Source organism: Chelonoidis abingdonii, chromosome 3 (assembly GCF_003597395.2).
Source record: "Chelonoidis abingdonii isolate Lonesome George chromosome 3, CheloAbing_2.0, whole genome shotgun sequence".
In the NCBI taxonomy this organism is placed as follows: Eukaryota; Metazoa; Chordata; order Testudines; family Testudinidae; genus Chelonoidis; species Chelonoidis abingdonii.
The window spans coordinates 26925342-26997430 of record NC_133771.1 but is presented as its reverse complement, the minus strand read 5'-3'; the positions used below and the strand labels follow the sequence as shown (position 1 = coordinate 26997430).

The window sequence follows — 72089 nt, the reverse complement described above, 5'->3', positions numbered from 1 at the left end:
TGTTCTGGATGGTTGACTCTCTACTCAGAACCCTATGCCACCAGCCACTCCCAGCTTATCTCGGTGACACCAACTGAATTCCTGAGGAACTACAGTGCATTGGTCAACCTCCCAGAAAACACCATCCAAGCCACCATGGATGTAGAGGCTCTCTAACACAACATCCCACAACACAGAGAAATACAAGCTGTCAGGAACAGTATTCCCTGATGGATGCCACAGCACCAACTGCTGCTGAGCCTCTGTCCTTTATACTGCACACACAACTATCAAGTTTGATGACAATATATATCCGTCACAGATCAGTGGCACTGCTACGTGCACCCCATGGCCCCACCAAATACGCCATATATTTTTAGGGCTGACCTGGAACAACCTTCCTCAGCTCTTGTCCCCCACCGCCGCTTCCTCTAACCTTAACGCTAGCATTGATGACTCTTCATCATTCTGACCCATGGGAAGGAGATCTGGAAAATTCACCACGATTTCAACAACTCCACCCCACGCCAATCAAACCTCAGCCTGGACCAAAATCTACACGGAGGTCCACTTTCTACGAACACTACGTGCAAAATAAGTGATGTCACATTAACACCACCCTATATCGAAAACCTACGACCGGCTATGCTACCTTCATGCTCCAGCTTCCACCCCCGGCGCACATCACAGACATCCTATTGTCGACAGCCAAGCACTGAGGACAACCGCATCATGCTCTAACCCCTCAGACAGAGACCAACACCTACAAATCTCCACCAAGCAATCTCAAAAACTAACAATACCCGCACAGGAAATAGGAAACAGATCAACAAGAACCAGAATGTATCCCAAAGCCTCCTAACTGCAAGCAAACCACAAGAAAGAAACAACAGGACTCCACCTGGCCATCTAACATACACCCCCAGCAAAACCGCCTCCAACGTCATCATCAGGATCTAAACAACCCATCCGGACAATGATCCCCACACTTTCACAGGTCTGGGTGGCAGCCAATCCTGCCCACAGACAACCTGCCAACCTGAAACGTATCTCACCAGCACACTGCAACACGCGTACCATAGTAACTCTACCTCAGGAACACCAATCCATGCAGACAAACCTCGATACCAACTCTGCCCACATATCAAGCTCTTGGAACCTAAACGAAAGACTGTGAATGGCTTGCCAATTACAGAACGCAGTTTCTCCTCCCCTTGGTTTTCACACCTCTACTGCTAGATACAGGGCCTCAATCCTCCCTGATGAACTAACCTCGTTCTCTGCTTGCTTGCTACATATATAAAACCTGCCTCTGAAATTTCCACTACCTGTGTCTGACGAAGTGGGTATTGCACCCAGAAAGCTCCACGCTCCAAAACGTCTGTTAGTCCTTATAAGGGTGCCACAGGATTCTCTGCTGCTCTTAAGGGTTAATGTCTCTTTTGCCTGTAAAGGTTAAGAAGCTCAGTGAACCTGGCTGACACCTGACTAGAGGACCAATGCGGGGACAAGATACTTTCAAATCTTGGTGGAGGGAAGTCTTTGTTTGTGCTGTTTTTTTTGTTCGTTGTTCGCTCTTGGGGCTAAGAGGGACTGGACGTACACCCAGGTTTTCTCCAATCTTTATGAATCAGTCTTTCATGTTTCAAAATTGTAAGCATAGCCAGGCAAGGCGGATTAGTCTTTGTTTGTTTTCTTTCAACTTGTGAATGTTTTTCCCTTTTGCTAGAAGGATTTTTACCTCTGTCTGCTGTAACTTTGAATCTAAGGCTGGGGTGGGGGAGGTCCCTCTAGTCTATATGAATCTGAATATCCTGTAAAGCATTTTACATCCTGATTTTACTGAAATAATTTTTACTTTTTCTTTCTTTTATTAAAATCTTTCTTTTTAAGAACCTGATTAATTTTTCCTTGTTTTAGAATTCAAGGGATTGGGTCTAAACTCACCAGGGATTGGTGGGGGGAAAAGGAAGGGGGAAGGGTTAATTCCTTGTTTGTTTAAGATCCAAGGAGTTTGAATCGATGTGAAGCGTCCCAAGGCAACCCAGGGAGGGGAAAGTCTAGGGGGGTGGGGAAAGGAGGGGAGATGGTTTATTTCTCCTTGTTTTAAGACCCAAGGAGTTTGGGTCTTGGGTTCCCCAGGGAAGGTTTTGGGGGAACAGGAAGTGTGCCAAACACTATATTTTTGGCTGGTGGCAGTGTTATCAGATCTAAGCTAGGAATTAAGCTTAGAAGGGTCCATGCAGGTCCTCACTCTTTGGACTCTAAAGTTCAAAATGGGAAAAAACCCTTGACAGTATGCATGTATCATTTTTTGTATCTGAAGTTATAAATACCAACTATGTATCTGTATTTCAAATGTAGTTACACCCACTAGACAAGATGCTTTCAATCTAGGTAGTTGATTGGGAAGGGCCTATTCAGGGTAATGAGCCATTAGGGAAAACAATAGGCCTTAGGAGAAGCTTATCTCCCCCCTGGTGAGCCTTCCTGAAAACACTCCAGACAGCCTATAAGTAACGGCTGCTATGACTTTACAAGGACGTGTGCCCAGGCCACATGATTCTGGACTCCATTTTGGGATGTCAGTATTTTTCCACAAAGCTGATCTGGGAACCTAGTTTTGAAACAAAGGGTTCCCGCCATATGCTAACTTTATATAAGGCAGGGAGTGACATCATCTCGGGTTTTTTACTCCCCACACAATAGGACTCCTGGAAACACCCGAGGAACAAAGACTGATCTGGGAGAAGTGCTGTACCCAGGCTCAAGGAATTTCTAGCATGTGTATGAAGATCTGAGAAACCTAAGCTCTAAAGCTAATGCAGCTTGTGCCTTAAGAATCTACAAGTCTGCCTGTACCATCAGTTAGGGTGAGAATCTGCTAACTCATATCCAATCTATCTAGTATATTAAGCTTAGTTTGCATTTTTATTTGCTAGGTAATCTACTTTAATCTGTCTGCCTCGGGAGCTGAGAGTTACCTTGGCATTAGCCTTTCTACTGTTGGTTCGTGCAGTGACTAGGCAGAGAGCCTGCATGTAACTGTATGTATGCTGTGTGTATGCTGGTGGAAGTGTAAGGCTGGTCTGCAGCTTGTCACAGCAGCACAATGTGAGAGGGAGTCCAGGCTGGTGAGTCAGATGGCTTAGTGGTACCCCAGTTCCAGGTGGCACCCTGGAGGGAACCCATCACGCAGTGATTTTTTGCTTTGTATTCCACTAGGCAGTATATTGTGGTTTATCTTTTGTGAAGCTTTTGTGATTATGGCAGACATAGTAGTTTTGTCTTTAGCAGTTCAAAGCATGAGTAAAAAAGAATGTTAATTTATTGTCTCTTTGCATTGTTTATCTTGATTTTTGCCACCACATAGCTTTAAATCTAAGTCCTGGGCCTGCAAAAGGTAGTGTCATAGAGCTTATTTAATTCTCACTGTACCCCAAAATAGGTAAGGGAGAGAATCATTTCAACTCTGAAATATAAGCCTCCTAAATAAAGACTAGGTTTTTGTTTCAATCTGTTTTAAGAGCTTGCAGATGTTCTGAACTGTAGAATCTGAAATGCTGGTCACTGTGAATATCAGAGCCTCCAAGCCCATCCGGAAGTCATTCTAATATGGAAATATTTATGAAAAAGACCATCTGGTGAATCCTTCACTTCTCTGACAGCACATTGATTTTTAGTTTATCTTTATTTATTTGACTTGATTATAGCTCATCACTTAATATCAGCCTGCAATTTCAATTGCAGCATTTTCCACTTTCTGTGCTAAACTGGCATATAGTTACTTTAAATGGCTTCTGAATTTCACCCCAGTAGCATTTTTCAAAATGGTTAGTGGTAAAATATATGTTTTACATCTCAAATTTAATGTTGTTTGATTATGTAAGGACAGATTGTGTCCTTGTTTTACACCAGAAGTGAAGAGAATTAAAGTTCCTAGACTCCCTTGCTCAGCCAGGTAAGACATACATAGATTTTGGGTCTACATCTGGTTTGGTGCAGAAGCCTAAGAAAACCCAGCAATAGGATTTGCGGGGAAAGACAGAAGGGGAAGTTGAAAAAGTCAAGGCCAGAAGAAAGCAGGGCCTGGACAAGAGCGTTAGAAGTGGGAATAGGGATAAATGAAAGTGCTAAAAAACTGCTAAAAATGTAAAATGTCAGGATATTGTAAGAAGCACTGATATGGAAGAAGAGTTTGGCTGGGAGCTAAAGATTCAAACTAGAAAAAAGATGTATATTTTTTAAAATTTGCTACTGGAATATCTTAGCTGGGATGTTGTGGGGTCGCCATCCCTTTACATCAAGACAGCGTTTTTCCAAAAGAAACAACTCAAGCCTGGGCTTGATGCAGAAATTATCAGGTAAGCCTGTGTTGTGCAGGAGAAGGTCTGGAAAGATGATCATAATAGTTCCTTCTGGCCTTAAACATTGATGAATTTATGAAGCAAAGAGAGAAAAAATTGCACCCAGGACATGTGAGTGTGGAGCAGAGACTATATAGATTTTTGAATCCAAGTGGAGAAAGAAGGAAGAGGAGGAGTCTTGGCATGGAAGATGAGCAGGTTCAGTTTTTATCATGTTGAGTTTGAACTGATGGTGGGATATCCAGGAACACATGTTGTAGAGGCATTCCAAGACCCCTGAGAGTTACAGGTCAGTGTGAAGCATAGTCTTTCCCTTAATCTACTTCATCAGGCAGTAGCAAACCCTTGCTCAATTGTTTGGAAGTTTTGCAGTCTCTCTTGAGACCCCTACCTGGATCAGGAAGCCAGGAAGTGGAGTCAAAATGAAACTTCCAAGCAGGGAATGGGAAAGGGTCTGCCTATTTATAACTATATGCATATGCATACATAAAAATGGTATAGATTTCATTTTATCCCTTTCACCAACGTTTTTCATCCCTTGTCTTAGAATACAAACTCTGCAGAACTGGAATAATGCCTCTTTCTGTGTTTGTGCAGTGCCCAGCGCAATGAGCTCCTGATCCTGACTGTTCTGAGAGCTAACACCATATCCATTATAATAGTGGGAGAGGGAAATCAGGAAATTCAGTCTCTGCTTTGGGCTACAGGCAATGAAGTAAGACAGGGAGTTACGGGTAGCACTCTGGCTGGTAGAGTGAGAGTATATTTGCAACTCTAGGGTTACTTGATGAGTCGTATTAACCCAACATATTGTCTTTATACCAATACACTGTGCATTTGTGATAATGTATGGATTTGTTAGGGAGAAGTTTATATGCAGAGTCAAGATGAAACCTACAACGACATCCTTCCCAGTATATTAGATGACATCAACTAAGAAAGAAGTGATTTCAAAACTGGATCTGTTTAGCAGGCATTCATTTTGGGGGAAAAAATTAGCATTGCAGATAGAGAAGGAAGAATAGTGACTTTTTTTCTTGTGCATTCATTGTCTTGAATCAGCCTATTGTGTGGATCTGTGATGTTCGAGTGTGTGGGAGTGCAGGTCACTGATGGTTGAATTCTACTTACAGTTCTTTCAGCTGTGTTTTGAGACTCCTATTGCTTATATTTTTGTCTGAAGTTCTAATAGTGGGGATATTTTAGGACGACATGTTCTGCATTTTCTGCATTGTTGAACTTTCAGCACATTCTTTTTGCATAATCCACATATAGTACCCATAGCTCATTGGTGGGCCAGAGCCACCACAGAGGCTCCTGGGAACATAGTTTACCCTTTCCTAATAAATATGCATATGACAAATAATCTGCATTCATACAGCACCCTATGTCTGAGGGACCTCAGTGTGTTTTATGAACTGTGACAGGGTTGGGTCAGATGGCTATAGTGCCTGCCCATTGCTAAAGGACCTCCCCCCAACCTAAGGAGAGGATCCACAGGACCTTGAAGCCAAGCAATACAAGAGAGTGATAGAAGGCAGATATATTAGCCTCAGATTAAGCAGGTCCCTTTAACCTGGGTAAGGTAACAGGGGCGGTTCCAGAACACTCAGGAACTTGCTGGAACCAATTGAGAGAGGCAGGCTAATCAGGGCACCTGGTTTAAAAAGGATCTCTCTTCAGTCAGTGAGGGGCGTGCAAGGAGCTGAGAGGCGAGAGGGTGTGTTGCTGGAGGGCTGAGGAGTACAAACACTATCTGGCATCAGGAGGAAGGTCCTGTGGTGAGGATACAGAAGATGTTGGGAGGAGACCATGGGGAAGTAGCCCAGGGAGTTGTAGCTTTCACACAGGTATTACATGAAACACGGTAGACAGCTATGATCCCAAAGTAGAGGATGGGCCTGGGTTCCACCCATCCTTCCAACTCCCTATTGGATACAGGAGGAGTTGACCTGGACTGTGTATCCCACCAGAGGAGAAGGTCCCTGGCCTGTCCCCCAACCTACTAGGTGGACCAGCAGAGACTGTGGGGGTTGTTCTCCTTCCTTTTCCCATGCTGGCCAGTGATGAGGTTAGCTGAGTGAACGGCAGGTTTGCGCCCCTAGCAAAAGTGACCAAACTAAGGGCTGCTATGAATCTCTGAGGTGAGCAAATCTGCCAAGAAGTGCAGGACCCAGCAAGGCAGAGAAGGAGCTTTGTCACAGAACATTAGATAAGCTTCCACTCTCTGAAGTGTTTAAATATCATTATGTCCATATTACAGATAGGTAACTGAGTTACAGGTAGTTTAACTGTAATGTCCATTGTCAACAGTGTGTCAGTAGCATCATGGAGAATGGAACACAAGAATCTTGAGAACACTGTCTCCATAGCTAAACACTTCTCTATTTCTGTTTATATTATCTTAAAGTCCCTTCTCTTTCCTCAAGTGATATATTCCATCTTCCATACAGCCAAACGGGTGCATTTTAGCAAAGCCCTACTGACTTAGCAAACCATCCTAAGTATATGCCCTGTCACAGGTGTATCTGGAAAAACTTGATCAATGGACTACAGGAGCACCAGCATTTGATGTGGGCAGATGGATTTCGTGTGACTATTGGTCTGCATAGAGATGCCATTGTAACACCAACAAACCCTAATCGTCAACAGGTAGGATCAAACCTGGGATCTCTGGAGCTAAAGGCATGAGCCTCTACTGCATGAGCTAAAAGCCACATGCCTCTTAGCTTAGGCTCTCACAGACTCATTAATCTCAAGTGGTCTAGGTGCCACTAGAGGGGGACAGAGCACCACACCTAGGAGGCATGGGTTACATCATGGGAAGGTTTTTACCAAGATTATTCATCATTCGTCATGCTACTTGCTGTACCCTTAGGCAGCTCTATATATTAATTAAAAAAAAGCAAAGATCAGCAGACATAAGTGCTCTGTTGGGAGTTCTGAGTCCATAGAGATTTCATTATACGCCAAGCAGTGCTAATGTATTTGAATGATGTTTCTTATTTTTAAGTATATGTACACAAATCACATTATTTCCTAATGAAATACATGCTTTAAGTGTTTACCTAAGAATGATTTATTAATTTATACAGTATGAAGGCATTTTTCCGAAAAAGAAGCATTCATAATAAGAATAACTCAAGAGTACTGAATTGAAACCAGGACTACAAAACCTGATTTCTATTAGTAAAATCACTGCTCCTACATTGTTTTCATTTCTTTTCTGCTCTGCTCATACATTAAATAACAGATTATGACTTTGCTTCATTTTAGCTCCATATAGGCACTGTTCTGGCTGATGATATTTTCACATTGCTGACTGATAACTGGATGAATGTGGCTAGCAGACTTGTTATTGCTGCTGTCGTAAACAGATAGTTAAGGGTTAATGCCTCTTTTACCTGTAAAGGGTTAAGAAGCTCAGTAAACCTGGCTGACACCTGACCAGAGGACCAATGGGGGGACAAGATACTTTCAAATCTGATGGAGGCGAAGTCTTTGTTGTGCCTTTGTTTTGGAGTGTGTTCGCCTCTTGGTGGCTAAAGCGGGCACACAAACGTCAGTGTAGGCTCCAAATCTTCTGGAATCAGTCTCATTATTCAAATATGTAAGAACAGCCAGGCAAGGCGATTAGTTTTATGTTTCTGTTTTCTCACTTGTTAATGTCCTTTTGTCTAGAGGAATTTTACCTTGTTTACTGTAACTTGAACCTAAGGTAAGAGGGGGTTCCTCGGCTATACGAATTTGATTACCCTGTAAAGTATTTTCCATCCTGATTTACAGAGATGATTTTAACCTTTCTTCTTTAACATTAAAGCTTCTTTTAAGAACCTGATTGATTTTTTCCTTGTTTTAAGAGTCCAAGGAATTGGGATCTGGACTCTCCAGGGATTGGTGGGAAAGGAGGAGTATGGTTAATTTCTCCTGTTTAAGATCCAAGGGTTTGGATCTGTGTTCTCCAGGAATTGGTGAAGTCCTCAAGGCCACACCAGGGAGGAGAGAGTTTTCGGGGGACAGGAAGTGCTCCAGACACTAAAATTTCTGGATGGTGGCAGAGTTACCAGATCTAAGCTAGTAAATAAGCTTAGAAGTGTCCATGCAGGTCCCCACATTTGTACCCTAACTTTCAGAGTGGGGAAGGAACCTTGACAGTTGCTTTGCATAGAGTATCAGAAACTAGAATGTTGAAGCTCTCGTCTCCTGAGAAAAAAATATAGCTGAGATCAATGCATTTAAGGATGGGGAAGATAGTGAGGACAAGACAGTGGGACTCAGGACTCCTGGATGATTAGGGGGCTGAGGCACAAAACTTACAAGGAGAGGCTGAGGGAACTGGGGTTATTTAGTCTGCAGAAGAGAAGAGTGTGGGGGGATTTGATAGCAGCCTTCAATTACCTGAAGGGGGGGTTCCAAAGAGGATGGAGCTAGGCTGTTCTTAGTGGTGGCAGATATCAGAACAAGGAGCAATGGTGTCAAGTTGCAGTAGGGGAGGTCTAGGTTGGATATTAGGAACCACTATTTCACTAAGAGGGTGGTGAAGCACTGGAATGAGTTACCTAGGGAGGTGGAATCTCCATCCTTAGAGATCTTTAAGGTCCGGCTTGACAAAGCCCTGGCTGGGATGATTTAGTTGGTGGTGGTCCTGCTTTGAGCAGGGGATTGGACTAGATGGCCTCCTGAGGTCTCTTCCAACCCTAATCTTCTATCATTCTGTGATTGATTTCTTGGCTCAGCTGCAGACATTTCTATGTGATTTTGGATAAATTACTAAACCTATCCTGCACTTCAATTCCCCATCTGTAAAATGGAGATGACCTCCCAGTGTCATAGGGGTCATGAGAAGATAGAGTCTCTTCATGATTGTGAGGCATGTGAAGAATTCTGAGGTCCATATCAGCTGAAAGAACCAACCCTGTTTTAAATGTACACAGCTATATTATTTAATTACAGGACAGAGATGGGAGGCAATTCAAAACAAAAAAATAAGACATTGGCCATTTTTTCAGAACTGACTACAGACTCCCTGACCTACACATGTGTTCCATTATGGAATGCCTTGCGTAAGTCAGGAACTAATACTCTACTATTATGCCAAAAAAAAAAGAAAAAGCCTACAGAACTTACAGAACTTTTTCTGTAAGTACGGATTTGAGCAAGTCAGGTTTGCATAATCCGGGGAGCGTCTGTAGTTACTTTGTATAGCTCAGTTTTGGGTTGCTCAACATCAGATAGTTTAAATGAGCTTGATTTTCATGGGGGTGGAGTTCTTAGCACTTTCTGAAAATAAGCCCCCTTAAGATGTTTCAAGATGGGCATAGAAAACTGAGACACCCAAACCCCCTAGTCACTTTTGGAAGTCTTCATCTATACTATGTACTTGTTTGTAGACAGACTGATTTATGCAAATTTATTTAGTGTTAAACTCATTCTGTGGCTGTTTTGTGCAAGCAAATGTCACCATATGTATTGCTTGCAAACTCTATAGTATGAGTATGTACTCTTCATGTGACTGACCCTCACATGATATTGTTTTTGTTCCCTTATTGAGTGATCTAACCTTTAAAATCTATTTTCACTTCTGCTTGAAATGAATGAATATAGTTTAATTGTACCAGAGCAAACTCCCACACTGAAATCCTGTCCGTATTGAAATCAATGGGACCACTCCCATTGATTTCAATAAGTCCAAGATTTCACTCCTAGCACACAGAAGGAAAATGATAACTTGCCTCCCCTTTACAAAGAGGGGTAAACTATATTTGTGCAAATAGTGTATTTCCTTGTCTATGTTAGCACAAATGCAGCTGTACCACTGGTTGCTAGCCATCTACTGCTGAAATCAGAGTTAATGTCCAATGTACCCTGCAAATTAAAAAGCCCTACAGTTGACAGAAACCCTTCATATAATTGAAGATCTATTGTCGTGCAAAATCCATCAATAACTGTAAATAAATAAATGCAATGGAACGTAAAAGGCACCATAGAATCATTTGTTATTACAGTGTTTACCATTGTCCTTGTTTTATAATTTATGTTGTACCGGTGTTGGTTGGCAATGCTTTGTTTTTTCATGCTTGGATTTTATGTAAGAAATGGTAACGACTGAGACTTTTTTATTAGGGGAATGACTGGGCAGATAATAAAGGTTATAGATCATTAGCAATGCTAAGGAGTCTCAAGCAGTCTTTAGTGGAACTGGAGTTTCATAACAGAATCTGAATGCATCTCAGATATTACATTAATGTTTGCCACTGATGAACTTCCCACTCTGTGGGAGTTTTGAATAATGGATTCATGCACCCATGTATGTAAATCCTGAAAGACAAATTCACTGCATTTTTGCATATTCTAAATACTCCAGATCCTTAGAATTCAGTTCTCAGACAGGCAAAGATGCAAATGGAAGGGGGAAAGAAATGAATGGCAATACAAACAAAACAGAGAATACTGCAAAGGTCAAAGTAACACAGCATCTTTATACATACCACTGAATATAGTAGGCATTCAAATCCCATTGTCTCATCGTAGAGAGGAAGACTTCTAAGAGATGCTATCAAGTACTATTTTATAATTTTGAATTCTTTGAATGGGGTTTTCTCTAGCTTTGCCAGGGAGACAGAGACAGAGGAGACAGAGAGTTGTCAATACTTAAGGGTACTTTCATATCCATGCTTGTTCCTGATTGTCAAAAATTTTTTTTGAAATATCTGTCTGGTAAGAAGATTGCTCCCTCCCTACTCAAATATTGACTTGGCTACAGTTATTCATGACTTAGTGACCTCTCACCTGGTGTATTACAATATAAAATATCTGGCGAAACCATTGAATCTGGCACAGAAACTACAAGTAGCACAGAATGCAGCTGTCTACCTGCTAGGCTGCATAATCCATATACTATTAATTATCTGAAGATTAGTAGTTTCTGAGTGTGATTCAAAGCATGCACAGCCTCTTAGCTCAGAGACTACCTCTCTCCTTATGTAATCTAGCAGCACCATAATCTGTTCTCTAAGGGTCATGTTAACAGGCCTCTACCCTTAATGCAGAATGTTCTCAGGCAACAGTAGAAAGTCTTTAAAAATTGCTCCCTACACTTGGCGTCTAACAGAACTTGAATTCGTTGACTAGAGTCACTGACAATTTTTATCAAAACATTTTTTTCAGTTAAAAATGGTTGTCTGACCAAAATACATTTTTGTGAATTATATTTATTTTTGTCAAAAATATTTTGATTTTTTGACAATCCCTGTTACACTCCCCCTAAAATTGCTTAATACAGGTTTTTTTGCTTTTTTCCCCTCTCTTTTTCCACCCTCCCACTCACCAGATTGCTTTTCTATTGTAAAAATGGTCAGGCGGAGTGAAGGTATAAAACGGGGAGAAAATGAAAAACCAAAATCTGAAAATTGGATTAGTTTTGAGAAAATCCCCTAAAAAGTCCATGGAAAAATTTCAGACAAATTAGAAGGCTTTTATTTATTTCGGGAAGAGACCTAGAGAGTCCAGCCACCCATATGCAGACGGGAAGAAGTAAACTTAGACCACCCCTGACAAATCTTTGTCCACCTATTTTTAAAAACCTCCAATGATGGGCATTCTACAAACTCTATTAGAAGCCTATTCCAGAGCTTAACTACACTTATAGTTAGAAAGCTTTTCCTAATATCTAACCTAAATCTCCCTTGTTACAGATTAAGCCCATTACTTCTTGTCCTATCTTCAGTGGACATGGAGAAAAATTGATCACGGTCTTCTTAACCTTAATATATTTGAAGACTGTTATCAGCTGCCCCCCTCCATCTTCTTTTCTCAAGACTAAACTTGCCGAGTTTTTTAATCTTTCCCCATAGGTCAGGTTTTCTAAAACTTATCATTTTTGTTGCTGTCCTCTAACTCTCTCCCACTTGTCCACATCTTTCCTAAAGTGTGGTGCCCAGAATTGGACAAAGTATTCCAGCTGAGACCTCACCAGTGATAAGTAGAGTTGGACAATTACCTCCCTTGTCTTACATATGACATTCCTGTTAATACATCCCAGAATAATACAAGCTTTTTTCACAACTGCATCACTTTGTTGTCATATTCCATTCATAATCTACTATAATTCCCAGATTCTATTCTGCACTACTACCACCTACCCAGTGACTGCTCATTTTGTAGGTATGTGTTTGATTTTTGCCTTCCTCAGTGAAGTACTTTGCACTTGTGTTTATTGAATTTCATCTTGTTGACTTCAGAACAATTATCCAATTTATCAAGGTCGTTTTGAATTCTTACCTTGCCCTCCAAAGTGCTTGCAACCCCTCTCAGCTTGATGTCATCCACAAATTTTATAAGCACACTCTCCACTCCATTATCCAAGTCATTAATGACAATATTAAATAGTACCAGGCCCAGGACAGACCCCTTTGGGAACCTACTAGATACACCTTCCCAGATTGACAGCGAACCATTGATCACTACTCTTTCAGTAAGGTCTTTCAACCAGCTGTGCACCCACCTTATAGTAATTTAATGGAAATCACATTTCCCTAGTTTGCTTATGAGAATGTCATGTGACAGAAATGTCAAAAGCTTCCCTCCTATCAACTCAGCTAGTATTTCTCTCAAAGAAGGAAACTAGATTGCTTTGGCATGATTTGTTCTTGACAAATCCATGTTGGCTATTCCTTATAACCCATTATCCTCAAGGTTCTTGCAAACTGATTATTTAATATTTTGTTCTGGTATCTTTCCAGGTATCGAAATTAGGATGGCTGGCCTATCACTCCATGGGTCCTCTTTGTTTCCCTTTTTAAAAATAGGTATTATGTTTGCCCTTCTCCAGTCCCCTGGTCCCTCACCCATCTCCTATGAGCTCTCAGAAATAATTGCTACCCCAGGAAGAAGAGACCAACCTAGGAACAGAACCCTGGACTCCTGATTCTCAGTCCTCTGCTCTAACCACTGGATAATGCTGTATCTGATAATTTACCATTTCATAAATAACCCCCCAAACATTGCAAAATAATTACAAAATTTTATCTAAAGTTAATATTAAGATATTTATTTTATATTTGAAATATCTTTTTGGATAAATGACATCTAGTTGGAAGATATTTTGGACTGCCAATGGGCTACTCAAGGAATATGTTAAAGAGGGATGCGCATAAGGAGGGCAAGCAGGGCCCCCTCATTAATCAGCAGCGGCATAGAACTCCTCCAGCCATAGGGGGAAAAGTGAGTTCTTCCAGCTCTGGGGCCACAGCGGGAGCTGACAGTTCCTCCAGCCCTGGGGCTGTGGTAGGGGCACAGATTGTGCCCCTCCAAAAGCCATCAAATTTAAATTTCTGCACATGCCCCTAAGTATGCATGAGCAGTAGGAGTTACACTAAAAACATCTATGAGACTAGATACAAACTACTAAATTTTGGCTTGGCCATAGAATGATGGAACTATTTGCTTTGAAATCCTTGATAATCAGAATACTAGATAAATCAAGTGCTGATAGTTGAATTAAATAAATATATTAAGTTAAACAGCTTCATAAAATCATTTTATGATGCTATAAATCTCTCCATATTATATATAATATTATAAAATAAAAAGTGGAACTCTTTCTGAATTTTTTTATAATTTCTGTTTTAACAAAGAATATAAATTACATTTTGAGATGTCATTTCACGAGCCATGAACAGCAGAAGTCTATTGAATATTCTACTCTACTAATTAAGGCTCTGATTCTGCAAAAGGACATGCACACCCTCACTCTTTTGTCCACACAGAGTCTTACTGAAGTCAATGAGACTCATGGGAGCAAAAGGTTCCAGGCTTGTGTATTTCTTTGTAGTATTGGGCCCACAATAAACCATGTAATATGGGGTCAGTTCTGTGATATGCTCAGTTCTCTTAACTATCTTACACTACTATATGTAATTATACAATACAATACTACATTAATTCCACTTGCAAGACATATTCTTGCAGTAACTTTGGGCTGGATCCTGAACTGTTGAAGTTGGTGAGGAATTTTGCCAATGATTTTGATGGGATTGGGCCAGTGGTTCCCAAACTTTAACAACCTGTGAACCCTTTTCACTAAAATGTCAAGTCTTGCGAACCCCCTCCTAAAAATGAATATTTCCAGGGATTGTCTCCTTTATGTGCATATAAATTATAAAAGTAGTGATCTTGGAAATATAAAATTAGTTTTTATGACATGATTATTACACATTATTTATTATTAATTATTATTTATCACTACAGTATTTTTTTTACATTATGAAAACGGCAACACTTTCCCAAGATCTCACTTTCATAGCTTGTATCACTTTGAATAAGCCTGTTATAAGACAAGGCTCCTTTGTTTTATCAAGGAGTATCAAATGTGAAATAGCATGAAGGTATTTAAGAAGCCAACTCAGAGAGTTCCTCCTACACAAGCATTCAGGTCTTGAGCAGTCCAGGCAAACAACACACGTTACAACAAAGCTTAAACTTGTTCTCCATAATAATTTAAAAAACAATACTAGCTGCCTATTGCATTTAAAAATAGCAAAAAATATCCACCTCCCTTTCAATTTCTTATAAGGAGTCTTGAAGTTTAAATCTCCTCAGTGTGATAGAAATGCTTGCTTTGATCTGCCTAGCTCTTGGAAGTCCAGGGGCTCTGGGCTGCTGGACTATGCTGGTCCTGTGCTGCCCAGGGTCCTTAAGAAAAGCTCTGTCTGTCATTAGGGAATTTTTTCCTGAGAACCCCCTGTAACATTTTATGAACCCCTGGGAACCACTGGATTGGGCCTTTGATTGCTAAAATACTTTATTAACATACCACAGACATATTGGGTGAAATCCTGGCTTCATTGAACTCAATGGCAAAACTCCTTCTGATTCCAGGGGTCTAGGATTTCACTCACTGCGTTAACTATACAGTTATACAAAAACTGATGTAGTCACTAGTGGATAACAGGTGGATTTATTTATTTGATTGCATCTAAGGAAGGATTGTTGCCCCTTGACTAGTAAGTGTTGCCAGAGTCCTGTGAACCTGTAAATGACTGTAATAAATATAAACTGAAAGGCTTACCAGGCTGAAAGATAATGTCAAGGAAAGATGAACTGGTCAAAGACAACTTAGAAGATGAAAGAAAGATAGCAATGTGTAGATATATGGGATGGCTCTCCTGGATACCTATAAACAGATAAAGAACAAAGCAACACATAAATCAGTGGTCATCTAGAAAACGAATAACTGCATTCTCCACGCCAAAAATTAGTCATCCAAGTGATGGATATAACTCTACATAATCAGCATTGCCAGCATACTATAGTGATAATAAAATGCTCTATGCAAATGCTATTTTATTAGATATATCAGTAAAACTTTTCTTTATTTTGCATCTTGGGATTAATAATGTGTGAGTTTCTTTCTCCTATTTAACCATGCGTTCTTAGGTTGGCTGACCTTTGACTGGTAAGTGTTGACAGGGTCCTGTGAACCCTGGAAATGATAGCATGATGTTATTTTACTGACGAGGTGCAAACAGATAAAGAACAAAGTAACACATAAATCAACACATCAGGAAAAACAAATACATGCATTCCCACTCCAAAAATTATTCTGGGGAAGAAGAAAGGAGACCTAGCATGACTATACTAGGTGTTAAGAGTGAGATTCAATCAGGCACTTGAAATTAAAAGTACAAATCTTCAGATATAATGCAGAGGCATCAATGAAAAAAAAATCTAGGTATAAGCAAAAAGGGACCCCAGAATTCAAATTTTGCAGAGTTGAGTGATAAATATGTCTACAGGAGCCCAGTTATTACCACCTCAGGAAAATATTTTGATATTTGCTGCCCTTGCGAGGCAAGAAGCTCTAAGTATTGTTACCATTAAATTTTAATTATGTCTAAGGCCATGTTCTCTAAGGATTTGTGCCGTAAACCCAAAATGGGAGAGAATTCATGATAGCGTAGCATTCAAGAGCAGGAACAAGTTAAGTGCCAATATTGATGCGAGAACAAATGGATTTAAACTGGCCATCAATAAGTTTAGCTTGAAATTAGTGAAATTTAGAACTTCACATGAGTGAAGTTCTAAAACAGCCTTCCAAGGGGAGTAGTGGGGGCAGAAAACCTAACTGATTTAATGATGAGTTTGACAAGTTTATGGAGGAGATGGTATGATGAGACTGCCTACAATGACATATAGCTGATTTGCGACTTCTAGAAGCTAATATCTCCAATGGCTTATGATGGAACACTAGATGGGGAGGGCTCTGAGTTATTTTCCCAAGTGTCTGTCTGGTGGGTCTTTCCCACATGCTCAGGGTCAAACTGATTGCCATATTTGGGGTCAGGAAGCAATTTCCCCCTAGATCAGTTTGGCAGAGTCCTTGGGGTTTTTTTGCCTTCCTCTGCACATGGGGCATGGGTTATGTGCAGGTTTAAACTAGTGTAAATGGTGGATTCTCTTTAATTTGAAATCTTTAAATCTTGATTTGAGGACTTCAGTAACTCAGCAAGGGTTTATTACAGCAATGAGTGGGCAAGGTTCTGTGGCCTGCAATGTGCAGAAGGTCTGACTACATGATCATAATGGTCCCTTCCGGCCTCAAAGTCTATGCATCTATGAGGCTATGCTATTTCCTGACCCATCTCCTTTTGCAAGTTGACCGTTACTGATGAAGACCTGGAAACTAAACGGCTTCATGCAATTTTTCTTGCAATAGGAATGATAACCAGAAGAAATTTGTTTGCTGAAAGATGAAAGATCCTGTTGACTTCAGTGGGCTTTGAGTGGTCAAAGCTCTCTTCTAACTTCATGATCATCAGGAAACAATAAGACAGCTACAGATAAGCAAAGCATCTTACCTACATTTGTTGCTTACACAAATCATTCATTGACATAAAATAAGCAGAGCACCTTTACATAAGTGGCTTGGCATTATTTCCTCCATTTTACAGATGGGGAAACTGAACAACTTGGAACTTACATGAGATGATGAAAGTTACAGAGACTAAACAAACCCCCATGCAGAGGCCTAGCACAATACTTGTGCACTGCTTCCATCTCTCTAAAGTCACTAGGACTTAGAGGGGGAATAAGTGGTATATTGGCTTTATGTTACTTCTTAGCATAGAAGTGACTTTCAATGAGAATGAGTCAGTGGTAGAGTTAGGAATAGAGCCAGGATTAAGATAAAAATTTCCAAAAGATCCTAAATGACTTAAATTGACCTTCAATGGAATTTGGGTGTCTGAATCACTTATGCTCTTCTGAAAATTTTACTCTTCGTCTAATTAGGGTATGTCTTCACTACTGGCCAGATCTAGTCTAGACGTGATAAACCGATCCCCGAGCGCTCTCATGTTGACTCCTATACTCCAGTTCAGTGAGAGGTGCAAGCAGAGTTGACGGGGGAGTGGCAGCAGTCAGCTCACTGTAGTGAAGACATTGCTGTAAGTAGATCTAAGTACGTCAACTTCAGCTACTTTATTCATGTAGATGAAGTTGTGTAACTTAGATCGATCCATCCCCAGTGTAGACCAGGCCTCATTCCACTATTCTAGGCACTAATACCTACTCCTTCCCACTTTAAAACTTGTTTTGCCATTCATTTTTCTAATCACTAGAAGAAAAGCACAGGACATGATTTTGGAGCAAGGTTGTTTGCTGCTTGTTTGTAGCCATCGTTTTGTGTCTAGTTTAAAATAAATTCTTCTTGCTAAAAAGTTGTAGAACAGTTATTTGGCTTATCATTTCTGGGAACTCAAAATAAAGCATATGATTCTTGAACACAAGTGGTGAGTATATATATTTTTGAAAAGACTGATCAGCAGGACTATAAAGAGAATGTCCATGTGTCATAAACAGATGGTTAAGGGTTAATGCCTCTTTTACCTATAAAGGGTTAAAAAGTTCACCTAGCCTAGCTAACACCTGACCAGAGGAACCAATGGGGGAACAAGATGTTTCAAAAGGAAGGAGGGAAGTTTTCCTTTGTAAAGAGTTTTTCAGTTTCAGCCGAAGTGAAAAAGACCAAGGAACCAGCCTCTAATCAGAGTAGTAAGTTTTAGAAAGGAATAAATAGATTTATGTTTATTTCTTTGTAGCCTGTCTTATGCAAATTGAGGTAGAATCAAATTGGGTATTTGAGGTTTTTTTGTGTGTGTGTAATTAAATTTGTGCCCAGGGGAACATCCTCTGTGTTTGAATCTGTGGTCTATGAGAGTAGCTGGTATGCTAATCTCTCCCAGAGGGTTGTCTTTTACCTTTCTTTTCTTTAATTAAAAGCCTTTTTTCTTAATACCTGATTGATTTTTCCTTGTTTTTTTTAGATCCAAAGGGATTGGATCTGGACTCAGCAGGGATTGGTGGGGAGAAAGGAGGGGGGATGATTAATTTTTCCTTGTTTTAAGATCCAAGGGGTTTGGATCTGTGTTCACCAGGGAATTGGTGAAGTCCCTCAAGACTACCCAGGGAAAAAGAGGGTCCTTGGGGGTGTGTGGCAGAGTTATCAGATCTAAGCTAATAATTAAGCTTAGAAGTGTCCATGCAGGTCCCCACATCTGTACCCTAAAGTTCAGAGTGGGGAAGGAACCTTGACACCATGTATTATGTATTAGTGCCTAGAGTAGAGGACTGAGAGGAAGAGTCAAATTTTCAGAAGTGCATAACTGACTCAGACACCTAAATTCTGCTGAAGGTCTGTTTATATCACCATGCAAACAGTGCTTTTCTAGGATGCTGGGTGAGTGCTATCATTATTCTATTAATCATTCAGATTTTTCTTATCTGTTGTCTTAAGGAAAATATATTTCTTAGCTATATTGCAACTTGAAACATATTTGGTAGTCCCCATTTGAAATCTGGATGCTCAAGATGGTCCCTGAGTTCTGCTGTTAGGGGTTCAACTTGACTTTTACTTTATAAAATGAACTGCATATTTTTAAAGTAAAAACAATTGCATTTTATTAATGTTTGGTTTAAATATATTCATTGCCTGTACATTTTGTGAAATTAACGACTGCTTTTATATATATGGATAAACATATGGGAGATATATATATATAGATTTCCATATGTGGATCTGCTTTTGGGGCATGCATTTGTTTTGCAGATTGAAACAAGAAACCCGAGAAAAGTTAAGTAGTCAACCAATCAAAATATTCATTTCCAAAAAAGTCTAGGTACTATCCAATTCTGCAGAAGACAGAATACATAAATCAGACAATCACTTTCTGATATTTCATTCCGGGTATCAGGATTATTAATATAGTAGAGGAAAAGTAATATACAAGCCATGCAAATACTGTACTTATAACTGGAATCCTGATTATTTTCCTGTCTTCCAGCATTATAACTTTTCTGCACCCACTGAACTATGATCTGCTAAATTTCCCACTACCAGTCAATGTGCATTGACTGTACTATCCAAATATTGATTCATGAATGCATAACAGATTATTGTTATTGCAGGAGGTCAGAAAAAGCTCTCAGAATCACAGGAACATAAAAGCAGAATAGTTAAAAAAAACGTTTTTGTTCTTAATTGTGCTGTGAGTCCTCTCACCCAGCAACCCAATCCATTCTCAATGAAGTAACTAGAATGAAATATGTTCTGCAACTACCTCAGATTAGCATCAGTACCATGTACATGTGGGTATGAACTTTGGAAAGTGGCCTCTGAATCTAAATCAAAGGCTACATCATAAAAATTCCAGCTCAGTTCTATGCACACCACTAGTTTCTGTGCAGCTGTTACTGAACTTGTTCTGATTGCCACTGTCCTCTTTGTACTCTGGACTGGTCCAGAAACTTGTGCAAATGCAAACGCTTTTATAACAGTCTCTATCATAAGCTCCTACAAGGTAAAATTACTTTCTTTTTCTTCACAAGGCTTAGTGTAAGTATGGATGGTAAAGTGGGGATGCACCTTCATTTCTGCTTGTCTCTTGAAATGCACATGACCCAAGCCCTTTTTGATATCATAAAATATTTTGGGTGAAATCCTGGTTCCATTGAAGTCAATGGGAATTTTGCTATTGACTTCAAGGGAGCCAGGATTTTACCCTTGATGCCTTTTCACCCGTCTGCACTTTGAGAGTCACATCTGTAGGGAAAATGGAAAAACCTTTCATATGATGAGTATGGGCATGGAGCCTCCATTGCTTCACCAGGCACAGAGTTTTCTCCTCTGCTGGTGGGAGCCTGGGGTAAATCAGTCCCACTCATGTTTTTATTCCTCCATAATTACAAGGCAGGCCTCAGGGTAGGCCCAAGGATAGTAAGTTTATAACTTAAAAAGGGGAATACCTTTCCTGACCCCCGCTCTGGTGGGTAGCCTTATTATGCTGGCCTCTGGCATCAGCCCTTCCCCCAAACAGTCCATTAGTGAGGTTGCTTCCCCTGTAAGAAGGAGAACAGCATTCCACTCAGGAGAAGCTTTTCCCCTACTGCCACTTGCCCTGCTGCAGTTTATCACCCATCTCTCCCCTCTATCACCAAAAAAGGGGTTTTTGAAGGTCATTGGCAGCCCTTAAGTGGCCACAGGTTTCTCTAGTTAATCTGAGGTAAACCTTTTTCAGCTTATAGGGAACAGGGCCTTCACCATTCTAGGGCTGATATATCTGCCCTCCACTTCTCTCTTATATCTGTCAGGACTGACTTTATCACAAGAGATTGAGCATTTCTAATTTGACCCAAGAGAGCAAATAATGGATCAGTTCATGATGGTTCATATTGGCGCTAATGTTACTGTGTTGTAAGATATCTTGCAGACAGTAGATGACTTCAGGGAACTTGAAAGCATATTGAAGGAGAAGAATGTCCAAGTGATCTTTTCTGAGAAACTTCCTATCCCATGAATGAAGACAGAAGGCAGAAGTAAACCGCTGGCTAGGTAAGTGGTGTATGGTTTTGGTTTTTTGGAACATTGGTTCACTTTCTATGGTGATAAGGGACTGTATAGTTTGGATGGCCTTCAGTAGAAGGGGAAGCAAGCTCTTCGGAGACAGGCTGGTTAGACTAGTCAGGGGAGCATTAAATTAACACCGAAAGAGAGGGGTAAAAAAAGGGATGATATGAGCACTCAGCACAAACTGGAGATGTTGAGAACAAAATTAATCAAGCAAGCAAAGAACACAAAGAGAAAAAATTCTTAAACTGCCTATATGCTAATGTTAGGAGACTGGGTAACAAACAAGGGAAATTTGAATTGCTTATTTATGAGAATAAATTTGATCTAGGTGATATGACTGAAACCTGGTGGGGTGATTCACATGATTGGAATGTTAAAAATCAAAGGTTATAACCTATTCAGGAAGACTGAGTGGACAAAATGGGAGGGAGAGTGGCACTCATGTCAAAATGGCATTACCTATTTCCCAGTCACTGATAACTTGGAAGAAAATGATTTTGAATGTTTATGGATAAACGTCATAACAGATGAAGCACAAGATGGTGTATTAGTGTCTGCTACAGACCACTAAATCACATTAGAGTACAGGATGACTGCTTTCTTGCACATCTATCAAAAAAGAGTAGGGAGAAAAAAAGTGGCACAGCTGAATATAAGATTGAACAGATAGTTTAGCATAAGTTCCTTTCCCAGACCTAGAGCCTGTTTCTCTCACCAACAAAAGTTGGTCCAATAAAAGATATTACTCACCCATATTTTATCTCTAATATCCTGGGAATGATATGGGTACAGAAATGCTGCATGCAGCCAAACAGATTATCAAGCAAACAATAAGACAGTCAGGGGAAATAAGGTGTTCCCTATAAAGAGGAATAAAAGTGTACATACTCCTTCTGTATACCAGAGAACTATAATACGCATGCTATGGAAGCCTCCCTGAGGCACACGCCTATAGCAGTACAGATCCTTACCACATCTTCCTATGGGATGTGCCTTAAAAGTATCCTCTGGTGGCTAGAGTCTGGTTAAAAGAAACAACTTCGGTTGCATGGGATCAGGCCAATGGGTAGTTAAACTATCAATGTATTATCTTTCTACAGAGTCTTTTCCTGCTGCCCAAGCACATGTAGTAATGGGATAAAATCTGATTTCTAATTTCTTTGTCACTGCTTAGGGCTCTTTGCGTAACACCCACCCTCATTTAGTTCAGCACACCACATTTACACATTCTTCCTCTGATCATCTTCCGAGCCAGTTTCCTGTCTACTGTGTGTTGCCTAAAATGTAGTGTGTCACTGAAACTCCTCAATTGTCTGTGCAGAGTTGGAATAACAGCAGCAGTCTCTCTCCATGTCCAAATGCTTCTGACTTGGCAGCAAAAAGAGAAATCTGGTCTATGAGTCCTTTTGGTCAGCACAGTACCCTGAGCCAACCACTGACTCATTGTCCCTAGATCCAGTCTGCACAGCTGACTCATTGACTTTCGTTCCAGGAAATCTTGCCTAGAGTCAAAGTGATACATGTAGATTATTTATTTATTTATTTGGCGTATGCGATCTGGTCAAGCCACAGCATTCTTATCAATGATGTTCAAGGCACGAAGATCTCCAGGAAGCTGTGTCATTTTGCAGTTCTCAACAATATATATCATGGTTTCTGGCTGTTCACATTGACATAGCACAGTGGTTCTCAACAAGGGGTACATGTTTCCTTAGGGTACACAGAAGTCTTCCATGGGATAGATATTTGCCTAGTTTTACAACAGGCTACATAAAAAGCACCAGCGAAGTCAGTACAAACTAAAATTTCATACAATGACTTGTTTATACTGCTCTATATGCTATAAACTGAAATATAAGTACAATATTTATATTCCATTTTTCTTACTTTATGAATATATGGTAAAAATTGGAAAGCAAGCCATTTTCAGTAAGTGTGTAGTTTTTAAATGTGGTGAAACTTGGGGGTATGCAAGACAAATCAAACTCCTGAAAGGTGTACCATAGTCTGGAAAGGTTGAGAGTCACTGACAGGGACAGCTCTATGTTTTTTGCTGCCCCAAGCACGGCAGGCAGGCAGGTGGCTTTCGGTGGCATGCCTGTTGGCAGTCTGCTGGTCACGCGGATTCAGTGGCATGCCTGTGGGAGGTCTGCTGGTGTCATAAGCAGATAGTTAAGGGTTAATGTCTCTTTTACCTGTAAAGGGTTAAGAAGCTCAGTAAACCTGGCTGACACCTGACCAGAGGACCAATAGGGGGACAAGATACTTTCAAATCTTGGTGGAGGGAAGTCTTTTGTTTGTGCTCTTTGTGTTGTTGTTGTTCACTCTTTGGGACTAAGAGACCAGACGTCCATCCAGGCTCTCCAAATCTTTCTGAATCAGTCTCTCATGTTTCAAACTTGTAAGTAATTAGCCAGGCAAGGCGTGTTAGTCTTATGTTTGTTTTATCAACTTGTAAATGTTTCTTTTTGCTGGAAGGATTTTACCTCTGTTTGCTGTAACTTTGAACCTAAGGCTAGGGACGGCCCCTCTGGTCTATAGAAATCTGATTACTCTGTAAAGCATTTTCCATCCTGATTTTACAGAGATAATTTTTACCTTTTCTTTCTTTAATTAAAAGCTTTCTTTTTAAGAACCTGATTGATTTTTCCTTGTTTTAAGATCCAAGGGGATTAGATCTGGACTCACCATGGATTGGTGGGGGAAAGGAGGGGGGATAGTTAATTTTCCCTTGTGTTAAGATCCAAGCTGATTGGATCTGGACTCACCAGGGATTGGTAGGGGGAAAGGAGGGGGATGGTAAATTTCTCCTTTTTTTAAGATCCAAGGGGTTTGAATCTGTGTTCACCAGGGAATTGGTGAAGTCCCTCAAGGAAACCCAGGGAGGGGACGAAGTTTTGGGGGAACAGAGAGTGCCCCAGACATTGGAATTCTAAGTGGTGGCAGTATACCAGAGCTAAGCTAGTAATTAGACTTAGAAGTGTCTATGCAGGTCCTCACATCTGTATCCTAAAGTTCAGAGTGGGGAAAGAAACCTTGACAGCTGGTCACACGGATTCGGTGGCGTGCCTGCAGGAGGTCCACCAGTGCCACGCCATCGGTCCCTGCCTCCAAATTGCCACTGAAGCCATGGACTGGCGGATCTCCCTTGCTGTGCTGGTGCCTGGAGCCGCCCCAGTCACTGACATAGTGGATTGTCTAAAATGCCACTGCAATTCTGCTGCAGCACAAATCCCATGTCCAGTACAAAACTGGTTCAGAAGTCTCTGCTGACTTTGTGGTAAATGAAACCCAGGTTGACGCTGTGTGAGGTCCAAGACAAGATAATTATTTGTCACTTTCTCTTTCTCAGACCATGAAGCTCACCATGGATCCTCTATCATAAATCCCTTATGGTAAACTTATCAACAATGGATACTGTGAGTGCAGATGACCAACTGGTAGATTAAACAAGTCTTTAATTAATGCTATATGTGGCAAATCACACAATTTCATCACATGCTTTACTACGGTTTCCTCTCTGCGAACACTGGGCGGAGCAATATTGCAGAGAACTGGTAACCCTGATAGAGGAGTAGATTTAAATGTGCCTGAGATAATACACATGGTGAAATTAAGTTGTACATCAATCATCTTTGTGTGAGATGAATGAGCTCATACTGGAGTGCAGTGGTCCAGTGTTGAATAACAGAGTGCCAGGGATGAAGTGCATAACATTTGGGCATTAGGTGGCATATGTGTGCATTCAGTGCAAGGAGCTCCTGGCCCTCAGAGACCATGTACAGGCTTTAGAGATGAGGGTGGCTGAGCTGGAGCAGCTAAGGGAGACAGAGAGGTACATAGATGAGACTTTTGGGGACACAGTAGAATGATTCCACTCTTAGTCTGACAGCCTCTGTGCTGTTGAGGAGGATGAAAGCATCAGGAAAGGAGAACATCCAACTGGAGCAGAGGGAAATGATTCCATAGTTGGAACCCTCCTTCCAGATGATGTTGTGGTATCCTCTTGCACTGAGGATACCTCTCCGGGGAAGGGAACTCCAGTTATTAGGAATGGGTGATTTGATCATTAGAAATATAGATAACTGGGTATGCAATGACTGGGAGAACTGCACGGTGACTTACCTGCCTGGTGCAAAGGTTGCGGATCTCTCAAGACATGTAGATAGGCTTATGTGTAGTGCTGGGGAGGAGTTGGTGGTCATGGTGCATGTAAGTACCAACGGCATAGCGAAAGATAGGAGAGAGGTCCTGGAGGCCAAATTTAGGCTGTTAGGTAAGAGATTGGTAAGTCCAGGACCTCCATGGTAGCATTCTCTGAAATACTTCCAGTTCTACGCTCAGGGCCAGTTAGATAGGCAGAACTGCAAGGTCTCAATGCATGGATGAGATGATGGTGTAGGGAGGAGGAGTTTAGATTTATTAGGAACTGAGGAAACTTTTGGAAAAGTCTGGTTCCAACTTTTTTGGAACCAGATTGCTAGCACTTAAAATTAAAAAGACCATAGAGAAGTTTTTAAACTAAGGGCTGGGGGAAAGCCGACAGGTACAGAAGAGCATACAGTTCAGACATCCCTTAGGGAAGGATCTATAAATGGAGATTTCCTATGTCCTAATAAGGAGGAGAGGATGGAAGAAGATAAAATACAAGTATGATGTGATGAGAAACAGTCAAAAGAAAAGAAGTCCCATTCAATTACATCATGTAATGGCAGGCAGCTAAAAAGAGACAAGTTTTTAAAGTGCTTATATACCAATGCTAGAAGTCTAACTAATAAGATGTGCGAACTAGAGTGCCTCATATTAAATTAGGCTATTGCTATAATAGACATCACAAAAACTTGGTTGAATGAGGATAATCAATGGGACACAGTAATACCAGTAATACCAGAAGGACAGAACAGGTCATGCTGGTGGGGGAGTGGCACTATATGTGAAAGAAAGCATAGAATCAAATGAAGTAAAAATCTTAAATGTACCAAACTGTACCATAGAATCTCTATGGATAGTAATTCCATGCTTGAATAAGAAGAATATAGTAGTAGGGATATACTACAGACCACCTGACCTGGATGGTGATAGTGACTATGAAATGCTCAGGGAGATTAGAGATGCCATTAAAATAAAAAAATAAATAATAATGGGGGATGTCAGCTATTGTCATGCTGACTGGGTACATATCACCTCAGGATGGGGTGCAGCGATAAAGTTTCTTGACAGCTTAAATGACTGCTTCTTGGAGCAGCTAGTCCTGGAACCCACAAGAGGAGAGGCAATTCTTGATTTAGTCCTAAGTGGAGAACAGGATCAGGTCCAAGAGGTGAATATAGTTGGACCTGCTTGGTAATAGTGACCATAATATAATTAAATTTAACATCCCTGTGGTGGGGAAACACCACAGCAGCCCAACAGAATGTCACAGGGGAATGACACAGAAATGAGGAGGTTACTTAAACAGAAATTAAAAGGTACAGCACCAAAAATAAAATCCCTGCAAGCTTTATGGAAACTTTTGAAAGATGCCATAATAGAGGTTCAACTTAAATGTGTCCCCCAAATTAAAAAATATTGTAGGATAAACAAAAAAGAGCCACCGTGGCTAAACAACAAAGTAAGAAGAAGTGAGAGGCAAAAAGTCTTCTTTTAAAAAGTGGAAATTAAATCCTAGTGAGGAAAACAGAAAGAAGCATAAACTCTGATAAATGACGTGTAAAAATATAATTAGGAAGGCCAGAAAAGAATTTGAAGAACAGCTAGCCAAAGACTCAAAAAGTAATAGCAATTTTTTTAAGTACATCAGAAGCAGGAATCCTGCTAAACAACCAGTGGGGTCAATGGACAATCGAGATGCTAAAGCAGCACTCAAGGACGATAAGGCCATTGTGGAGAAACTAAATGAATTCTTTGTATAGGTCTTCATGGCTGAGGATGTGAGGGAGATTCCTAAATCTGAGCCATTCTTTTTAGGTGATAAATCTGAGGAACTGTCCCAGATGAAAGTGTCATTAGAGGAGGTTTTGGAACAAATTGATAAACTCAACAGTAATAAATCACCAGGACCAGATGGTATTCACCCATGATGGTATTCACTCAAATGTGAAATTTCAGGACTACTAACTGTCATCTGTAACCTTTCATTTAAATCAGCTCTATATCAAATGACTGGAGGATAGTTAATGTGACATGAATTTTTTAAAAGGTCTCCAGAGGTGACCCCGTCAATTACAGGCTGGTATTGGGCAAACTGGTTGAAATTATAGTAAATAACAAAATTGTCAGACACATAGATTAACATAGTTTGTTGGGGAATAATCAACATGTTTTTTATAAAGGGAAATCATACCTCACCAATCTACTAGAATGCTTTGAGGGGATCAATAAGCATGTGGACAAGGGGGAACCAGTGGATATAGTTTATTTAGATTTTCAGAAAGCGTTTGAAAAGGTCCCTCACCAAAGGCTCGTAAGCAAAGTAAGTAGTCATGGGATGAGAGGGAAAGTTCTCTCATGGATTGGTAACTGGTTAAAAGATGGGGAACAAAAGGTAGGAATAAATAGTCAGTTTTCAGAATGGAGAGAGGTAAATAGTGCTGTCCCCCCGGGTCTGTACTGGGCCCTGTCCTATTCAACATATTCATAAATGATCTGGAAAAAGGGGTAAACAGTGAGGTGGCAAAATCTGCAGGTGATACAAAACTTGTTAAGTCCTAGACAGACTGCGAAGAGCTACAAAAGGATTTCTCAAAACTGGGTGACTGGTCAACAAAATGGCAGATGCAATTCAATGTTCATAAATACAAAGTAATGCACATTGAAAAACATAATCCCAACTATATATATAAAATGGTGGGGTCTAAATTAGCTGTTATTGCTCAAGAAAGAGATCCTGGAGTAATTGTGGATAGTTTTCTGAAAACATCCACTCAATGTGCAGCGGCAGTCAAAAAAGTGAACAGAATATTGGGAATCATTAAGAAAGAGATAGATAATAAGACAGAAAATATCATATTGCCTCTATATAAATTCATGATACGCCCACATCTTGAACAATGTGTGCAGATGTGGTTGCCCCATCTCAAAAAAGATATATTGGAATTGGAAAAGGTTCAGAAAAGGGCAACAAGAATGATTAGGGATATGGAACGGCTGACTTATGAGGAGAGATTAATAAGACTGGGACTTTTCAGCTTGGAAAAGAGATGACTAAGGGGGGATTGTCATAAACAGATAGCTAAGGGTTAATGTTTCTTTCACCTGTAAAGGGTTAACAAAGAGAACCAAACACCTGACCAGAGGACCAATCAGGAAACTGGATTTTTCAAAGCTCAGGGGAGGGAATGTTTGGGTCTTTTTTTGTCTGGCTCTCAGCTATGAGAGGATTTTTTCTTTCTTTCTATTCTGTCAACGCTTCTAACCTTCAGTTCAAAGTTGTAAGCTACAAAGGTAGAAAAAATATGTGTGTAGTTGCTGAATGTTTAAATTGTATTCTTTTGAATAAGGCTGTTTATAATATTTTTCTTTTAAGCAATAGCCCTGTGTATTGTCAAACTTAATGCAGAGATCATATTTGTTATGTCTTTTTCTCTTCTTTTTATATAAGCTTGCTTTTTAAGATTGTTTGGAGTTTTTTCTCGTGGGTAGGCTAGGAACAAACGAGAGGGAATTCTCTTTGTGTGTAAGATCACGGGGGGGAAGCTCACAGCACCAGGAATTTTTGGGAGGGGTAAGAGAGATAGATCATTTTCTGTTCCTTGTATTTGGTGTCTCTTTGTGGAAGAAAGGAGACATTGCTTCTTGTATTGTGATGTAAAGCAGTTGGCTTCGGTAACTCTCAGGTTGCCAGAGAGGAAAGTCTGGGTGCGGAGAGAAGAGGGGGAGGAAGCGGGATATTTCCCTTTGTGGTAAGACTCAGGGCTTCTGAGTCTTGGGGTTCCCCAGGGAAGGGTTTGGGGAGACCAGAGGGAGCCAAAACCCTGGAATTTTTGGCTGGTGGCAGCGAGATCAAATCTGAGCTGGTAATTAAGCTTAGAGGGGTTCATGCAGGCACCCAGATTTCTGGACGCTAAGGTCCAGATTTGGGAATGCTTATCACAGGGATATGATAGAGGTCTATAAAATCTTGACTGGTGTGCAGAAAGTAAATAAGGAAGTGTTATTTACTCCTTCTTGTAACACAAGAACTAGGGGCCACCAAATGAAGTTAATAGGCAGCAGGTTTAAAATAAATAAAAGGAAGAATTTTTTCACACAGCGCACAGTCAACCTGTGGAAGTCCTTGCTAGAGGATGTTGTGAAGGCCAAGGCTATAACAGGGTTCAAAAAAAAACTAGATAAATTCAAGGAGGAAAGGTCCATCAATGGCACTTAGCCAGGATAGGCAGGAATGGTGTCTCTAGCCTCTGTTTGCAAGAAGGGGCAACAGGTGATGGATCACTTGATTACCTGTTCTGTTCATTTCCTCTGGGGCACCTGGCATTGGCTCCTTTTGGAAGACAGGATACTAGGCTAGATTGACCTTTGGTCTGATTGAGTATGGACATCTTATGTTCTTATATTTTTATGTTCTTATTGTCATCCAATGTCATTGCGAACAGTTTTCCAAGCAGGTTATTGCGTGTTTTAATCTTAGTCACTGTCTCTGTAAGATGGTCACAATATGTGAGATTTCTGTACAACATAATGCCTAGATATACTGGGTGTGAATCATGCTTTATTCACTGATCATTGAGAACTATAGTCAGCTCTCTGTCCATTTGTGCGTGATATAAGTAGAAAACACTCGACACGGTCTTACTTCCACTTGGTATCAGGCAACACTGATCGCAATAACTGGCCATAGCCATCATAAGTGCATTCAGAACACTCTCAAGTATATCAAAAGAGTGTGACTGGGTGCCGAGGCATGTGTCATCTGCATAAACAAACTTGTGAGACCCAGTATATGGCAGGTAATTCAAATATAAGTTGAATAACATTGGATGTAATTCTGATCCTTGTTGGAGGCCATGCTTCTAGTGCATCCAAACACTTGTTCTATCACCAATATGCACATGGAAATGGTGACTTCTCAAAAACAGCCATTGCTCATGCTAATCATCTTGGCGTAGTTCTAGACAATTTCGTTAAAAGGCCCTCATGCCCAAACCGTATCATATGCCGTGTTAGGTCAAGGAAAATTGAACAAGACTTCAATTTACAGATATAGGTAGTGAGACAAAATAATTAAATCCATGGATTTCTGCAGTGCTCCCACTTACTTAGGATACTATACTTTCCCAGTGAACCCAGATGAATTGAATAAGGGAGTAACAGGTACCTACTAAACTGAAGCTTTCTTGATTAACTAAGAAAGATGCCGAAAATTAGACAAACAGCTACATATGACTTTCATAAGGATCTTTGCCTATGTGGTCACAAAAGCTCAGCTCAAAGGCCTTCATCAAGATCTACAAAAGAAAAGGAACCACCAGTGATTTTTACAAGAGCTTTCCTATTGGATAAGAGCTGGAGGACACTCTCATCTATAGTCGAAATAATATAGGTATAGGATAAACAGATTTCAAAGTGAAAAACTATGATATCAATTGGGCCTTGGGGAAAATGAGTCTAGTAAAGCTCAGGGGATATATCTAACTCAGTGAGATCTTATAGGTAAGCACAATCAGTACATAGTATGCTGTAGCCCAGGACACTTTGGGTGTATGTAACCAGTGGAGAATATAGCTACCCAAGGCAGCCATCTTAAAATAAAGTATTGTTTAATCTTAACAGTAAGAACATAGCACAATGTAACAAAAGGATTTTGGCCTTGGAATCTATTCACAAGAAGGTGCCAGAGGACTGTGCAGAGGAGGGTGATGGTAGATGGAGAGCAGTTGGAAAGGTAATTGAAAAGTGTCTAGAACTTAGCTTTGCTGAGGATAAAAAATGTTTGGAAAGTCTGTTTCATAAGCTTTTACATTTCTTAGCTCCAACCAGAAACACAAATTCCAAAATATCAAGAAAAGCTGGTCTCATGAAGTTTCCACTTACTCTTGAAGATGCAAGATTCGGATATCTCAGATAAACAACTTGCAGGACACACCCTGCATGTCTGTCTATGGCCGTTGTTCTGGTTCAGCAACTTTGATCTGAGCAGCCTGTCAGCAAACATCAGACACATTCTGGGTCCCACCAGCCTTAACAGTTACTTGCAGGGTGACGCCAACACACACCCAGTCCTGAATTTCCCCCCCAAAATTTGTGTTCTGCACTGTCCAGCCCTCTCCTGGACAGTTTTGATGTTTTAGACCCATTGTCCCTGTAAAGGAACAATATACAACTTGTGACCTTAAATGGAGTGACCCAGAGAGTTCACAACACTGGATTAATTTTGATTAAAGAATAAAAACTTTATTTAACTACAAAGAGATGGATTTTAAGTGAGTACAAGTATTAAGGCATTAAAGTCAGAAATAGTTACAAGAAAAATAAAGATGAAATACTTCCTTGCACTAAAACTTTACAAACCAGGCTTGGTTCAAGGTAAAATTCTTACCATATGCTCCTAACAGCATTACTGACCAATCTTCAGGTCAGGATTCCTCCCAAAGTCAAAGAGGTAGATTCTTTTGTCTTCTTAGGCTCAAGAGAGATGGATAGAGGGAGATAAACTGGGGTGTTTGCCCCTCACTTTTTTTAGCTCAGTTCCCCTCATAAAGTTCTTTCCAAAGAGACATAGTATCTGGTGAGAGGAGGTTTCATGCTGTTCCTTCTTTCCCCTCTGTTTGCTGAGTTGCAGATTTTCTTTGTCTTCTTCCTTCTTTCTCTCGCTATCTTAGGGCTCTATTTGCAGTTTATATGCAAACTGAGATAAACACACATCTCTTTGTTTAAGACCTACTTGACCAACCCTAATCGAGGCTACATGAGTCTGAATATGTGCCTTTAGAATTATACAGTGGCGATTTCATAACTTTTACATACAATGTTGCTACATACTTTTTACCGTGATATTATTGACCAGGAAGTTATTACTTTTCAAATGATTCCTCACATGGCATATTTTGTACAAAGATTATTACAGCAGTGTGTAGGGTGTGAATACAGGCCTGCACTCCATTACAGAGCACCTATGCACGATTTCCTTTTGGGGACAGAATGTATACCGAAGGATCATATCCAAATGACAGAAAAGTGAAAAGCCCTAGTAGATCATCTAGTGTACCCTTCTTGCCTATACAGCACTGTTCTCTACAGTATACTTTGCAGTGCTTTTTCCAGTTTATAACACCCACATTATGTTTCTTCCACCACTTCCCTTAGCGTATTCTAACTGATGTAGGTTTAGAGAAAATAATTGATAATCCGTCTGCATGTGTATTTTCTTCATTTAATCAAATTGCTTCTAATTCTACCTGCTCTCTTAAACCACCTTTATTATTCGTACTACAGCAGCTACTAGGAACCCCCATTTGAGATCTGTGACCCATTGTGTTAGGTGTTATATATGTACATAATAAGATGCAGTCCCTGCCCTGAAGAACATACAGTCTAAATACTCAAGAGAGACAAAGGGTGGGGAAAAAGAAGTTTTATATTCCCACTGGGAAATGAGGTGCAGATATCTTAAGTGACTTACCCAAGGTTATAAAAGAAAGCTGTAGTAGAGCCAGGAATTGAACCCAGTGCCAAAGGCACAAGATCACCTTTCCTTTCTCCCAGAGAAGCTCCTCTCCACATATCAAGGATCAAATACTTGCAGAACTTTGTCTCCTCTTTTTCACTGAATAATACGCATTGCTTGGTCCATGCTCGCTTGTATATAGGATCAGTGAACCAATCAGTTCCCAAACTTTCTGCCTTGTGAGCCTTCATCCAATGTGTGTAGGTTTCTCATAAAAGAACAACTGTTGTGAATATATAAAGCTCAAGACTGAAATGATTCCTACTGGTAAGTGTATTGGTGGGGCTCATCACTAAAATTTTCTGTATGCTTCACCCCTTTGATCCAGGTTGTGCTTATTGTCCCAATCTAGCCCCGAATCTTTCTTACTAATTAACAACTAGCTTGTAACTGAGGCCAACCCTAAGCAAGGATTATAGTGAATAAAATATTTAGCCCTGGGAGGCAGTCATACATCACTCTTTGAACACTTAGTACAAGCATCACACACACATAAAATAGATTAAAAACTGGCTATCTGATAGGTCTTAAAAAGTAGTTGTAAATGGAAAATTGTCATCAAACAGATGTGCTTCCAGTGGGATCTCACAGGGGTTGGTTTTTGGCACTATGATATTTAAAATTTTTATTAATGACCTGGAGAAAATATAAAATCATCGTTGATAAAGTTTGCAGATGACGCAAACATTGGAGGAGTGGATGACAGGTCCTGATCAGGTGGAGGACACCTGATCTGGATAGCTTGGTAAACTGGTCGCAAACAATATGTGTTTTAATATAGCTAAATGTAAATGTATACAAAAAACAAAGAATGTAGGTCTTATTTACAGACTGGCAGACTCCTGGAGAAAAGTGACTCTTAAAAAGACTTGGAGATCATGGTGGATAATAACATAAGCTTCCAGTGTGATGCAAGGGTCAAAGAGTTAATGAGATTCTTGGAAGCATAAACAAGGGAATCTAGAGGAGGAGCAGAAAGGTGATATTATTTTTGTATTTGACACTGATGTGACCTCTACTGTGTACAGGTCTGGTGCCCATAATTCAAAAAGGATATTGATAAATTGGAGGAGGTTCAGAGAAGAGCCACAAGAATGATTAAAGGATTAGAAAATATGTCATAGAGTGATAGACTCAGGGAGCTCAATCTATTTAGCTTAACAAAGAGAAGGTTAAGAGGTGACTTGATTACAGTCTATAAATATCTACATGGGGAATAAATATTTAGTAATGGGCTCTTCAATCTTGTAAAGAAAGATGTAACAGCTGGAAGTTGAAGCTAGACAAATTCAAACCAGAAATATGACATACATTTTCGAAAGTGAGGGTAATTAACTTTAGGAACAATTTACCAAAGGTTATGGTGGTTTCTCCATCAGTGGAAATTTTTAAATCAAGATTGGATTTTTTTGCTAAAAGATATGCTCTAGTTCAAACAGGAATTATTTCAGGGAAGTTCTCTGGCCTGTGTTATGCAGGAGGTCAGACTAGATAACCACGGTGGTTCCTTCTGGACTTAGAATCTATGATTCTATGAAAGTCACAATTCTTCCGAGCCTCCTCTTTGCTCCTGGGGTGTTTGTGGAAATGTGTTACTGGCCTAAATTAACTGAAAAATTACTATACCTATTCACTGCTCAGACTCAATTACTCTGGCCAGCAATAGGGAAAGCTGTTAGATAAGGATCCAAACTCTCTGCTCATCCTTTCCTTGATTAGGAACTCATCTGCTCATATGCACATGAACTCAAGATCTGGGTAGCCAACATAAAGGTGTAAAGAAAGTTCCTACTATTTCTTTCTCCTTTTCATGAATGCATAGTCCATGTCACAATCTAGCCCTAAATGTTCATGAAGTGTATAGAAGCATATGGGTAAGTCAGAATACATAATATATCTTAAATATTCATTCACTGTAGGCCAGATTGTGATATTCTTACTTACATGTGGTAGTACTTTACTATGTGAATAGTCCCATTGACTTCAATGGCACTCAGTGTGGCTTTGCAATCTGGCCCATATAAAAATAAGATTTAAAAATAGTTTAAGAAATGTAAAAGTAATGGAGGAAAAAATCTAAACATAAGGTTTTTTAGAATGATTTATCCCTAGATCCATTTTTAGCAAAGGCTAAAGCCGGAGATATATTCATTAGCTATTTGCTTTGAGATCACTATAAAATGCAAAAAAATAAAATAAAATAAAATTAAAAAAAGGAAAAATGCACTAGAATATATAAAAAATAATTCTGGGGAATGTAGATAAAGACTTAACATAGAATAAAAGACTTGTGTTGTAGTTAGACCACATTACCAGTTCATTCTCCCCTAATTCAGTACTGCCAAAGCCTGATGTGACTATAAAGACCTTAGGTTTCCTTTCGTGATGTGAAAGTTATCAGAACTTCCTTCTTTCCAGCCATGTGTTTATTTTGTTCTGTCATGATATATTTACTAGTATATAATGCATCAGACTGACCCAGAAGTGGGAGACACTACCTCATATGGGGGGTCAGTAGAAACAAGTCTGACAAAGAACCTCTAAGCAACCTCATTAGGGACAAAATGTTCCTGACAGTTTCAACCATGGTGGTAAAGTCAGAGGGGAGGCAGACTTGGACAGCACTGTCAGGCTTTCATCAACAAGCTCTGATCAAGTGTCCTGCAGTCCCAGCTAAATCCTTCAAACCTAAGGACAGGAACAATACACCAAAGAAGCTCTCACCAGCAGTCAGATGAGAACGACCAATAATCAAAGTTGCTTAAAAATAATAACAAACATAACCTATAGTAGGTTTTTCATTAACATCCATTGATCTAAAAATGAACTATCTGAGAGAGATCATACTTCCATACTTTGTCTCTCTCTATTTAAAGATCACCAGACCAGACTGACATTTCCATTGAGGTCTATTTATAGTCATCTAGCACTGAAAATCACCCCTTTAAATGGCCATAAATTTACATATAAAGGGTTGTAATGGAGCCTTAGTGTAAATGGGAATCAGGCCCCATTTCGATTGCATCTAGAAAAAGTACTTTGCAGATGCATTTCGAAGCATATGTCCTCCAGAGGGTTTGAGTTTAGCTGTAGACTGAACAGTTTTGTATTCAGCTCAACTTGAACCCCCCCGTAAAGTTCCCCTATCCCACTCCAGTGCTGTCTGGTTTCCAAGTTGCTCCTCAAGTCCTTCTAGCAACTCCTCAGCTCACTCTTGTACTCCCTTGTCTGTTACCAGTTCTTGACCAAAAGTCCATATGGACTTGTTTTCAATATGGAATTAGCAACCAATACTACAGTGGCAATATCAGGAAATGCTGTAGCAACCAGCCATGGACAACACAAGGGGGGTTTTGGCACTGTAATTTTTATTTGCTTGTTTTCATAGGTAGTTTTTAGGTAAACTTTCTGGACTTAAGGAACTATTTCAATCAAACTAGAAAGTTTGGGGAATGCACAGAACTTATTGGAGAATGCAAAAGTTTCTTAAAAACCTGAAGCATAACAAACAAACACCACCTTTCCAAGGTCTAGCTACATATACAGTCAGTTAAACCAAATTTGTAGGATTAACCTTTTTTGCACCGTCTTGTGATGGTCAATAATATTAGATACTTTACATTACAACCATCCAGTGACAAGCTTTACACCACAATTGTAATCCAAAAGCAGTTCTGTAAAAACAGCATATTTGTTCCTTCCCAATTACTTCATTGCCAGCGTTGCTCAGTTAATTAGTGTTTAAGCACTGGCAACGTACTTTGCGTTGTACAAGTATAAAAGAAGTACACAGTCTAAGGCAAAATCCTGCCCCTCTTGTCTAAACCACACAAAGGAGTGGAGTGGCTCACAGTGGGTCTCTGAGCCTTCTTAACAGTACAGAGCAGGGTAGGAATGGGGAATGTATATTGGTATTCATCCCTCTCTAATGCGTGTTGCACATCCCAGTTTATTAAATAGATAGATACCCAACTCATACTATTAGACTGATTAAAACAATGCTACATAAACTGAGTAAAGGTTGTGGAATCAGGCAACATCCAGACAAGTCCTCATCCTGACCACACATCTCAAACTGGCAGATGACACTCAGAATCATGGAGTGTCAGTGGCCATAGGTGCCAACTCCATACGTGCTCCAGGGTTGGAGCATCCACAGAAGAAAATTAGTGGGTGCTTAGCACCTCAGTCTCCTCCCTCAGCCCTCCCACCCGCTGATGTCAATCAAGTCCTCCCTTTCCCTCCCAGCACCTCCCGCCTGTCATGGGACCGTTGTTCCATGGTGGGCAGGAGGTGCTGGCGGGGGAGGAGTGGGAATGGGATGTGCTTGGGGAGCGGCGGAACAGGGCGGGAAGAGGCAGGGCAGGGGTGAGGGCTTGGGAGAAGGAGTGGAGTGGGTATGGGACCTGGGCCAGAGCAGGGTGGGAAGAGGTGGGGTGGGGCTGCAGGTTTGGGGGAAGGGGTGAAGGGGGGGCGGGGCTTGGACCAGAGCAGGGACTGGGCATCCCCAGAGCAAAGAGGAAGTCAGCACCTGTGTCAGTGGCTGCAGTAAAAAACAGGCCACCTGCTAGCGCTCAAGAGACATCCTGCCTTGCTGAGGCATGTGTGCACAACACAGGACAGGAATTGGCCCTAAATCAAATGCAGATAATACAATTCAGATGCACAAAATTCAACTGATAAAAGTCCACTTTCAAAGAGCTGCAGGTATCTTTGAGAGATACATTTATTTTTTAATTAATTATTGCTATTGTTTTTTTATTGTCTAACGCTCAGAAGTGTACTGGGGGTGATGCACAGAAGACATGATTATTGCCTGATTCATTTAGCACCTAGAAAATCACAGGAACACATTGCGATTCACAAAGCCTGAGTGAGGCACCTAGGCTCCCTATCCAATGAATGGGGAGAGATAGGCTCCTGATTTGCAATTCACAAAAGCCAGTACACTAGGTGGGGAACCAACTAAATTAGCCAATGAGAGATGCTGACAAGAAGTTGTGTGTGTTAAGTCCCTCCCCTCTCACAGAGCTAAGCACCTAAATCCAGGCTGCAGGGAGGCACCTAGGTCTGTTGGCAATTCTCATCTATGATTATTTGTGGGAGCTAGGAGGTTAGGGCATTCACCTATGAGGCGGGAGATCTCTGTTCAAATCCTGTCTCCTCAGCGGGTGGAGGGGGAACTTGAACCAGGGAATTTCCCACATGACAGGTAAGTACCCTAATCACTGGACAAAAAGTTAGAAGGGAGAATATAAGAACAGCCATACTGGGTCAGACCAAAGGTCCATCTAGCTCAGTATCCTGTCTACCGACGGTGGTTTCCTCCTCCCTCCCCACAGCTGTTCTGTGTGAACTCATGTGCAGGGCATGATCCTGTAAGTGTGCTCTGAGCATGCTAGTGGATTGAGCCCTGCACACCAGATTGGAAGCTGAACACCTATCTGCCCCAGTTTGTGAATCACTCTGGAGCTTAGGTGAGAGAAAGGCATTCAGATGCCTCAAATGAAGCAGCAGTGAGCATGCCCAGAGGCAGAAGTATAGGTGCCGAGGGAACTTTTACTGGAAAAATGTAGGCACCAAGTGAGTGTAGGTGCCTTCCAGATTCAGTGGGAATTCTGTGAATTGCAGAAGAGCCTAAAATTGGGACTTAGGTACCTAAAACTAGATTTAGGGACCTATATCTGGGTTTTAGGTGCCTAAGTACCTTTGTGAATCTAGGCCATACAGTCTAAATGAAGTGACAAAAATAGGGTAGGCAGTGGGTTACTATTATATAGCTATAATTTATCTTTGCAATGTGTGAGAGGTTGTTGGGCATCTTCCAACCAAAACTCAACCTGGGATCTGAAAATCAAGTTGTGTTCTTCTCCCATTACGAACAGCAAAGGTCCTTCATTGAGAATTCTGCTGATAATACACAAAGTGGGATGGAATCCAGCTCATACTCTTCCATCTCTTTATTGTAGTGCTAGCAAGAGCAGACATTTGGTTTTTGTCAGTAAGTTATCATAAGGAGATATGACTGAAATACAGATGTGAAACCAAATCTTGAATCAGAAGGGATCATTTTTGCAGTTAGATGTCTCATCTAAAGTTGCTGACCAGTATGGTGTCATTGTTTCTCGGTACTCCTTCTGTTGGTCTTTCCCAGTTGGGTCTCATTTTATACTTAAATTGTAAAGGCAGGGAGAGTCATGTTGTTTTGTGTTTATACAGAGCCTAGCATAGTGAGGTCCTGGTCCATGACTGGGATAGTCCAATACTGCACTATTACAATTTTACAAATACAAATGAAGACTGGATACTTTCTGGAATAAATGATTTTGTCACACACAAGTTTTGGGGGCCAATACAGGAGTAAGGGGATAAAACTCTATGCTCTGTGCTATATGGGAGGTCTGACACTTCTGGCATTAAAATCTAATAAATAATATATTATCACCAGTGCAATTAAATGGCTAGGGAAAAAATTCATTTCATTTATATTTAAGTTAAGACGATTTGAGGAAAATAAGGGTAGGAAAATTTCATAAGATCTGAGATATCGGCAACATCCATGAAAAGACCTTATTCTAAATCTGAGTCTGGCTGAATTTCATTACTGGGAACATCAAAAATGGTCAATAAATACAAATGAGTGAGACTCAACACTGATGCTTTCAAAGTTATTAATATAAGCCAGGGGTTCCCAAATGTTGCCCTACTAGGAGCTGCTACAGGGCTGTACTTAATGTGTTGCATGCAACGTTAGTGGAGTCATATCAGGCCCAGGATATTAGAGACACAAGGTGGGTGAGGTTATATCTTTTATTGGACCAACTTCTGTTGGTGAGAGAGACAAGCTTTCAAACTTACTCAGAGCTCTTCTTCAGATCTGGGAAACATACTCAGAGTCACTGTTAAACATAAGGTGGAACAGATTGTTTAGCATAAGCAGTTAATATAATTCACCATGAATGGTCCCTTGAAATATGTGTTAACTACTTATGCTAAACAATCTGTTCCACCTTGTATTTACCAGTGACAAACTGAGTGTGTTTCCCAGACCAGAAGAAGAGCTCTGTGTAAGCTTGAAACTTTTCTCAAGAAGTTGGCCCAATAAAAGATATTACCTCACCCACCTTGTCTTTGTAGTACTTCATCTGACTATTCAATTACATTATTTTTAAATTAGAACTATATGCACCTATTCAAACTATTTGTTTACACTTGTAAGTTTCTTGGTATCTTAATAAAAATGTGTTTTTCAGTTCAACCAAAAAAAAAAAAAAAAAAAAAAAAAAAAGCTGATTACCTCTGTCCTTATGTACATGAAGATGATGGCCAGAGGCTGAATTTATTACATGTGGAATCCATTTGGCCTCTGAGTTGCTGATTTTGCACCTTTGGTTTAAGTTGGCAGCTTTTTTTGGTAGCAATCCAGAGATTATTTTAGGTGTTATAATTTCTGATCCCAGCCAGATCATGCAATTTCAAAGTCCCTCTCTTTTGTTCCAGACAAAAGCTACTGTCTTGCTACAATCCTTTGGCCTAATGAAGGACTGTATTTTTTACTGAAAGTTTAAGAACTGGATTTGCACCCGGAATTTCTAGTATATCTCTTGAAAAGATGAAACCCACTCAAAGTACTATAGGAAATAATCCATCATTCCATCTATTGTGTACAATCAATAACACTAAAAGACTGTCTTGTCATCTTATCAGGCTACATGGGTTTTAGCAGTTCCTTTATTAAGCCTGGAAAAGAAAGCAAGGAGAGAGGGATTCTTTGAACATCCAAACACGGTGTCACACTGAGTGTGATCCTGACACTGCCCAGGGAACCTGCTATTCCTTTGTTTACAGATGGATCTGTGATAACCTGACAGCTCAAATGGAAGGTCACCCATGAGGACAAGCAGGGGGTTCTTTTCCATCATCTCTGAATCCTGGAAGTGGCTTTTTTGACCACCCTCAGTATCCGGGCTTTCAATTAAATCCTACTTTTCCTGATGACAGAAGTATGTGGAATGTGATCAGGAGACATTCTGGTAATTTGTCTTGCATTACAAGCAGGGGAGGGATGCCAGGGTGAAAAACCCTCCTCATGGCCGTCCTGAGAGTATTCTCTCTGGATAGAAACAATGGCAACCACTGAAGTTTTACATATATTTTAAATGTAGGGTTTTATTTAAAAAAAGTAGACCCAACCCTTTGTGCTGGACTATGCCCATGTACCTGCCACAACAGGTGTAAACAATTTTGAACACCAAAGGTTTTGCCAATACCTTTGATGGAGCCAGAGCTTCATTCTAAGTTTCCAATTTCTTGCAGAACAGTGTTGCTGTTTCCTTCTCATGAAAGCATAGTCCTCTCAAAGGGAATTAGCAAAATATTGGAAATCACACACTGGCCTAACTAACAGAGGCCAAACCCTGCAGTCTTCCAGGGATGGAGTTCCATAGCAACTGTCCCCCTGGATCAGACCACGCAGTGGCTTATCTAGTCCAGTATCCTGCTTCCAACTGTGGCCAGAGTGAGCTACTTCACAGAAAGGGGCAAGAAAACCTTCAGTAGGCAGTTATGCAATACCTTGTCTGTAAGGCAGTTTCTTCCTAATGCCCAATACTTAGAGGTTGGCTTATGCCCTGAAGCATGAGGGTTTCCAACCCTTCCAGAACTCTTGTCTTGTTAAAAGTCTTTAGAGTACAACTAGACAATTTTATGGATAACAAGCATATCCAATTCTTTCTGGAACCTTGCTAAGCTGTGGGTTTCAATTGTATCTTGTGGCAAAGAGTTACACAGGCTAATAGTATGTTGTGTGAATAAGGTATTTCCTTCTATGAGTTTTAATTTTTTTGTCCTTCAATACTTAAAAAAAATATTCAGGCAATTCAGCTTGTGAGAAGTACCCATGATTACTCTGTTTAATAACCAGCTGACTCTTGTCTTTGACATTTGCTTGCACATACTTTGTTCTTTTTTCCCAGCACACATACAAAGCACACCATCTGTGAATGTGTGCTCTAGTCCAAAGGATAGCCCCCCCTAAACATTCACTTGACACAGTTTTATTGAGTCATGGCTGGTTTCATATTTCTTTTGCCTGCATTGCATTTAGTGTACCATGACCTAAGGGCAACTGCCCTCCGAAGTCTGCTCTTTTCAGCTGAGGCATCTGTACCCAATGAAGAGGAATGGTAGCAGTAGTATCAATGACAACAGGAAGCACTCAGGCAAAAGGGAGAATTATAGCTTCAAGAGCAGCATGAATATCATCAAGAGGTCACAAATCTGAGAGGGCAAGTTTACATTCAGCAGCAGAATTTCATTATTGCTGGGCACCTCTCAACAATTCTGCATGCAACTGGACTCAGAAGAGATGCTGCAGCAGAATGTATGGCTAATTTGACTTAAATAAATAACCAAACAGGAACTGAGTAACCTTAGGAAGACAAAAACTGAGGAACAGGTTGTCCCCATGAGGGCTATGCTGTGGATGAAACTATTATAAAATCTGGAAAGCCTGATTCTTTAGGGAGCTTCTTTTTGATTACTGTGATATAGATGAGTTTACAGTCCATATACAAAGAGCAAAACATGCACTGTACTTTCAGCATAAGATGACTTTTATTTTGAGTTAAATAAACAAAAAACACAAAAGAACAAATGCAACATCTCCTAGAGAGAGCACAGTGTGTGTGTGTGTGTGTGTGTGTGTGTGTGTGTTCTGTTATATTCTGCAGCAACTCTGAAAACAACACAGCTACTGAATTCTTCTGACAGGGAGAATGCTTAGAAATTTAAATGTGCTGTATCCAGAAAAACAAAAAGACTTACAGTTACTTAGCTACATAGTCCACAATGAGGATGCTTCAGAGGTATGTGGGAGTGAAATCTGTGGATCTCAACTCTTTATCCTCAAAGTTAATTTCATATATGTGAAAACTTTGGTTCTCAAAAATTTAATGTTTCACAAAATGTTGAGGATGTTACTGATCAGCTGTGAGACAAAGTGGGTAAGGTAATATCTTTTATTGGACCAACTTCTGTTGATGGAAGGTATAAGTTTGTAAACTACATAGATCTTTAGGTCTGGGGAAGAAAATCAGAGTGTCTGAGCTAAATACAGATTAGGTCAGATTGCTAATTTTGCCCCTTATGTTTAACAATCTGTTAATTTCAAATTTAACAATCTGTCCCAATTTGTATTTAGCTCAGACACTGTGTGTTTCTCCTCCAGATCTGAAGAAGAGCTATGTAGCTCAAAATCTTGTACCTGCCAAACAGAAGTTGATCCAATGGAAGATACTGCCTTACCTACCTTGTCTCTCATATCCTGGGACCAAATCAGCTACAACAACACTGCAAACAGACCTGCCGTATCACTTCCTCTCTGGATAGCTTGTTTCCCCTTCCATTTTTGTTCAGCTAGACTGTAAGCTCTTCATGGCTGTGACCATCTCTTATTACGCATTTGCACAGTGCCTAGGACAAAGAGGCCCCAGTCTTTGTGGAGGACTGTAATACCATAATATAAATACTATTGCTACTCCTGTCAATACACTAATGTGCAACACATCACTATGTCTACAAAAAACGTGACAATACTTGGGTAGCTGGTTGTGAGGTGACCACCACATTGTAAACCTATCAGTAATATCACTGTTGCCTTGTGCTTCCATCATCTGTTTGTTGTATCCACTTTTGGTTTATAATTAGATTGTAAGCACTTTGGAGCAGGCCCCATATTTTGTCATGTGTGCATACTGTGCCTAGCACAGTGGGACCCTGATACTTGATTGAGGCCTCTGGGTGCTACTGAAATACAAATAATAATAAGAATGCTCTATCATCCTCCAACTTAGATGCAGGATGACTCATGTCACTTGCCTACAGGACCTGAGTGGCACAGCAAATATTGCCATGATTGGAGCAACTCAAGCAGTTGCCATCCACCCATCACATCTCTACATCTTCTTAAAACATAAATAGACTTTGAACTTAGTTTAATCTTCTGCCTACCCTGAGGATTTAGGATCTAATGATAAAGAATTTGAATGCACTTAACGCACTTCTTTTAAAAAGGTCATCAAAACAAGAGATGAAGGTTTGATTTGGATAGAGTTTCCTTGAGTTTGGGTTGGACAGGTTTCACTTATGATAATACAACATAAAAATAAAGGCAGGCCACCAGATTAGAACACCATCCACACAAAGATTACTTATGAACACTGTGTATGTACTTTTTTTTAAGCACTATTTCCACATTGTCTAAGCTTGAGTGATATGTACCTAAAACCTAGAATTCTGGATTACTACAACAGTAATAAAGCAATATTTTATTGGGAGAAATCTTGGGAACCTACAAAAATAACTTTGCTAGCATTAGATTTGATAATGTTTCCTCTGATAAAATGTCATTGGCTTAACCTGTCTTTCTTCTGTTTAATCACTTTCAGAGGTTCATTAGACCAAGAGGAAATAAACTTTAAAACTCAAACCACATGCCACATTTCAAAGAACAAAAAAGTTCCAGACTGTGTTTCCACTTGCAATGTCAAGAGGTATTTCAGTTTAAAAAAAGTTAAAAAGGTGTTGGAAATGCCCTTTTCAAATGGAAAAATGCATGTGATCTCAAGGGTTTGGAGCCTATTAACCTATTTGGAGCCTATAATGGGATTTTTCAAGGATAACATAATAGTGAATTCATGTCTTTTAAGGACTTATATTTCATTTTATTAATAATAAGCATCGTTATAGTTAAGATTTCCCAAAATAAACATGAACTGTATAAATGAATAAAATAATATGGAACTCTTACAAAATGATAGAAGTAGATAGACAGGTACCTTACATTAAAGTCTTATAGTCAGGACTGGCTCCAGGCATTAGCGAAGGAAGCTGGTGCTTGGGGCGGCCAATGGAAAGGGATGGCACATCCAGGTCTTTGGCAGCAATTCGGCGGAGGGTCCCTTAGTCCCTTTCAGAGCGAAGGACCCACTGCCAAATTGCCTCTGAAAAGTGAAAGTGGCTTGGTGGGGCTGCTGCTGAAGTGCTGCTGATCATGGCTTTATCTTTTTTTTTTTCCCACTTTGCCGCTTGGGGCGGCAAAAAAGCCGGAGCTGGCCCTTCTCATAGTTCCCTGAATTCACATATTTGAGCAAAACTATATATGTTATGGAAGCATACAGTAAAAAACAGCATCAACAATATGAGTACATATGAGCCATCCTTCACGTTGCAAAACTATACACAAAAACTCACCAAAAACATTTGAAAAATACATACAAAAATAGTGATGAAATAGATTCAGAGGTTGTTTCGATGAGTATTTAAAACACTGAATTCATGTCTGAGCTCCTCATGACATGGAAGTGTCCAGGAGGCTCTGCAGCTCTAGCATTGCCTCCCCACCTTCAACAATCCTTCCCCCCAGATAATCCTAATGTTTTCTATCTGTATTTGGACAACATCTATGTATTTGTGCAGCACTTAATAAAATGTCTTCAGAAGCTACTGCAATATAACGGAGGAGATTGCAGGTCTTACTAGCCATACTGGTGCATTTAGGGACAGACAGCAGGGCTATACAACTTTCTGCCATGTTCCAAGATCATAAACCCTTCCCCTGCACACTCATAAGACTCCTAGGACTTTAAACTTCTCTCACATTACAAGACTGTATTGCCACATACCCTCAGGATCTTCCCTGGCTCTTCAAAACCCCACTTCCTTCACCTCCAGATAAGCCCATGACTTCTCCTGGATCTTTTCACTTGTAGGCCCCTGGCCATCCCCAGCTAAGTTGGCCCAGTGTTCTGGGACTCTTTTCCTCTGACAAATCGGCCAACCTTCCCCAGGTTTTAGCTTTCCTTTTGCAGCACCATGTTTTATGTTTCCTTTCAGGTAGTGACAAAACCCAATCATGTTTACCTTATGAGACCTGGCAAACCATAGACCCGAGCGGCCATTTATACTCTCAGTTTGTAGTCTATTAAAATTTGGATTCTAATACAAGAGTTCCCAATACTTTATGCTGTAGTTCTAGTGATTTAGGTCCCAGTCCTGGAGACATTCACACACATGCTTAGGTTAAAACCAGAAGTCATCCCCATAGACTTTACCTGTATAAGTTTGCAGGATCCAGCCCTTTGACGTCAATGATTTGCTTTCCAATTGATAAATAATAACATCATAATGACAACACCCAAAGATTCCAATCAAGATCTCTGTGCCATTCTTTTGGATACTGTGCAAACATATTGGAAGACATTGTCCATGTCCCAAAAGCGTTTCTAATGTAATTTAAGACAAGACACCACAAGTGTGTGTAACAAACAATAGAAGAGGAAGGAGAATGAGGATATCAGTGACAGGCTCACTTAGTTTCTCTTTTTAATGTTAAATATAAGATCTAAATAAACATATAAATAAATAAGGTAGATGAAAGCATTCCTGACTGGCCATTAACATAGCCATCTTCAGTTGACACTTTCACAAAGGCATCACATAAATCAGGGTAGATTATTCCTATTCAACATATTGTAGTAGAAGAGTGTCACACATACTCTCTACATTTTCAAAATGTGCCACGGGATTTTGCTTGCAACTACCATTAAATTAAATTCAAAGAGATGTGCTTAGCTAAAATCCTCATGCACAACTTTGAATATTTTGCCCCTTAGTAAACCTTCAAGACACAATTTAGGTAGCAGTTTGAGGAGTGAAGCGGAAGGCAGGCCTATTCTTCAAGATACATCACTGTGGTGTTCAGTAGGGCAGTCACCTCTTCACATACAAGGCAGAGTGTCAATAGAAGCATGTTACTATGCCACATTACACAGGAGATCTAAGAGGTTTAGTGCCCTAGAATGTTTGGCATCCCTTTTAAGCCTGTAGATCCAAAAAATGTTCTAAATCCCCTTTGTTTATTTAAATAGATGTTGGCAGGATAATTAAATGCCCCCTTCAAACATCCTGTTTGAAATATTAAACAGTAATTAGCTTGCTCAACTTTTTGCTTTTGTAAGAAAGGAGCCACTTGACTGCCTGCTTTCGTTTGCCTGAACACAGATGGAAAGGCATTTCTGTTCTGTTCACACATTTTTTCCCATGAGAAAGTAAGCATTGTTGTTTGAAGCAAGATATTTCTCCCAACTTACACACACAGCCAGTGCTTGTTTCAGAAAGATGTTGACTAATTTGAGCAACCTCTCCAAGCGACTCTCCAAACAGAAATGTCTTTCATAAGTTTCCGGGTCAGCAGCCCTCAGTAACCCAGAATGACTATTCTAGGACTGGAGATACTAAAATAGCTCCATATAAACAGAAACAGTTTCTATATCACACTGTTGCCTTGAGCACAGTATTCAGAAACCTCCCTGCACATTAAAATCTCTCTCCATGAAACAACTTACACAAAAGGATGTCTCTTCCCATATGGCGTTTCTTCGGTTTGTTGATTTTCTGTAATTTGATCACTTGACTTACAGCAATGTCTATTATTACCTCTAGCACGGAGTTTTAAATGGTCAATTGTAATTGTGCACATGGAAGGCCATTCTCCCGCCCAGTCCATTTGTATCTCAGCAGAAGCTGAAGTGCAGCCACTAGAGCCTCATGAAGTACCTCTATTGTGTGGAACTATTTGTGAGGGGAAAATGGTATCAAATCTCTTTTCAAAATTTGTATTCAACTCCACTATCCCCAAATTTGGTTTTTCTGTCTATAAGACAAGCCACAGCACTGGAGAAACAAAAATATACTGATGGCACTTCAAACTCATCTCCTCTAACGATTTTGGGCCCAGTCCAATGCCCTTTGAAGTCAATGGGAGTCTTTCCATTGATTTCAATGGGCTTTTGATCAAGCCCTCAACATACCCACATACGCAGCATTATTATTAGGCCAAAACTGCTTCACAAATGTTTTCGAGTGGACATAGTTTATGACTACGGAGGTACTGTGGTTAGAAAGGGCATACAAGTATGGGTGGGAAAGTGGTCTCCCTTTTCAAATTAAGATAAAGCTAGTTCATAAAACAAACATTTCTGACTTTCCCCTAATCTCCTTTCCTCACTGTTTCCTTTTCCTTTACTTGCAGAACTAATTGGGTGAAATCCTGGCCCCACTGGAGTCAATGGGAGTTTTGCTGTTGCCTTCAAAATGGAGTCAGATTTTCATTCACCATGTATACTAGAGTGATAGAAACAAACATATACACTGTTATTGGAAAGGATTATTAAGTCGTTTGGTTTCCTAAGTATATTTTTTCTAAAAACATTTGCCAAAACCCACTGCTTGCAACTACTGAAGCAGTTCAGTGAGGTTATTTCACCTGGACAGTTTGTGGATAGTTTGGAACAGGTAATTTAAATTAATATGTGCCCAGAACATGTTTCAGGCAAAGTACTCTAAGGGTGGGGTCGTCAAAAGCACCCAAGTGATATAGGAGCACAGTTCCAATGACTGTCAATAGAACTTCTGTTCAATAATCACCTACATGCATTTGAAATCCCAGCTTAGATGCTTAAGAGCATAATTAATGAGTCAGACAATTTAAAATATTTTCCCCAGTATTGGAGAATTGGTAGTTGTTGGGGGAAACACATTTTGGAAAAATAGTTTTAATATAAAAATTATTATGTCAACTGTATCTATCAAAGGAAAAGCTTTTAACTTGCATGTGCTATGGTAATAAAAGGCATTTCCTTGTATTTGATATATGTGAACGTTATTTAAATTCTTTTCCTTAATGCTTTGCAAGTGAGGACTAGTGAATGCTATTCCTAGTTTTCCGAATTTCTTTTATATGTTGGCTTGACTGTATACGAGCCGCTTTGCCTACATTGGCCATGCCAGTGTACTGTCATGATAAGTTTTGACATGGCAAAATTTAACTTTGATTGTGGACATGGTCTTGAGAGAACCCTGCTTCAATATAGAGAACTAGTTATGCAAATTGTAATGTAATGAGTGAGGTCTTAAGGGGCACCCTTAAATATAAGCTCACGACTACTCAGCTTGGATATTAAACAGAGCTAGTCTAATACCATTCCACTTCCCCTATCTTCGGTGTGATATGCTGGCACTTTCAATCCATCTCAGAAGTGTCTGTAGTTCAGTGGTACATGCCTTGTCCATTGTCCCTTCTTCAGCAGCACTCCCATTCAGCTCAGTGGGAGTTTAGCTTCATCACTCTACAAGCTTGGGCCATAAGTGCAGTGCTATCCTTTGGGATAAAAGGCCCTACAGAAACACAACCTATTATAGTGTAGTAATTTAGAATGTGTGGTCTTGGTTCTCAAAACTGTTACGTGATCACATCCAGGCTACCTTAAAGAGTATGGGTGAAATCCTGACTCTACTGAGGCCAATTGGAGTTTTGGTCATTGACTTAACAGGGCCAAGATTTCACTCCATACTTCCATCTCCTTGGACAAAGTGCTCAAGAGGCAGCTTCAAGCCAAGGGCTTCTGACAATGGAACAAACTTCTAGAGGAAAGTAGACTACTCTGGTGTCTGATCACACTGCAATATCTTCCTCTTTCATAAAGTTTCTCCATCAGAACCAGAATGATGTTTATAACAACTGCATCCCACCTGCCTAAAAAGCCTACCTCAACCAAAACTTACCATTGATAACCAGAGAAGGGAGGCAAGTTGAAGACATCATGCAGTCCACTGGGGACCTCTTTTAACCAATCTGATATACATAAGAAGCATTTAGATATTACAGTGATGAGCACCAGTACAAAACCTTAAGATAGATAGGCATTATTAAGAACATAAGAATGGCCATACTGGGTCAGACCAATAGTCCATCTAGCTCAGGATCCTGTCTTCTGACAGTGGCTGGTGCTAGATGCTTCAGAAGCAGTGAACAATAGTTGGCAATTTATAGAGTGATCCATCCCCTGGCAACAAGTCCCAGCTTCTGGCAGTCAGAGGGTTAGGGACACCCAGAGTATGCGGTTGCATGGCTTATGTTGATATGGTGTGAAGAAGTATTTCCTTATGTTTATTTTAAACCCGCTGTCTATTAATTTTGTTGCATGACTCCTAATTTGAGTCACTTTCTCCACACCATCTATGATTTTATAGACTTCTATCCTATCCCTTTCAGTCATCTCTTTTCCAATCTGAACAGTCTCAGACTTAAATTATTATTAATTATTAATTATTATTATTATTATGCTATTAATTAGTATTATTAGGTCACTGATTATATACACTGCATCTATAAAGGGTTACACATCTTTTAAGGAAAATTCACAGCTTATTTAGCACTTTCCCTATTCATGACTGAAAATGTTGTTTAACAAACTCTTAAAAACTTTTGAAAATTCTTTCCTGTTTTTTTACAAAATTTCACGTGTTTGGAACTGAAACTCTGCAAAGAGGAGGAGAGGTGGGTAGAGTGAAAATGATTCATACTAAATGGTATAGGCACCCTTATGAATGCATAAAGCTCTTTTCTCCATACAAGAAACTGGGTCTAAGTAACACTGGTGTTTCAACAGTTTGCTAATTACTCTGTGACACTTGAGGTGGCTGAAGTCAAGACATCTTGAAATTAAATTAGACACAGTGCAATAATCACACATTATGTGACTGGAAAAAGCAAATAAAGTGAGGATTATTTTTACATAGTCAAATTACAATTAGACTGCATTAGTATTTTAACATTGTAATTAATAGCGGCTTCTTATACCAGAGAAAAATGAATCCCACAGAGCAAAATGAAGACCATGTTTTTTTATGTAATTGTTAATGATTTGGAAGAAATTGTGGACAACCAAGCGGTAAAATTCATCAGTGACACAAAAATAATACTTTTGCAGGATTTAAGCAATCTGAGGAATTTCAGAGCACAACAGCAGAAGTAACATAATTTAAATAAATGCAGTGCAATGTATCTTGGAGAAAATCCTGCAATCCAAACTCTCATTTATTTAAAAATTAATAAAGAGTGAATATACTCCCATTAATAATAGGGGTCTGGCATGACAAAGACTGCAGAATCTGACCCATATTGACTAGTAAATTAAACTTCTCATTTACCCTGATGGCCTCCAAATTAGTAGGATCTTGTTAGGGAACAGATTTTGAAGGTCAGCTGGCTAGCCAAATGATGTTGTGTGTTTCAGAATGTAGCTATGGTATAATATAGAAAATATTAGTGTGACATCATCTAAAATGGCTATTAAACAAACATATAAAACAGTTCTTTGAGAACTATGTTCAATTTTGATGAAATGGAAAGGAAAAAAAGTAATGGACTGAAAAAGATCAAGAGAAGCACAACAAAATAGCTGTGGTGTCAGGAGGTATCAACATGATATTGCAATGACTGGGGCTATATAGACAGAGAAGTATTTTTCATTATTTGACATAATAAGGGTCTTTCTGGTCATTTTAATGATTCATAGTTTTTAGGCCAGAAGAGGCCATTAAATCATGTATTCTGTCTCAATACTCAGAAGAATCCTTTCTGCGAGGGACAAGTGGATAGCAGGACAGTGCATTGTCTTCCTGGAGTCAAGACTTGAGATGTCCCTCTAAGATTGGATAGGCTTCTGAAGCCAACAGGCAAAGATCCACTGATGATGGTTCATTTTGCCATGAATGACATTGCATTGAAGGATATCTCACAAACAACAGATGATTTCAGAGAACTCAGAAGCGTGCTGAAAAAGAAAAATGTCCAAGTGATCTTCTCTGAAACCCATCCTGTCCCACAAATGAAGGAAGACAGAAGATTTTGGAAGTGAACCACTTGCTAGATAAGTGGTATCGGGTGGAAGGTTTTGGTTTTATGGAACACTAGTGCACCTTTATGGAGGTAGGGGGTATAGTTTGGATGTCTTCTACTTCAGTAGAAGAGTAAGACAGGCTAGCTAGACCAGTCAGGAGGGCAATAAATGAATAAGAAAAGGGGATAGTAAAACAAGGGGGATAGAAGCAATCATTTAGCACAGAATCAAGATGTTGAGAACAAAATTAATCAAGGAATCAAAGGGGAAGAAACTATTTATTTGCCTATAAACCAGTGCTAGGAGCCTGGATAACAAATTAGAGCAGTATTTCCCAAACTTGGGACACCGCTTGTGTAGGGAAAGTCTCTGGTGGGCTGGGCCGGTTTGTTTACCTGCCGCGTTAGCAGGTCCGGCAGACCGAGGTTCCCATTGGCTGCGGTTCACTGCTCCAGGCCAATGGGAGCTCCATTGGCCTGGAGCAGTGAACTGTGGCCAGTGGGAACCATGATCGGCCGGACCTGCGGACGCAACAGGTAAACAAACCGGCCCGGCCCGCCAGAGGCTTTCCTACACAAGCAGCATCCAAGTTTGGGAAACATTGAACTAGAGGAATTGGAATTGATCATTTATGAGCAAAAATTTGATGTAGTTGGTATTACTGAAACCTGGTGGGATATTCTGCACAATTGGAATGTTGAAAATCAATGGTTGTGACTAGGGCTCCGGGTCTGTGATGGAGGTCATGGAAATTACGGATACCATGACTTTTGCAGAGACCAGAGTGTCAGTCCTCAGGGTCGCCCAAGCAGCTGGCTGCAGGGCCAGCTGCTCTGGTGGCCCACATAACAGCCACACCAGCCACTGTTCTGGCAGCCCCCAATAGTCGTCCTAGGGAGGCCAGAGCAGCGGCAGTTCCCAGCTGGCCCCAGATACCCCTCCCCAGCAGCGGCACCCTCTGGACAGCCCCACAACAGCAGTCCCACCACCACAACTGCCCAGTGCTTACCCCCTCCCTTGATTTAATCACAGGTATTTTTAGTATTAATCATGGACAGGTCACAGGCCATGAATTTTTGCTTATTGCCTGTGAGCTGTTCATGACTTTTACTAAAGATATCTGTGACTAAATCGTAGCCTTAGTTATTATCTGTTTAGGAAGCATCAAGTGGGCAAAAGGGGAGAGGGAGTGGCATTCTATGTCAAAAATGGCATACCTGTTTCCCAGTCACTGATCACTTGGAAAAGAATTATCCTGAATTCTTATGGATCAATGCCCTAACAGATAAAGCACAAAATGAGGTATTAGTCGTTATCTTCTACAGAGCACCAAATCACATTAGGCAATAAGATAACTGGCTCCTTATGCACCTATCTCTTATGTTTTGGAAAAAAAGCTGTGTGTTCATGGAAGACTTCGAGGGAGATATGCTGGAGGTCTCATGCTGCCGGTACTAAAACATCCCTGGAATGTCTAGATACCTTAGATGACAATTTCCTAACCCAAAAAGTGTTGCAACCAATGCAGTGGAATTCTATATTAGTCCCGGCTTGACAGATAAAGAGGAACTGATCAGAGAATTAAAAATTAATTGTATCTTAGGTGATCATGACTTGATCACATTTATAGTATGTAAAGTCCAAATCAGTAATATACATTTAGTACTTTAAAAAGGTCGGTTTATAAAGCTGAAAACAACTATGGTCCAAGTCATCTGGGAAGAATAATTTAATCAGAAAAATGTAAATGATCATTGGGAATTTTTTAAGAACATTTATTAAATGCCCCAAATGCCCCAAATGCCCCAATCAAGGATGAAGGCTGCATTGCTTAAAAAAAATGGATGAGATTTAGAAGGGAAGTGAAGGTTTCTATAAAAAAATAAATAGCAATTGAAAAAATGGAAGAAAGGGAAAGTTGATAATAATGAATATAATCAGAAGCTAGGAAATGTTGAAAATTGATAAGGGAAGCAAAGGAACACAAGGTGAAATCTAAGGCCAGCAGAGTTATGGACAATAATAAAGAGGATTTTTCTAAAGTATATGAGGAACAAAAGAAAAAAAAATCCCAACAATGATATTGGTCCATTACTGGACAGAAATGCTGGAAGTATAAATAACAATGTAGAAAAGGCTGAAGAATGTTCAGTAAATATTTCTGTTCTACATTTGGGAAAAAACAGATTTTGTCTTGTCATATGATGATGATAAAACTCTTTTCATTCCACTTTAGGAGAATGTTAAACAGAAGTTACTAAAGTTAGGCATGTTTAAATCAGCAGTTCCAGAAAACTTGCATTTAAGAGTTTTTAAAAAGCTGGATGAGGAGCAAGCTGGACCATTACTGCTGATTTTAAGTAAATCTTGGAACAATGGGAAATCATCAGAAGACTGGAAGAAAGCTAATGTGCCAATATTTAAAAAAGGTAAATAGAAAGACTTGGGTAATTATAGGCCTATCAGGCTGACATCAATCCCAGGCAAAATAATGGAACAGCTCATATGGGACTCGATTAATATAGAATTAAAGGATAATATAATTAAGGCCAGTTAACATGAGATTATGGAATATAGATGCTGTCAAACTAACTTCATATCTTTTTTGATGAGTTTTCAAGTTTGGTTGATAAAGGTAATGGTGTTGATGTAATATACTTAGACTTCTGCAAGGTGTTTGACTTTGTACCACACAACATTTTGATTACAAATCTAGAACGATACATAATTATCATGGCACATATTAAATGATTAAAAACTGGGCTTTGTAACCTTTTGTTAAAGAAATTTTTCTTTCATCACATGTACACACCAACTTGTTATTTATTTATTTTGGTGCACAGACCCTGGGTTCAATGATGACAGTTTGTTTTTATTTTGTAGAAAAAGAAAGCACTGAAAGATTTGCTTTGGGGAAAAAATATACAAAGAGCTATGTGAATTTGGGAAACATACGAGGAGAAAAACTCAACAGAGGTCAAACCTCAGATCTGCTAACAATGACAGCATCCTTTAATTTTCTCCACGCTATCTTCTCTGGAAAAGCTGTCAGGGACAGTAATACAGTATCCACCTTTGGGTATCACTACAATGACCAGAGCCCGACTGTATATCTCTATTTGTTTCAGATAAATCAATATTTAGCTATTTCCATGTTCCTAAACACTGATTCACTGGATATGCAAGAACTAGATGGCACAATGGAGGAGATAACAAATGACAGGGATTATGACCTACTGGACAAAACTGAAACTTTGTGGTATGATTCTAAGAACTGCTATGTCAGCTATAATGCATGCAATCTAGACAGGAGGACGACAAAGGGAAAAGAAGGTAGATGAGTGGCATTATAGGTAAAGCCACTGAGATAACCACTTTCTCTACTAAAAAGTGTAAGTATTTTGAGTAAGGATACAAGAAACAAAAATGAAAGGAGGAACTACAGTGGGTGGTTGTTAAAAGGCAACAGCAATGGAAGAGTATAAGAAAATAGGTCCATACCTGTTGGGTAAATACATGCATGCAGTTATTTAGAGGTCAGGAGCTCCACTCTCCCAGACCTTCTATCCAAAGAGAATTTCAGTGAATAAAATTCTATATTCTGTATTGCCCTTGTAAATGATCAGTTTGCTTTGGTTCAGGCAAAATTAAAGATATAGAAATATTACAGTGGTATGCACAAACTAGGGTACTAAGAGCAAATCCAGTAAAATATTTGTGTGTATAGACAGAGGTGAAAGTAAGCCGGTACGGGCTGGTACGAAGGACCGGTAAGAAAAGGAGACTGGCTGAGGGAGGGAGAAGCCTGCCCCCTGCATAAGAATAGTTTAAACTCAGCTGTTCCCTGCGCAGTTCAGCCCCCAGGGTTAGGAGTAGTTTCTGGCATCCTTGTTAATTTCACTCACAGTAGCTGGGGGGAGTGGGGAGGGTGTGTTTGACCAGGCAGGGGCAGTCCTTGTCTGCCCCCCGGGATGAGGGGATTTCTCTCCAATACTAATATACACAACAAATATAAGCATTTGGTTGCACAGCTTAAATCCAGAGCTAATAAAAGCAGGTGGAAGGGGAAAACTCACTGTCACATTGGTTTCTCATCTCCTCCCTCCAACTCCTCCAGCCAGGCTGCAGACAAGGCTCTGCATTCCTCCCCCATCCCAGCAGGGGTTCTCCTCTAGGCTCTAGCTTGCAGTAGGGAGACTGGCTGAAATACTTGCTGCTGTTGCCTGCATAAGAACAGTTTAAACTCAGCTGTTCCCTGTGCAGTTCAGCCTCCAGGGTTAGGAGCCGTTTCTGGCATCCTTGTTAATTTGACTCCCAGTTGTTGTTGAGGGGGGAGGGTGTGTGTGACCATGGCAGGGGCATTTCTCCTATACACAAAAAACACAATCAAAATCAGGAACCATTTCCAAGTTCAAATCTATCCCATTCCCTCCTCAGCAGAGGATCATGGTTGTGATGTCCAAAGTCCTTACCAATCCTCTTTGAAATGTTACTGAACCACACAGAGAACAGTTGAGTTTAAACTGTTCTTATGCAGGAGACAGGCTTCTCCCTCCCTCAGCCAGTCTCCCTGCTCCTGCTGCAAGCTAGAGGGAAGCCCCTGCAGCTGCTGCTGAGTGCCAGGCAGGGAGAAAGCAGGGATCCTGCATCGGCAGCCTGGCTGGAGGAGGAGGGAAGACACAGAGAAAAATGTGACTGTGAGTTTTCACTTTTTCAGGCTTATTCCAATAGTAAAATTTTATTACAGACAGTACTGGCAGTAGTAATAGTAGCTTTATTTTCTCTGTCTATGTCATGCAGTGGGAGGGATCCATGAAGTACGTAGGAGAGGGGGGTTGCTTGCGATTGGACCATATGGGTAAGAAATGTAAATTACTTTCACCCCTGCCCAAACCACAGGGCTCCCAGCTGCCTCTGCTGCTGGTAGCTCCAGGGATGATTTAAAGAGCCCGGCTCCTAGCTTCAGCCAAATCCCCAAGTCCTTTAAATCCTGATTTAAAAGCCCCGGAATTTAAAGGCCCCACCTCTTCTGATAGAGGCCACAACTCTTCCGGTTGAGGCCCCGCCCCCTCCGCAGGACTCCAGAGTACTGGTAAGTCCTTTAAGTTACTTTCACCCCTGTGTATAGGGAACAGAAAGTTTAAAATTAGATACAAGAAAGTTAAAACCATTGTGATAGCTCATTTCTCTCCAGCATTTCCTTATGGCACACATGGACTATATCCTCCCAAACACTGTCTAACATGTTACAAACACCCACTTATAGAACAGGAAATATCTATTCTATATTTTGGTTTTGTTACAGAGCTGAGTTCATATTTATTTCCTTGATAGGATGGAGTCCTGTTCCTAGAAAGGAGAGAATAAGACAGAGGGAGCTGTACATCCTGTTGACTCAACTCTGAACCTGCATGCTGCAATCTAGAGAAAACATCTGGATAAAATTACAAACAAGAGTGTTAAGTTACCGAACAACACATCTTCCTGGCAAGTCCACATTCAGACTTTGGCTATACAATTTGTAGATTGATTAGACATTTTATTATTATTTTATGGGGCAGTTCAAGAAAAAAAGTTAGGCTGCTTGGAATTTTTACAAGAAAATAGCTAATAAAAACATATTAAACCTTTGGCAATGCCAGAAGTTTGTACTGTGTATGGGAGCATGAAGATGTGAGCTACAGCACTGGTTCAGTGCATCAGTCACTGTGATTATAATGTTAATGTCTGAGCGGTAACACTTGGATATGAGTGTCTGGACAGAATTCAGGATCTCAAGAAGAGTTTTTCTGTTTCCCAGTGGCAGCTGCTGTCCAAATCAAACCACTTTTTTTTGGGTAGCAACATTTATATCATACCAGGGTGGAATTAGAATGTTTAAGGCAGGAGAAGTCAGATTCAGTTTTAAATGTATGACTATTTTATCTGCTGAAAGAGGATCACAGATATTTTAAATAAATGTTTATTGTGGTGAATTCTGGTATTGATAAAATTATTTGCATTATTTTTCACTGGTGTTAATGCTGCCAGAAATGGCTATGCAAAGAGGTTGTATTGACTTCTTTCATTTACAGTGTGACTTGTGATGACAAAAAAATAATTTTCCTACAGATTTCTGCATTCCACTTCAGAAACCCCGTTCCCAAAAAACAACCTCACAAAACACCCAATTCCCATCTGGAAAAAAACAACAACTCCACAGTATGTTCATTCATCTAAACCTGTCTTCACCACACAGTGAGAAATCATAATTTAAAAAGGTACAGAAATCCCCCTCTCCCCCCTGAGGGTACCCCTGCATAAGCATCTCTATCTAATTTAGGACAGGCTAAAGACTCTACACAAGCTTTGCCCCAGTCCTTGGTATAGGGGAAAGATTCATGTATTCCAAAGCAGAAGGGACTATTGTGATCATCTAGTCTGACTTCTTCTTTAGCACAGACCACAGATCTTCCTCCAGATAATTCCTATTTGAATTAGAGAACATCTTTTAGAAAAACAGTCAGTCTTGATTTAAAAATTGCCAGTGATAGAGAACCTACTAATAGCCTTGGTAAATTGCTCCAATGGTTAATTCCTAATGGTTAATTATCCTCACTGTTAAGGGTAGGAAGGGAGAATGGCCAGAGTGTCCTGTGATGCTGTTATTCTGTACTTCTTAGGCTGTAACTTACAGGGCCTCTGGCTGTCCCAAGATACAGGTGTCATACAGGTGGCTTAAGACCACCTTTTCCCCATGCCTTCCGTTCTTGCTCCCAGAGCAAGAAATGAGTAACAGAATCAGGGCCAATGTGTGTCTCCGCTGTATTGGGCTATGTCTGAATCTAGAATACCAGCTGTGTCCAGCTGACAGAAGACAAAAGCATAATGGTATTCACTGATATAATCAACAAAAATACCCTACAGTAAAGTGTTTTTCTTCTTTTTGTGAGGAAACAACATGCAGCTTCCACATATATCCTTTTGTTCTGAAACATTCAGATATCCCTAGTCTGTGTCCTATAGAAAATGAACTCCAAAGAGATTTTCCAATTAGAAAATGGTAAGACAGAGTGAAAATTTCCTAGCAGAAGTATGTTTTCCACATTTTCACAAACATTCTCACCTTTCTTTCCTGGAGGAAAAGTATGAAAAAAGGAAGAGAAAGAGAATACCCCTGAAAATCCAAGCACTGGAAATGGAAAACCAAATATTGTTGGTTTCCAAAATTCAAAAGATAATGGTATTTTAAGGAAAAACTAAATGATAAATATTGTTTCTTTTGACATGTTGATTTAAAGTAAAATACTTGAGTTCTGATTTTCAGATTGGAATACTGAAAAAATATGTTGTTGAAATTGTTTCCATGTTCACAGATGAAAAAAATGTTATGATAAAATACTTGTAGCCAGCTCTATTTCCAAACAAGTGCATAATATCACAGCTTTTTCAGAAGAGGTAAGAGTTCTGTTTCCATTGTTCCTTTTCCATAATGAAATCACCTTTCTGTATCTCAGTGCATGACCAGTAGTTGCCAGTGGCACAAAATCCGTGAGAAAAGTTTACAGGCACTCAAAACACAAAAATACTTCTACTTTGTAAATGTAGCATGCTGTCCAGAGTATAATGTCTATGACTTGGCCATGAAGTAATCCATTTAAGCTTCGAGTTTAATAATTGCATTCCATGGAATTAAAGGTATCCCTGCATATGGGCTTCATGTAGCAGACATCACCTGTTTGTAATTGAATCACTAGAGTGGCCCCCAGCTGCAAAGTTCAGTTACAGAACTGGATCTTGACACAAACTTGCTCTGTGTTCTGAGCTGTTTGGATCCAGGATTTTGGTTTGGATTCCCTATCAATGAGAAACGGATTCAATCACAAAGTTGAGATCAAGGGCTGCCCTTACAGAAAGCTCTCTATAACTGAATAGTGGTTAAACTATTAGCATTTTCTAGAAATTGAATAAGGTTCTCTGAAAATTATTCTAAAATGCTAAATATTTTAGTAGATATTGTATCTTTTCTATGGGTTTTTAAGCCATCTATACAAATCTATTGCAAGGATAAAATTCTCTATTATGTCCTTTAGTAAAATGTATTACATTCTACAATGCTTTTCTGTAAAGGTGAATCAAAAATTCCTTTAGTCTGAGGGCATTTGGATGAAAGGTTTTTGTTTGGGACCAGATCTCCTAATAATTATTTTGTAACTTAGTGAACAAGTTTTGCTTTAACAAATTGAAATTATTTGCAAACTCCAAACTACTAGTGCTCCAAATGTTTCTTAACATCCACTCCCCCAAACCACCCAGCTGATTCACTAATTCTGGACCTGATCACGCTGCCATGATCTGTGCACAAGAGCCCCATCAATCTGCAAAGTACATGTAAAAGTGAGAACCACCTGCCTTCATGGAAATGCCCTCCCCCCCATCCTGGCCTCTGCAGAGGGATCTGTGTGGAAGCAGGATCTGTGGAGCAAGGGAGCAGACAGTGGGTGGCTAGGTGTATGGGTAGGTGAGATGTATATTGCTCCTCTACCATCCCCAAAGAAGGATGGAAAGATCATACAGCCTGCAATTGTATTAGCTTTCCTCCAACCCCCATCCACAGTAAGAATCCTTGTAATGGTAGTCCTGGCCCCTGAAACACCTCTTGACAGCCCAGTGCACTTCTCCTATTGGAACCATGCCTCAGTTTCTTCTAGTGGGATTTCAGTGACGACTTTGTACATTGAACAGTGCCCCAGGGGTCTAGTTTACTTAACTCAGAGGTGAAACATTGTACAGATAGACCTCCCCCAACATCTCTAACTGAAGGGAGAATGGACTGAGTAAATCTAAGTCTATCAAATTATCTCCAGGTCTCTCACAGCAGGGCCTTTTTGACCTGGAACACTCTTCTAGAGCCAGGATCTTTTGTCATCAGCTGGGGGAAGGGTCTCTCCTCTCGGGTCAAGGTCCTCATAGAGGTCAAACTGTGATCATCCTTCCTTGGGATAGCCTATAATTCCTGAGCTCTGGGACTTCTGCTGCTACCTGGTGAAGTCACTTCATGGAGGACAGGTTCTGCTGAGACCTGGCATTCATAGCACTTCCTTTTTGGAGGCTTTCCCCCAAGGAACATTCTTTCTTGGTTTCCTCTCATGGTGCATCCACACCCAGGTTGCTCCTGAGAAGCCCTCCCCTGGGGAGCTTTCTCGTTCTAGCAGCTGATCCTCTCCCTGCCAACATCTTTTCTCTTAGCTGCCTCCCACTCGGCGCAGCCTAGATCAGCCACCATCTTTAAATAAGAGTGATAAAATTTGCAGCAAAATCATCTAAAATATAAAATGAGCTAGGAAAAATGAACGACGGGAAAAATGTTATGTTTCTTTCCCTTCATTTTTCCTCCTTTGTCTGTATCAGACTTATCTTGGTATCAGTAACAGCTCATTTACATTTGACACAAGCTTTCAGCATTTCCTGATGATGTTGTACAGTTCCTGGTACATAACAATTACCTCTCTTTGTTCACTTTTGTTGTTGTTGTTATTGTTTTTTTTAAAGACACTGACTCTGAGTTCTTTTAATCAAAACTGACCTACAACCTTGCATGATACTGAAGCCAGAGGAAGCCACAGAAGATCATAGATCTAGGTGCCATGTTGACCTCCATGTAGATTCATGTAAATTTCACCAGCCTTTAGAAACCAGACGTTCTTTGAAAGCATGGGTCAGGGAAAGAAGGGGCAATATAGGCAAAAGTATCTTTTAAATAAGTCATTCTACAATTTCCCTACCCTCCAGCGCCTTTTGCTAAGGTTATATTTGTTCTCTTCTTAGTGTCTGAAGAGCTATGGACTGTGCTGTGTAGGAGCTTAGATTAGATCAAGGGTTCTCAAACTTCATTGCACTGCGACCCCATTCTGACAACAAAAATTACTACATGACCCCAGGAGAGGGGACTGAAGCTTGAGCCAGCCTAAGCCCCGCCACCTCAGGTGAGGGAGCCCAAATCCAAGCCCGACTGCCCTGGGTTGGGGACAAAGTCAAAGCCCAAGGGCTTCAGCCCTAAGTAGGGGGCCTATAACTTGAGCCCTTGGGCTTTGGCTCCAGATCTGGGCCCCAGCAAGTCGAAGACAGCCTTGGGGACCCCACAGTTTGAGAAGCACTAGATTAGCTGATCATAGTGGTGTATACTAGACTGAAAATATGTGGGGAAGAGGAGTTTGGAGCAAATGGCTAGTTGGTAGAAAGGAAAATAGGGCTCATAGTTGAGGGTGAAGAAAGCAGACTGTATAGGAGACTGTGCTATCAGCAGTTCCCCTGATTCCTAATTGATTTTACAATCTTGGTTTACACACAGTTAAGATTTTTACTGAGCATGTAGCGATGCCAGGGTTACATGTTGACAGACCTGCGTTTTTCTGGCCTAGCTTGCATTCCTGAGCCCCTGTTGCTATATCAAACTACATCCCTTTTGAAATCTGACTCTCTTTCTCCAATTCCACTCTTCATACTACAAGTAGCATTTCCAGGGAAATTCATTTTATGCCAATCTTCTGTAGAGAGGAAGTCTTCTTCACTGGCTAGGGCACTGGCCTAGGATTTGAGAGATGTGGCTTCAATTCCCTCCTCCCCCTCAGACTTCCTGTATTTTCCAGGTGTTCTGGGAGGACAAATGCATTAAAGACTGTGAGATGCTTGTATACTACAGTGATGGGAGATATATAAGTACTTCAGATAGATACATAAATTCATGCCTTACATTCACAAGATAAACTAATTTCTAAAACACCCATCCATAGCTCCAGGTACCCTACCAGTTATTTAAAATAACAATCCATGCAAGAATAACCTCTCAGCTGCTTAACCAACCTTCCCCTCATCCCAAATTAACATCATTTTGCATATATATACCTGCCCCTGGAAATTTCCACTACATGCATGCGATGAAGTGGGTATTCACCCATGAAAGCTCATGCTCCAAAATGTCTGTTAGTCTATAAGGTGCCACAGGATTCTTTGCTGCTTTTATAGATCCAGATTAACAGGGCTATCTCTCTGATACTTGATCATTTTTGTGCAGGATTCTCAATGGGAGTTGTGCAGTGGAACACCTGTGCATCTTGTTGAAACCATATGTAGGAGTCTAATTTTTCTCTGACTTGTTTTCCTGCCAGCTTGAAAATTGCAAATGTAGATGTACAAGATCTGGTACCTATGTTTAATCTGAAGATGAGGACAAAACTTACACTTATAGTGAAAACGACATGCACTGATAAGTACCTGAAAAGTTGAGCCACACTTGCAGCTGTTTGACTTGCTTTCCTAGTAATGACAAGCATTCTAGCAAGGTTCTCTGGGAAGAATAAAATAAAGAAAATCAATCTGAACAAGAGTAATCAAGAACATAAATAAACTTTAGGATAATGACAGGGGGTGTTTGAACGTTGTATGAAACATGGGCAGTTTTCTCCAGGAACTCTGAGGGTGGAAGAAGAAAGAGTCTCAGCGATCTTCTCAAGAGATGAAGGAAGAGAGAAAGGCAAGGCTTCACATTAAAACAATGGGCCCATCCCACCCATTCTATCAAGAAGACGTCACTGTAAATGGCTCAGCATTTTGATGTTACTGTCTCTTTTTTGTGCCCTTAATGACAAGGATTTTAAAAAGTTTTAGCCAATACACATTGTTCTGCAGACATTGTTTTGCTCCATGATTTTGTGTAAAAGTTCCTAAGCTGAGATGTTTGATTAGTTGCCTGATTTAATAGAAATGATCTTGCAAGAGGGCCAAGTTCTGGTCCCACTGAAAATGGTAGGCTTTTTGCCATTGAAAAGTGTGACCATGATTCAGCTCTGCATATTTTAAGTATGCTATTTGTCTGACTGCTTGTCTATACTGCACATAGCATCTGAACTACAGAACTGTGCAAGTGTGAAAATGTTGATAGTTTTGGAGAGCTCTTCAACTTATAGTAAATTTGGTGATTAATGTCCAAGCACACAAGGGCAGCTCTAGGTATTTTGCTACCCCAAGCACAGCAGTCAGGCTGCCTCTGGCGGTTTGCCTGCGGGAGGTCGTCCGAAGCCACGGGACCAGTGGACCCTCCACAGGGCGGTGCCTTGCGGTGCCGACAGAGCGCCCCCCTGTGGCTTGCCGCTCCTAGCACGCGCTTGGCGTGCTGGGGCCTGGCTCCACCCCTGCAAGTACAGAAATCTGAGCAACATGGTTTTCAACTCTCCTTCATTGTACACCCATTCTCTAAGACTGAATTATATTATCCCAATGTCCTACTTTGCCAATTTCTTAGGTCTTGCACTTGCTGGTGTTCCAGTGTGAGAACTGTGACATAAATCCAGATAGCGATGAGCCTAGAAAGAAACTCTGACATGGAAATGTCAAATATTTTGAAACTAAATTTTGTGCTACAGTAATAAACTTATTAATTTGAGGCCCAATTGTGAGCACTCATGCAAGTAGCCCTATTGCTTACAACAGGATTCTTTGTATGATAAGGTGAACTCTGATATGAGTAAGGGTTCCATCATTTGGCTCTTATTGTGTGTGTACTGGGGGCAACATGTGGTAAGAACTATTCACCATGCCCACATCCTCTCTGGGCCTGCTTTTCATGGGTGAAGTACTGCAAATGAGGGAGTAAATGGCACTGTGCACATTGAGATCACTGCAATGATTGCATCTTAGTGTACTTTCTGTATGCTTCTGTATAGTACATTGTCATGTGCCAAGAGTCAGATGGAATGATTGGACCCAAGGCAAAATTCCTAGGAACTGTTCCTGACCCTTGGACTCTCTTTATGTAGGACCTCCAGATGCTGCAGCAGAAACAAGAACATCTTTATTATTCTCTCTTGTATGATTAAAAAAGTGTAATTTATCATTGCTTTATCTTGAATTGCACCTACCTCAAGTCAGTGCCAGATCAACAGAGATATGAAAAAAGAGCTGAGTTCAAAAAAGAATTAGATCAGTTCATGGAGGCTAGGTGCATCAATGACTATTACCCAAAATTGTCAGTGATGCAATCCCATGCACCGGGTATCCTTAAATCTCTGACTGCAAGAAGATGGGACTAAATGTGAATAGATGGATCACTTGATTAGTGCCCTGGTTCCATTCATTCCCTCTGAAGGATCTGACATTGGTCACTGTCAGACAACACTGGGCTAGATGGATCCTGGGCTAGATGGACCATTTGTCTGATCCACTATGGCCATTCTTATGTTCTTTAGTGAGAAGAGGTTCCTGTGCTAGCACAAGTTGAACTAGCTCACTACATACAGTTAGCTTGTTAAGAACTCTCTCATACTTTTTGCCATTTGCAAGAAAAACAGATTCAGTGGGCTAGATCCTCAGAGCAACTCCATTGAAGTCATTCACACCAGCTGAGGCTATGGCTAACTGTGTGCTTTTGTATGTCTGTGCAGCAGAAAAGATCCCAGAAATAACGAACTACTTTTGAAAGTATTTCAACACTTTGTACAGTGGACAAATTCCCTTCATGTCACCAGACAAAGAAAAGCAGAAGGAACAGTTTTGGCATGATCAAAAAGTATTCACTTCTTCATAAGCCACCAAACACACTGGCCTCAATTAGTTCCTGGGTTAACTCCACTGACTTTCATAGAATTACATCAAAGACAAATGGGGCCCACTAAATTCATCCCCATCCGAACTCCTACAGAATATTTTGTCACGTAGCCCTAGCTATGAGTTCAAATTATCTAAACTCGAACATTTAAGGTGTTAAAATAATTGCACAAGAGAAAATTTTGTTGATGGCAATAAAAATGGGCAGCAGTCAATGCCGGCACCAATCCTTCCACTGTTGAGATAAAAAAGAGAGCACTTTGAGAGTGTGACTCTGGCAACATGTGAACCAGTGGAACTCCTTCACCATCAATGTTTCATGTGGTACAATGATAACTGATTAAAGAAACTTATGCAAGTCAAAACACATACCTCACAACAGATTAGTATTAAGGAAAGTTGGAACTCATAACCATTTAAACACAATTTATAAGCCTAATTTCCTGTGTGTCACTCCCAGATAATAAATACTTTTCTTTCAGCTTGAAAAGCCTTGGTGAAAAAAAAGTTAATTTAAGGCTCATTAGTTTATTTTTAGTAGCTCAAGATCTGAGGGATTTGAAAACATTTCCCTTTTCTAATAGAACATGCCTTCCTGTGTACCAAGGATGTCCATTGACCTCACTCCCTGCTGGAAGGTGCCAGTGATCCATGACAGAAATCCTGTGAGGACTTTGAAAGCTAAATAGGAACCAGAAAAAAGTATTATCATGCTTAGCTGATTATAGCATCGGAAATAAAGTTCAACTGTGAGTTTGCAGAGAAGAAGGAGTAGGGGCTGAAACAAACAAGCACTTCCTGTGTTTGCCTGGAAGAAGCCAATCATCCCTCTGCTTATATAATAAGAACATTACTGCTAATTTGCCATGAGCTGAAAGGGATTTCTGGTTTTAGCTCTGGGTCTCTGGCAACTGTTTTGTTTTAAATGAAAAGTAGATGGGAACATACAGCTAAAAAAATGTCATGCTATAATTGAGGTGCATTAACGGTAATTACTTCTTTCTTTCACTCATCATTTCGACAGAGAAATCTATTACCCCTTCATCTCCATGTTTCCACAAATTGCTCTTCCCTGTGGATGTGCAGTGACTGAAGGAAATCATGGTTTTGTTCCATAAAATGTTCCTTAATGCAGCCCTTTTCTCCCTGTACCTCTTTCCCTGGGGATACAACAGAATATATCAACAAAATCTATAAACAGTTTTCTAGTTCAACAAGGATCGGAGAACAAAACTATGAACTGTAGTGGAACTGTGAATGTCAGCTTCTGGTAGTCTCAGTGAGTTTGGTGTTGCTTTTGGCCAGCTAGTAATTATGCTGATTTATTTCACGTAGCACTGTTTTGCCAATGAGATAAACTATTCAGTGATACATTTCACAGGGCAAAATTGCTTTCATGGATCCTGTCATTTTGAATGACACATTTAAATTTCTTTGCTTAGACTCTCTTCTTGGTGACAGTGCAGTAAAGAGGCCATGGAATGAATGGACATGGAAACTCAATTACCCTCACAGCCCCTGAGGTGATCCCTTTAGTTCAAGGGTGAAGCACCAGTACTGGGAAATACCAGTATTGGAAAAGACTTAGGAAAAGACATAGATTCACTGTCTAGGATATATCTGTTGTACAGTAACATGACCTCAGTGTCAAAGGCCTTTCTCACATGGGCTAGATTCACTATAGATATAATTGAATGAAATTGGAGTTAAGTGGAGTGCTGGATTTTGGATGGCCCACTACACAGGGGTGAATTTTACCTCAGGAGATTTCTACTGCTGCAGGAAATGATGCATGTGGTAGAAGCAAACTGCTGTTTTTTTATTTACATCTTGGGGTTGTTTTGAATTAAACTAATAATGAAAAATCAAATATTTCTGAAGTCATCAGGTAAAGAAGGAAAATACTTTGAAAAGAGAATCACTGTGGAAAGAAATGGTTTGGCTGTTGTGGATGGAGCTCTTACACTGGGTGAAAATACATGTAAAAATATTTGGGCATTTTAAAACAAATGAAAGGATTTTAAATAATCAACAGAAACAGGCTTTGAGAGCCACATTTTCCAAGTTGCTCGTATATTGGTGAAAGCCAAATTTATATGCACAAACACCAGACTTCAGTGAACATATCAAGTATTATGAGACTGGTCTAAAGCCAATTAAAAAGCAATGGAAGCCTTTCCATTGCCCTCAATGTCCTTTGGATCATGCCTTATATGCCTTGTTGGCTACTGCCCATTGATATGCCTGATTTTGGAGAAATGTACAAAGTTGGGTATATTCTAGCATTTGTCCATACCAAACTACTGGCCTTTAATTTCTAAGAAAAAGGAATACACTGTGGAAGAGGGATAGTGCATACAGACCAAACAGTGCATTTCACTAATCAGCAATGAGGAAAGCTAGTACCAGAAATAGCACTGTTTTTATGAGTGGTGAGTCATGCAGGGAGTCTGCCCAGCTGCTTATTCCTACTATCACACATCCTTTTTAAACAGAGAAAAAAAGTGATTCCAAGTGGGGCAAAGAGAAGGCTGATTGTAGAGTGGGAGAGTCTGTCACAAAGGAGATAAGGATACAGCAGAAAATAAAAAGTTCTCTCTGCTTCTCCAAGCCTATTGCATCATTGTGTTACTGAATACAGAACCAACCATATGTGAGGCAGACAATGTTTTCTATGAATTAAATAAATAAACACACACACATTTCAGGGGGACCATGCAAATACTTTGGTATGTTGCTGGATGACGGCCTTTTGCAGATCATTGCAGACTCATGCCCAGTGAACCGTCGTATCAAAACTATATACACTGTCTATATCACATATGTTTAAAAAAACTATGTTAAAATGTTTCAGACAGTTTTAAAAACTTTGATGGGGACTATTGTTTTTAAATCCTTCCACCTGTAAAGCCAGGTATCTTTGTTTCCAAACAATCCCTCTGTGCAAGGTTCATAAAACCTCAATTGACGTGAATTAGCTTTTCTAGACATAAAATGTCGTAACTTTAAAGTCCGTTATATCAGGTTTTCCTAGGAATAGAAGCATGTACAGTATTCTGGTGGGAAGCTGGGGATCTTCCATTTGCAATGGTGCAAAATTCTTCTTACCGCTCAGCAGGTTTTGGTTCTACAGCGATAAATGAGCAATATCAAGTGATGTGGTCAAAGGTGCAATTATTTACATGGCTACAATTTACCATCTGGTTCCATAATTTTCCATGTGGATATTAGCTCTGCATATGTGATAGATAACATGGCATTCAGAATATGTGAACAGTTGGTGCTAAATTATACAGGTGTAATACATTTGACTTTAGCTACTCCTTCCTTGTACAACAGAATTGTATTTGTCCCTCAGACTTGAACATCTCCTACACTGTTAGGAGTTTAAGTTTTCACAATGTGATTTGATTTGAAGGCAATGCTGCCCCTTTTTGACCTGAGCAGCTATGCAACGTTTGGGGCCCTGGGGTTGTTTCAGCTGAAGTAGAAATTGTTGGAATATGGTATTTTCTTTGATGAAATTTTCATTGAATAAATTTTGTTTATTGACAAGGAATGTAAAAAGTCCTGTGTCTGAACACAGAAGGAACCAAGAACAAAAGGAAGACTTTCTTAGCTTACAGCCCTCCGCCTCTTTAGTCAATAACAGACCCAAAAGCTCTCTCTCTCTCTAGCTTTTTGCAGGGTCATGCTGTGCTGAATGATACTTGGAGCTCCCACTCAGAGTGAATCCTCACTGTGTCCAAGACACAAGGGTGTTGTCCCTTGGGAAAGTGAGCAACACCACTACTGCTAGTAGGGAGTATAAAACCCAGCACATGAGAAACAATAAAGTACATAACCACAAAACTCGGCACAGAAACAACAGCCCTCCCCCCCAAAAGCCCTATATAATAAAGGAGAACTTTTCTGGGAGCAGGAAAATAAGATCTGAGGAAAGAAAAGGTTAGAGTTAACTAATAAACACTAAACATTAATAAATCAACACATTTTCCACTTCCCAACCCCCAGTTCCTTTTGCTTGCACCTTCCCAGGCAGATGGTATACTGGGGATGAGTTCAGAGATGACTATTGTAGTGCTGTCCTCTTCTGATTCTCTGGAGTGGAGTCCTGTGGCGGTCTTGCCAGCTTGTGTTGCGTCAGATCTCTGCTGCTCAGGACTCTGGTCTCTGCAGGGCTGAAGCTGCCTGACCCATATACTAGATACCACAGCAGCTCAAGGACTTCCTTTCTGAGAAGGGGGAGTTAATCAGAGACTCTCTGAACTGCTGTGCTTCTCTCTCAGCTCTGGATTCCCGAACTCAGAGCTCAAAACTGAAACTGGGGTTGTTCCAGCTGAAGAGGTTGTTCGCTGTCTCTGAGTCAAGTTGCCCTCTCCCACTAGCAACTGAGAAGCAGTGGTGCATCACTGGCCCAGCAAAATGCTTGTCCATATCACCCCAAGCAGAAGACTTCCATGCCCCCAGCAGGACTTTCTATTCTGTGCTGGGACATGGTGTTAGTAGGGTTGCCAGGCATCCAATTTTTGACCAGAACTCCTGGTAAAAAAGGGACTTTGGCAGCTCCGGTCAGCCCCACTGATCAGGCCATTACGAGTCTGGTTGGCCACCCACAGCATCCCAACCTCCTCATCCCTGGCCCCATCCCATAGCCAGCTCCCCCCTGCATCCTGAACATGTCATTTCTAGTCCCTCTTAGGAGCCTGCACCTCAGCCCAGAGCCCATACCCCCTCTCACACTCCAACCCCCCTGTTCCAGCCTGGAGCCCCCTCCCACACTCCGAACCCCTAGGCTCAAAGTCCCAGCCTGGAGCCCCCTCCTGCACTCCAAATCCCTCATATCTAGCCCCACCCCAGAGCCTCACTCCCAGCTGGAGCCCTTGCACCCCAACCTCCTGCCCAAGTCCGGAGCCCTCTCCTTCATCCTGAACACCTCATTTCTGGCCCCTCTCCTGCATCCCAGCCCAGAACCCTCACTCCTTCCCACATTCCAAGCCCCTGCCCCAGCCCAGTGAAAATGAGCAAGGGTGAGGGACAGTGAGCAATGGAGGGAGTGATGATGGAGTGAGCAGTTGTTGGCACCTCGGAGAAAGGGTGGGACTTGGGGAAAGGGCGGGCAGTGGGGTGGCGTAGAGTGTTCAGTTAACTGCAGATAGAAAGTTGGCCCAGCTGTGTGCCAAAAAAAATTCAAAATTTGCCATTCTGGTCTGGCAGGGGGTGGGGCTGGCTGAGAGGGAGAGAACATAAGGCAGCCTACAGGAGCACTCCTGCCAGCCAGGGGCTAGTGAGTGCTGCAGGTGGCAGGAGAGTGGGTCTCTGAGCAGGTTGGGAGTGGGTTCTGGGCAGTGAGGGGTGGGACACTGGGAACTAAGCGTTTGTGGGGGTGTTCCAGCACCCCCAGGTTTTAGGTGGGATTCCGCTCCTGGCCCTGTGACTTGGATCTGGGCTGCCAGCCCGTGCCAGGCGCTCTGCTCCTGGCCTGGCACTGGGGGTCCTAGCTGCCTGGTGCAGCAGGACTCAGGTTCAGGGTGCCAGGGTCTGGGTCCGCTGCTGACTGCTTGGCCCCGCATGGCAGGATCCATGGTCCAGGGGTAGGGGTCCACTGCCTGCTACCTGCCCCTGCACAGCAGGATCCCAGGGTCCAGGTCTGGCTGCCGGCTGCCTGGCCCTGTGCGGATGGGGGGGTTTCTGGCTCGGAGGGCATAGGGGACTGTGGGGATTTTTTAGGGGAAGGGGGCGCTGTGGTTCTCAAACTGCAGCCCACAATGATAAACAGATTGAGAACCTCTGCCCTAGAGGCTCAGTCCAGAGCTCCAGGAGCTGCCACACTATGAGTGAGGTTTACACAAGTGTCTAGATATGAGCTAACTAGCCATCTATTTTAAAAAATCTTGGCCTTATTATTTACATAGCACTTCTCATTCTGAAAGATTCCAAAACACATTACAAACATAAATTGAAATACAAACTATACAGAGGGCTGACTTACCCCACTACTGAGCACTCCAACTCTGAGGTTTAACATGGGAATTATTTAACAGCTCACAGCAGCATCACAAAACCATTTTAGGAAAAGAAGTGAAGAAGAATACTATATCCAGTTGAAACGGCAGGCAGCAGAATGTAAGTACTTGTGATGGAATTGAATAACACTCAGGTTTTTGCAAAAAAAAATCTACAGGATCTTTAAATATCATGATGTTGATTGTGTTTCATATCGTGGGTTCAGTGTTGATTCAGAGGGAAGAGACACACCAAAGTACCACTGCCCTTTCTTGTAGCTGCTAGCTTGAATTTATTCTGCGTAACATTTTCAAAAGTGCCTAATTGCCATTGGAAGTCATATATTGGAAGTAGTGTCAAAGTCAATGAGACTTAGGCAAATAAATGACTTACACATTTTTGAAAAGGATATTTAGGCTCCTAAATCACATAGGCTTTCTTCAAAGTTTTGCCCTCTGTCCTTTTCTATTTTATTCAGGTTTTTATACCACATGGAACATCATAGAATCATAGAATATCAGGGTTGAAAGGGACCTCAGGAGGTCATCTAGTACAACCCCCCTGCTCAAAGCAGGAGCAATCCCCAGCTAAATCAACCCAACCAGGGCTTTGTCAAGCCTGACTTTAAAAACCTCTAAGGAAGGAGATTCCACCACCTCCGTTGGTAACCCATTCCAGTGCTTCACCACCCTCCTAGTGAAAAAGTTTTTCCTAATATCCAACTTAAACCTCCACCCATGACGACTGACGACCTACTTAGCTAGCTCTTGTTTCTGTCATAGGGTACCACTGAGAAACAGTCTAGATCTATCTCTCTTGGAACCCCCTTTCAGGTAGTTGAA

The 72089-nt window shown here is 40.6% G+C and overlaps 1 long non-coding RNA gene across 1 annotated transcript; it reads left to right on the top strand.

The window, feature by feature from the left end:
• Positions 1-17648: 17648 nt before the first annotated feature.
• LOC142046469 (uncharacterized) lies at positions 17649-57594 on the top strand. The gene is made up of 5 exons (XR_012655419.1): positions 17649-17791; positions 21113-21234; positions 48009-48075; positions 54789-54919; positions 56995-57594. It is a non-coding gene; the product is annotated as an uncharacterized LOC142046469 (long non-coding RNA).
• Positions 57595-72089: the final 14495 nt, after the last annotated feature.